Source organism: Aotus nancymaae, unplaced genomic scaffold, assembly GCF_030222135.1.
Source record: "Aotus nancymaae isolate 86718 unplaced genomic scaffold, 86718_ANA_hifiasm-v0.15.2.pri h1tg000041l, whole genome shotgun sequence".
Taxonomy (NCBI): domain Eukaryota; kingdom Metazoa; phylum Chordata; class Mammalia; order Primates; family Aotidae; genus Aotus; species Aotus nancymaae.
Window position 1 is genome coordinate 30,986,914 of NW_026988455.1, and position 72,089 is coordinate 31,059,002.

At 38.2% G+C, this 72,089-nt stretch overlaps 2 pseudogenes; both read left to right on the forward strand.

Moving 5' to 3' along the window:
* Nucleotides 1–15,763: 15,763 nt before the first annotated feature.
* Nucleotides 15,764–17,098, forward strand: LOC105711143 (tubulin beta-4A chain-like; annotated as a pseudogene).
* Nucleotides 17,099–24,212: 7,114 nt separating this feature from the next.
* On the forward strand, nucleotides 24,213–30,208 carry LOC105709211 (spermatogenesis-associated protein 31D1-like; annotated as a pseudogene).
* Nucleotides 30,209–72,089: the final 41,881 nt, after the last annotated feature.

A 72,089-nucleotide genomic window follows, 5' to 3' on the forward strand; every position in this document is an offset into this window, starting at 1 on the left:
CTAGAGTGATAATATTAGGGTCATATAGCCCTAGTTATCAGGGTTTTAAAAAGTTCATTTCACACCTTATATTTTTTAAAAATGATCAGTGTTTGTGACAGATTCTTTTTGGAAATCAAGTTACAGGATAAGATATAAAACTTCAGGGTGGGTTTTTCCTCACATTGACATTTTTATCATAGCCCACTCACCCCTTGTTATTACCCTTGCCTTTGTAGATCTGAAGATGGATGAAAAAGATAAAATTGTTATTGAGTTGTAGCAGCTTGAAGCTGTCCTGTTTGTTTGTCCCCAGATCTTTCTGTGTCAGTTCCAAATTCCCTCTTGCCAAAATTAGGTTTGGAAAAATAACATATTTCGTATATGACATATGTTTGAAATTAACAGGAAATGCAGCCAAGATTTGGAAATTAACAAGGAAAAAGTTATTTCTGAAAACAGTTGGGAGCCAAAGAAGAGTGTTTGGCTTAAAACATTAGGGCATTTCATTGTTAGTAAATTAAATAATTCAAAAAAATCCAAGAAGGAATAACACAGTATTTTTTTCTTTGAATATATACAAATAGTTATTTAAAAACCTTTTAGTCAGAAATTAAATGAGGAATCTAAACATACCATGTACAGGATATATAATCTTCTAATATCTAGTAAATCTTATTCTTTATGAATGTTTTTGGAAATTAAGTCACGTACTTCTGTTTGCCCATATGTGGAAGAGATTTACTATTATAGATAGTGTTTTATTACAAGACAAACAGAAATAGTTGAGGGGACCCACAACAAGAATCAGATCTTCCCTTTCTAATATGAAGGTCTATTTGGACCTGACTTCTTGATAAACACATTATCATTTCTGTAATAAATGTTTAATTGTCTTCTCTAGCAATTTATCTCTTTGAATTAATTTAATTCAAGGTAAGGAACATTTACTAGGCATTGTCTATACAAGGGACTAAGATGGTAAGGAGGGGCATATAGAAGATCGGTAAACTAGGTCCTTAACCACAGGAGACTTAAAATCTAATTGAAGAAAACAGGATTATTTAATGAGAGCTATTGTTCTTGCCAGGGCCCATTTATAGAAACGTGCATTCCTTCAGAGTCCAAGAGCAATTTATAAGAAGGTAAAGGCCTGTCTGGGCTAAGAATCTCAGAGTTGTTGATTTCATGATTCCTGGCTGAATTCATGAAAATGAAGCCTGTGTATTTTCAACCTAAATCAAAATTATAAATTTTGAATATGCTTTTATAAATCAGAGAAAAACCTGTTTTGTTATTACAGTGTTTTGCAATATCTTCCTAGTTTATTTCTTTGCATGATTATAAGATGGGGCATTATCAAGGAAGTGTCAGCCTGGCACTATGACCTTTGCCTCTAAAATAGAGATACTGGTTTTGAGCAGTTATCTCCTATATGTTATTAGTTCGTAGCATTCTGTGTCATTGAGATAAAATCCAGCATTAATAGATCAGACAAATTGTTAGAATTATGTAGACATTAAATGTCAACTAGAGGAATGATGAGTTGGTCTCAGGCAACAAGATTTCAGAGTATGGCTTGTTGATAGACAAAGAAATTCAAGATACTAAAGACTGTAATACTGTCTAATTCTGGAGCACAATAAAGAAGAAATATTGACCACTTGGCATTGCCTACCACATTAGAAAGTGAGTACTCCCTGTTTTTATTGATGATACCATCAGCAAGAAGCAGTGACTGTGATTTACAAACTGGATCAACTAGTTACCATTGTTTGACATTCATCAGGCCCCTTGACTCTCTCCTTTTTTTTATCTGTAAAATAGAGCTAATAAAAATACTGACCCCTCAGAATCCTTCTGAGGACTAAATGAGAAAATACATTAAAACATGTCTTTAAATACAAAGCATTATAGATACATCAGTTGTTTTTATAGTACAAGGAATAACTAGAGCCATTTTGCAAAAAGTTGAAGAACCTGAAGGCTGAAGGCCTACTTTAGCCAGTGTTTCCTCTGGAATGGCTACGTACAGTGTACCTTGTGCTCCTAAATACTCTGACTCTCAAAGAGCTTGTTGTCTTATAGGAAAATTACTAGAATAATATGAATAACTGAAACTTCAGATGGAAAGTGACAAATGACATGAGGAAATTATTAGCAAAGATTTCAACAGTACAGAAAATCCAAGGATCACTTTTTGCTGAGGCCATTTTTGAAAGGCTTCTTTGTCAGGCAAAATTGTGTTAGGCAATTAAGGTGAGTCTCAAAGGACAAGGTGGATTTCAACAGGTGAAGATAGTAAGGGGAAGTAGAAGGGCATTCCATACGTGGGAATGGATGTGAATAGGGTTAAGTAGATGAAGGTGGTGAATGCAGATTCTTTTAGAGGTCAAAAGAAAGACAGCCATGGTTTGTGATAGTAGCAATCCTGAGATCCCTTATTTGGGAAATCTAGGAATGGAGTATAGGTAGGAGAGAAGGAAAGAATGAAGCCGTGAAAAAGGAGGCAAAATGGGATAAGAAGTGAGAGGAGAGGGGGACCAAGAACATGGGTAAGGAGTATCAAAGAATGAAACAAACATCAAAGGAACTTTAAGATATAAAGCTGAGTCTATTTGTCAGGCAGGGAACACATACTAGTCAAGAAATTCACTGAGAGGACACGGAGTGGGATGGGAAATGTGTTATAAAGGGGGTCTCATGATGGCTGTGTTGATTAAAAATTGAAAACTAGTACTCTGGGTAGAATAGAAGAGTTCTTTAGTCTGTATGTGGCTGATTCAAATAAATCCTGTTATTCATTGGTCAGGAAGGAGTCTTTCATTAATCTACAAGGGTCTGGCATCTCAGGGTCATTCAGAGTTCGTGGTCATTTATCAGCTTCAGTTCCTTGGAATCAGTTGTGATAAAACACAATGTTCAATTTTATATCACTTAGGCAAGTGTTTCTGTAAGCAAAAAATTTTCTTTGACCTAGTTAGCCATAGAAAAGATGAGTGAGGTAACTTGATATGGAGAGAAGCAAGATTTTTGGCTTGTCGTCTTTGCCTTCTTTTACCTCATGATATGTCTACTCCAATTCCACACCATTATCTCAGTGACCATTATTAAATTCTATGCTCCATGCATTCTTTTTTTCTAAATAGATTTATTGAGATATAATTAGCATATTATACAATTCACCAATTTAACGTGTACAATTCAATAGTTTTAGTATATCCACAGACACGTGAAACCAAAAGCAGTCAATTTTATAACATTTTCATCACCTCCAAAACCCCATACTCTTTAGCTGTCATCCTCTAATCTCATTAACCCCCTTACCCCCAGGTCTAAGCAACCATGAATCTACTTTCTTTTTCTGAGATAGAGTCTCATTCTGTCACCCAGACTGGAGTGCAGTGGTATGACCTTGGCTCACTGCAACCTCTGCCACCCGAGTTCAATTGATTTTCCTGCCTCAGTCTCCTGAATAACTGGGATTACAGGTGTGTGCCACTATGCCTGGCTAATGTTTGTATTTTTAGTAGAGGTGGGGTTTCACCAAGCTGGCCAGGCTGGTCTCAAACTCTTGTCAGGTGATCCACCTGCCATGGCCTTCCAAAGTCTGGGATTACAGGTGTGAGCCACTACCCCTGTTCTCTACTTTCTATCTCTGTAGATCTCGTTTGGACTTTCATATGAATAGAATTATGTAATATCTGGTCTTTTGTGACTAGTTTCTTTTACTTAGCTTAATGTTTTTAGGGTTTATCCATGTTGTAGCATGCATCAGTACTTTGTATGGCCAAATAATATTTGATTGTCTAAATATACTATAGTTTATCTATTCAGATATTTCAGTTCTTTCCACCTTTTAGGCATTATGAATAATGCTGCTATAAAAATTTGTGTACAAGTTTCTATGTGAACATATTTTTAAAAAATCTTGGGTATATATCTAGAAGTGGAATTGCTGGGTCATGTGGTAGCTATGTGGTAACTATGTTTAATTGTGTGAGGACCTGCTAGGCTGTTTTCCAGTGGTTGTGCCATTTTACATTCCCACCAGCAGTGTACGGAGCTCCCAATTTCTCTAATTGTCGACAACACTTGTTATTGTCTGACTTTTTGATTCTAGCCGTCCTGGTGGGTTTGAAGTAGTATCTCATTATGGTTTTGATTTGCATTTCCTTAATGGCTAATGATGTTGAGCATCTTTTCATGTGCTTATTCATCATTTGAATATCTTCCTTGGAGGAATGTTTATTCTAATCCTTTGCTCATTTTTAAATTCAGTTTTTTTTGTTAATTACTGAATTCTAAATAGTTCTTTATATATTTTGTTACATATATATTTTTATGAGATATGCAATTTGCAAGTATAATTAATTCTCATTATTTGTGAATTCCATATTTGCAAATTTACCTACTCACTAAATGTATTTGTAAGATTCAAATCAGTACCAGTGGCATTTTTGTGGTCATTCAAGGACATGTAAATGTGCAAATTGGCAAAAAGTTTGAGTCATCTGATATGTTTTCAGCTGAGGTGGAATAAGTCAATGGTCTGTTTTCTTATTCCTAGCATTCTTACTGTAAACAAATTTTCCCTTTTCAGTCTATTTAGTGTCATATTTTTCATATTTTTGTGTTCTTTATTAATAATTTTGCAGTTTAAAATAGCTCTCCAGTGGAGCACAAAAGTGCTATCTGGTGTTCCAAAGCACCTGGAAGCTGTGATGTGCCTTTTGGAGAAAATACATGTGTTAGATAAACTTTATTTGGGTGTGAGCTATAGTGCTGCTGGTCATGGGTTCATTGTTAATGAATCAATAATATATATTAAATAAAGTGTCTTTAAACAGAAACACACATAAAGCAAGGTTATAGGTATGGATTGGTTGACAAAATTGTGTGACCAGATGCACACAGGACCCTAATCCTGTATTTCCCCTGGGGGGAAACAATTTAATATTTGATGTCAGTGTTTGTAGTGACTTTATAGAACATAATTACTGTGAATAATGAGAATTTACTGTATTTTCTCCCATTAGGTGGGCTGCCTTTTCACTGTCCTGATGGTGTGCTTTAAAGCACAGAAGATTTAAACTGTTATGAAGTCCATTTTATTTAGCTTTTCTTTTGATGCTCAAGTTTTTGGTGCTCTGAGAATCCTTTGCTAAATCCAGGTTGTAAAGATTTACCTCCTCTTTTCGTCTAAGAGTTTTATAATTTTAGCTCTTACATTATTTGATCCATTTTGAGTTAATTTTTAAATACGGTGTGAAGTAAGGGCTCAACTTCATTCTTTTGCATGTGGCTATCCAGTTGTCTCAATACCACAGACAAAGAAACTATTGAAAAGATTGTTCTTTCCTCATTGAATGCTCTTGTTACTATTGTTGAAAATCAGCTGACCATACACGTAAGGCTTTATTTCTGTACTTTCAGTTCTATTCCATTGATCTGTAGGTCTGTTCTTATGCCAGTGCCAGAGTGTCTTGATTACAGTTGCTTTGTTAGTAAGTTTTGAAACTGAGAAGTAAGAGTTCTTCTACTTGGTCTTTCTTTTTAGTTTTGGCTATTCTAGCTCCTTGGAATTGCATATGAATTTTAGGATCAGTTTGTCAATTTCTGTCAGCTGAGATTCTGATGGGATTGTATTGAATCTATAGATTTAGTGAATATTGCCATCTTAAAAATGTGAAGTCTTCTGATTCATAAATGTGGTATTTTTTTCCAATTATTTAGATCTTCTTTAATTTCTTTGAGCAACGTTATGTAGTTTTTGGAGTGTAAGTTTTATACTTATTTTCTTAAATGTGTTTGTAAATATTTTATTCTTTTTGATGTTATTGTAAATGGAATTTAAATATTCATTTTCTTACAGTTTATTGCAATTCATCCATTATTAATTGTTTATCATCTCTCAAACATGCTCTGTTGTTTGAGCATGTTTGAGAATACTTCTAGACCCTCATAAATTCTGTTTCTTCTGCATAGAAAGTCTTTCCATTCCAAGTCTCATTGTTGAATTTTTTTCACTGTTGAATTCTTACACACTTTTGATGAGAATGTAAATTGGTATAGCCACTATGGAAAATAGTATGGAGATTCCTCAAAAAATTAAAAATAGAACTACAAAGTGATCCTGCCATCCCACTTCTGGGTATATATCCAAAGAGAATGAAATCAGTCTCTCCAAGAAATATCTGCCCTCCTAGGTTTATTGTAGCATTACTCACAATAGCCAAAATATAGAAACACCCTAAGTGTCCATTGATGGATGAGTGGATAAAGAAAATGTGACCCCCCCCCCACACACCCAGAATATTAATCAACCTTAAAAAAGAAAGAAATCCTGTCAATTGTGACAACATGGATGAACCTGGAAGACATTATGCTAAGTAAAATAAACCAGGCACAGAACGACAAATCCTGCATATCCTCACTTATTTCTGGAATCTAAAAAAGTTGAGCTCAAAGGAACAGAGTAGAACGGTGGTTACCAGGCACTGGAAGGTGGGAAGAATGGGGAGATGTTGGTTACAGGGTGAAAAGTTTATTCAGGATGAATAAGTTATGGAGATCTAATGTAGAGAATAGTGACTATAGTTATAGATATGTTAATTAGCTGGATTGTGGTAATCATCTCACAATGTATACATATATCAAAACATTATGTTGAACACCTTAAATATATATGACATTTTTGTCAATTATGCCTCAATAAAGCTGGAGGAAAAAAGGCTCAGTTCTTCTTCTATAAAGCATTTTATGGCTCTATTTGCAACCTTTCCTAAAAACAAACAGACAAATAAATAAAAGATGGAAGAATTAGAAGTTGATCACAGTTTCCGTTATTAAGTTTCACATTAAGGTAGCCTAACTCAGTGATTAAGAGCATGGATGTTTTGACTGGAAAATTCTGGGTCAAAATTCCTGTTCTACCATCACCTTTGACATGACTTTTGATTTTGAGCAAGTTAGTTGACTTCTCTCAATTTCAATTTTATTAACATAGGGTGAGGTTAAGATGTTTAACTTTTTGCATTTAATTTCTTATTTCATAGACTTTTTAAGAGGATTATATTTGTTAACATGGGTAAAGCACTTAGAAGAGTTTTAGACCCATAGTAATGCTTTATCATTTTTGTGTACTAAGTTTTAAAATCCTGATGTTTTCACCAATCCATACTGCTCATGTAAGCTGTGCTTGATAAATATTTATTTCTGGGAAGACTATGGTGATGGTGATGGTGGCAGTTAGCATGGCAGCTGTTTCAGCTGGAACTCAGTCCTGAAGGGAAATGTCAAATGCCTTTCTTTTCTAATGAAAGTAACAGGATAAGATCCAATTACTTGATCATAAGCCAAATGTCAAGCTTTTCCATCCATCCTCTGAGAGCTACCTTATTGGAAATGACTGCCCTTTTATTAAATACACTTTTAGCTACAATTTCTTGATTTAAAAAAATTGTCAGCTGTACTGATAATTCAAATGGCTATTACAAGTCACTAAAATCTTCAGACCATAAATGCTTTAAGGTCTAGTTCTGAGTATTATTCATTTTCTATGAATACTTTAGCACCTCATAGTACCATGGACACAATGAGATTAAAATGTGTGATGATGATTTAAGTAAAGAACTCTAAATATAAAAGTCTTAGAATATTCTCAAGAGCATATGATTAGAGAGTATATAGGGACTTGGAAAATATACCTTTTCATAAAGGAAATCAAATTTCTTTCATGGTTTTAATAATCATTTCATTTTTCAATAAATCTGAGACCTCAGAAGATGTTCTATGTCCCTGTTCAAATGAGTAAGTTGCTGCAAAAATTATAACTGATTATGCTAATTTATAAAATATATTTGATTTACACTGACCATGCATAATTTATACCAAAAGCTATCGCAAATGACTTTGCCTCGTCTTTGGACAGAAAACCGCAAGAATGTGCCAAAATGGGTCTTATTATTATGTGCTACAAATGTTGTGGAAAATTTACTATACAAATGATCTAAAACAACGTTGACCCTGGAATCAAATTTCAAAGTATTTGAAATTTGTATCTCCCATGTGTTCGTAAATCCAATAAATAAGTTTAAGTACACCTTTGTCCACTATTTTATTAAAACTGGGATACTATCATTACACCTCTATGGTTGCCTAGGTCCGGTGGACTGTAGAAGATGGATTGTATTTGTGCAAGTATATTTCTTGAGTATCATATCACTGGGAGCTTGAATTTTGTGAGTACTTTAAGCAATGTTAAGTATCTTTTCCACCTTTGAGATGCATTGATTTCCTCCCCTGGTACTCACTTCCACTCTTGTACACATTCGCCAATTTAGGTCTGTATTCTTCTTCCTCTAAAAATGTTCTTATACACCTGGATATCATATCTTGTGACATTTTATCTGTTCTTTTTTTGTTTAAAAGTCATTTTGTAATGATCAGATTTGGAAAACCAAGGTCACTTTTCAAGATAAATGTTTGTGTACCTAATTGAGTTTCTCACAAGAGTGTTGAGTGCAGTGAGAACTTTGTTCGCTTCTACCTTACAATTATTCTCGCACCCTGGAACAATGAGGGAGTTTCTGTGATGCAAATTTCATTATTCACTAATTCTTTCGTTCAATGATTCTTAAATCAAAATAGTTATTGTTGCATATCCTGTTAGGCATTCTGCGTAGCTCTTAATATACACTGATAAATGAGAGAGAAAACCTGTTTTGTTTAGTTATTTTCCTCTAAGCTTCTGTCTCCCCGCTAGACTATAAACATTACAAAGTCAGAGACCACATTTGTTTTGTTCCTTTTCATATGTCCTGCACCTGATAGAATCACTTAATAATTTGTTGATTGAATGATTTGAGGTTTCATGGAGATATGTTAAGGAACTGAAGGGCATTTTGGGCCTAATGTGAAAATAATTCTATTTATACTCACCTGTTAAACTCCACAGTTATTTTCAGTAAAAAACAGAAAATAATATTAGAATATCAGCTGATTATCAGTAATCAACTAATAAAATTCCTCCCTCCCATTTTAGTGAGGCTAGAAAAATTAAAGGGATCAACCAAGTTCCCGCAATAGTCATACAGATCTGGGACTTTAATCTGGTTTTAAGAGTGTCAGATCTTAGATCATCTTTCTACACCATGACATTATGTGAGGATTACCTGAAGGTAGTGATTCTGTGTTTTACACTCAAGGCTTCAGACACCAAGTTGAAATTATATCAACCTAGATAAAGATCTTAACCCTGGGGAGAGTTACTTAAGCAAATCAAGATAATCAAATGAGGCAGATGTTAGTTGGCATCACATTTCAGGAAAAAATAACTTGAGTTGGCTGAGTCCTAAAGCTTATCCTTGTCTCTTGCATGAAAATGTTGCATGAAAATGTGTTGGGGCTTTGACATGTGTGGCAACCAATCCTCAAAAGAGTGAGTCACACCTCCTCCTACTCTGCAACTGTCAGTGCTGGCTTCCGGCAAAAGGTTGGAAACACTGCAGTCACGTGGCTTGGCTTGCTGGGAGAGAAGAGGCCATGAGCCAAGAGAAGACGGCACTAGAGGAAAGTTAGGATGAATATGGGACAAAATAGTGTAAAAATGGAGCCCCCGGAGAAGGGGTCTGAGCATTGGATCTAGAATATAAAAAGGAATGAGGCTAATCTGGTGCATTTTATAAGATCAGCCAGCTTCAGTTCCTGCAAAGAGGAAAGGGAGATACAATTTTGAAGATGCTAAGATACAGGATTTCTGAGTGGGTTGCATTATAAAGGCAGATAAGGGAGACCAATAAGGGAGAATGGGTCAGGCAAACAGGCTCTGGACAGAAAGCTGAGAAACAAGGTAGAGCTTCTCTTAGCAAATAGTGCTTAGGATAGGCTTTCACTGGAGGGGACCTTGGGAGTGCCTGGCTACCACTCTGCCAGCCATAGGCAGTGAATTCATTTTACTCTTGCTGTGGGGCATACTGTTAGGCTACTGCTGCCAGGTTTCTCACTGGTTCCATAGTAGGGTTGTGGCAGAGGTATTTATGCCAAACAGCTGAGAGAGGGCTCAGGTATTATAGGAACTGACTGTAGCTCAAATAAGAATCCTGGAATATTTTGGAGTGAGGGAGGCTTCCATGACTCCTGATTTATGAGGTCCTTTGAGTTGTGATCTTTAAGGAAGGTAAGAGTTTTTGAAAATAGAAAAGCTGTGTGCAAAGAAAGTTTATACACACACACACACACACACACACACACACAGAGGAGCAAGTAGTAATAGCATCTTAATTGACATGAAGTATGGGTGGTGCTAATGGAAGAGAAGTAAGCAATCAAAAGGAAGCCACTATACATATGCAGAGTAAACTGAGTTCTGACTCAGGCAGGAGCATTTATTTCTGAGTAGAAGCGGTACATACATATGACTTCCTATATGGAGAAGGAGGCAGAATTATGAGACTGGACACATAATGTAAAAGTAATAATTCATTTCATTTGTGTAGACTTTTAGTGTTTGCAATTGCTTTCAAATGCTTTTTTTGTTTATTTTTCCTTATACAAAATGCGTGAACAGGTATTATTTTATTCTTATTTCACAGATGAGGACAGTGAGCCTCAGGGTCTCATATTATTGCCCCAAATCATGCAAATAGTCAATCAGGAACTAACCTCAGATCTTCTGATCCCCATTTCTGACTTTTTCCTCCTAGATTGTATGGCTTAATTGCAGTGAAATATGTACATTGCACTGGATGATCTTGGCTAGGTCCATGGCTCTTTTGGTCACCACCGTATCCACAGTACCTAGTCGATACCTGGCATGCAGTAGGCACTCAGGGTATATATTTAAGGGAAGAATAAACAAAAAATGGATTAATAAAAACAGATGATGTTTAGTGATGATGTGAATTTTATAATGATGTATTAGACATTTACCCCAGCAAACTCCACTCCTAGATATAGTGCCTTTTCATCTACACCAGTGTTGACTACTTGAGCCTCTCCTTCTCAATTACAATGAGAAAGATAACACAAGGAGGGGTATGGGAAATTAACCCAGAGTTCAACTAGTAACTATGTAAAACTTTGGATTAAACATTACTCCATTTTAAACCACATCATGGATCAACATCATCCATCCTACATTAAATACTGCTGGTATAGCACACCAACCCAGCCCATAATATTTTTGTTGTTTTCCTCCTGCCCTCATCCTCTTTCCCAGCGAAATAGAGTGATAGCTTTTACTAATACCTTTCCACTACTTTGGACTGAGTATTGCTTAATATTATTATATAATAATATGTATATTTTTGGCATTTTAAAGTTGTTCTAACAGTATTGAAATCTCCCTTGGAAAAGGCAGGCTGTTTTATACTTTTCCCATTTCTCCCATAATTCTGAGTGCATTGCTAAGTATTTAATTGCCTCTTAATAAGCACTTGCTGATGGAGTAATTTTCTGAAAAGAAAGTCATCATTCTCCTTAATTTTGCTCATCTGTCACTGTATGGTAAAAGTTGTACATGTTATACAGGTATGATTTTACTTGTCATGGAAAGAATCTGGTTTTGGTATCAGAAACAACTAGGTTTTTATCCTTGCCCAGCATTTAAATAGCTGTGAGACTTCTGGTAAATTTTATAACGATTGACGCCTCAGTGTTACCTTCTCTGAATGAGAATAAAGAATTTTTATCTCATAAGGTTATCATGATAATCATACGAGCTAAGACTCCCTGTAATGCTATATAACATATAGCAGGTGATTCTTCTTCCTTCTATCTTTAAATAATGTTCTGTGGGAAAGGCCAGTGTTAACCTTGGCTCCCACGTTTATAAGATGTATAATTCTGGACAAATGACTCAACCTCTCCAAATTCAGATTTCTGCAAAACGAGATAAAGAAAGAGGATCAAACATAATGAGAATCAATTTTGTGAACTATAAATTTTTATACAGTGAAAACTATTTATTGCCATCCAAGGTTTTATTGACCACAGCAGTCTAATTATGATGGAATACTGGTTGTTATATACATTATTCAGCAGAAATGTTTAATATAATTTTCTTCAGTTTGCAGCTTATGCCAGCCTTTTTTGCTGTTAGATATGCTTGTCAATCTACTGACATCATTCTAGAACCACTTTTTCTCTCCCTCTCACCATATTTTCTATAAATGGTTGTTTATAGTTGATCATAGTAATAAACACATTATAAAAGCTAGTAGACATCAAACACATTATCAAACACATGCATTTGTAAGCTTTGACTTCAGGAATGGAATGAGCAACACTCTGAACAGTCATTCATAGGAAACATGGAAAGAAGGTGGATATACAATGCACCTTTCTTAAGGCATTACAGGTAAGGCTTGTCAAGGATGCAAATCAAGGTTAGTATTAGGCTTAACTCTCTTTGTGGACTACAGTGGCAATGTGACTATTTGGCTTCCATTCATTGAACTTCCAGAACCTCCTTAGTAAGATTTATCTTTTCACATGGGAGCATTAATCAAGACAAATTCCATCACAACTGTTTTCACACATTTCTTGCCATGTGCTATGTAGTTAGTTTACCCAGAGCCTACTTCAAAGGACGATAATTTCACTATTTCAGCATTTCATCTGTCATTCTGGCAATATTTGATGCCTCTTTTATCCTTCAGTTTTTTTCTCCATATGAACTATTAATATATATGAAAATGCATGTGTCTCTTCTTAGGCTGTCATTACCATCTTGCGTGCACTGCTAGTTTTGCATGCATACTGCAGTAAATTTGAGGTGGGTGGTCTAAGTAAGTTATGGGAAAGCCAAATGTGATTGGACAGATTCATAAAATGTAGTCAGATCATACACTACTGAATATATATTTCTTTCTTCTTTCTCTAAACCCACATACTAGGCAGCATGGCTGCATATATACATGGTCTAGGAACAAGTCTTGGCCACACATAAGCAAGTTGATGAAGTCCAGGAGTCACATAGCACTTACCAGACACTGAATTGCAGCTCATGAATCAGCTAGAGTTAACTATAAATAAACGGCCATGGGCTCATTACTGAACTGGTTATGGGCCTTTTCCAGTGATTGGTTTTTAATCTAAAAATAGGGACCAGTGGGCTGTTTCAAGTATTTCGTGTCAAGGGAGTAAATGCCCATAATCAGCTGCTCTCTTTTTTTTCCTTCTTGAATCAGGACTCATTGTTAATACATGATGGCTAGGGAAAATGGTTGGCTACGGGATTTCTAGGTTGTAATTTCACCTCAGATGCCAGAGAAGAAAACCTATGTGACCCTTTATTAGTGATTTGTCATCCCTTTGTTCCTGCTTACTAATTTTCTGAAAGGAATTTCAAATCATGTCATAAAATTAATCTCAGCTAATTAGCTGGTTGGTTTACTTTCTGGGCATCCATTGCATTTTTCAGCGTTCTTAGTTTCTTCTTTCTTGTGCAGTGTTATTTGTCAGAACTCTTGGTTGCAAGGGACAGAAACACAATTTGAATTGGTTTAAGCAAAAAGATAACTGATTGACTTAAACCTGCTTCCTGACCTTATGGCGCTATAACTAAGAACAGGGCTTTGAAGAGCAGACATGTGACCTTTCTTTCTTGTTACAAAGGAGAATTTTACTTATTCTTCTTGAAATTTCCCCTTTCTAGACTCTGCCAGTTCTTCTGGTGGGTTCTCCAGAGCTTTTATCCCAGAATACCCAGGGTGTCTAAGCCCTTTGTATGAGAACTTTCAGCCAGAAAAAACAGATGGCAGTGGGAGAAAGATTTCCTTGCTTCCTTCTGTGGGAGGATAGGAACCATCCTTCCATGTTATATCAAAGGCCTTGTTGAGCTTAATCAGTTAAGCTTATTAGGCATGGTCTGTAAAGGACTAAAATGTGGTACTTTTCTCCCTGCCCTTGCCTTTTAAAAACATGATATAATCAGAATTCTAAAGCTTATGCCAGTTCTACAAGACTATGTTGTTACACTTGATTTTACACCTCTCAGAATTGTGTTTCCTGCTTGCTTTGTTTCCAGGACAATTCTAAAAGCCCTGATATATATCGTTTGATAAAAACAGTAGTTTTGGTGACCGATATATATTTATACTCCCTAATGCCCTCTTTCTCTTCCCATATCATTTTCAGATTCTGTCACAATATTATCTGGTTTATGATGACAGATTGACAGATGGAAAACATGCCACATGCTTGTCTTCTTTGGACTCAGCATCCTTTGCCAGCAAAAAAAAAGGCCTTTGCCTCCTTCCTACCACTATCAGTGTTAAGATGTCCTCAACAACTGCTCTCCCATTGTCTTTTTGGTCAGAGATCACCATCTGTATCCCCAACCTGGGAATCCTTCTAGTATTGATGGCTCTTCATAGAATTATTTTCTATTCACCCTTTACCCTACAGTTGCTTCTGGTTTGGACTTCTCTATATCAGAGACCAGATGGTCTTGGGTGGGATTTGCTTAATTTCCAGTTTCCTTGTGTAGTGGGGCTTTAAATTAATTGAAGTAGGGAATCAGATTTATCTGGGGGATGTCTAATGAACTGGTGGGACAGACTGCTAGGAGATTATTTAGATGAACCAATTTGCACGAGAGTTCTCATTTTGTTTGTTTGTTTGTTTTCTTGGCTAGAGGAGGCTGGAGAAGTATATACTTGAGATGGGAGTAGGGAATGAAGGAATGAGGATTATAGCACAAGTCTGTTTTTTTTCAAATTAACCTCTGGGTCTGGCCACATCAATATTTATTTGTCTGAGCATCTCAGAGAGAAGTAGAGAATATATGTGAAAGCTGAGAAAGCCCTTTTCTTGAGAGGTTCTGTGAGATGCATGGGCACATACTTCACTACTTTAATCCTCTTGTAGTAAATGGTGTCAGAAGGTGAGGAAGAAATACAGTCTTCCCACTTCTGCATAGATGGCATGGCTGTTTCAGAGCATTGAGGTTTCTGGGGAAAATTAGTATCGTTTTTGTCTTAAGGTTTTGCAAGCAGCTTTGCAAGCAACAGGAGGCTGTACCTTTCCACAACCATAGACATAGTTATACTGAGCTGCTGTTGTACTGAATTTAATAAATGCCTCATGTTATTTCTCCAGCTGCAGACATCATTGAAAGGAGTTAGAATGGAAAGAACATGGTGGAACTCACTTGGTAATAGGGAGGACTGTTCATAAACTCCCATAAAACACACCCGAGGGACTCCTAGGAATTCCTGTGTAAGACTTGAGATCCTATGTGAATAATCTGAGCTAATAGTCAGTGAAATAATGTATTATTTTTAATTGAGCTGCAGTTGTATTTGATGAGGCCTGGCTAGTTTACTCTTGCAAAGAGATTGACTTCATGGTTCTCTTAAGGAGATATTTTAAGAATTGATATAAATATCTTGAGGGGAAAGATTTTAAATAAATGTGGAATTACTGTTGCCACCTTATTTCTTAGATAAATTTTGTGATACACCAAAAGCATGTATATCACAAATATATAAATACATAGTTGTACACACATATGTATGTATATATGTATATATACATATATATGCATATGTGTATGTATAATATACATATATACATGCATATGTGTATGTATATGTGTGTATATATAAGTAAATATACACGTGTGTATATATGGAGAGAAAGAGAAGGAGGGAGAAGGAGAATGATAGAGAGGCAGTTGATTTTAAAGAATGGTTGACCATCCTCCTCCACCCGTGCTGCTGCTGCAGCTCCCCACGCCCGCGCCACCACTGCTGCGTCCACCCTCACTGCAACCGCCATGTGGGAGATCATGCACCTGCAGGCCGGCCAGTGCGGCAACCAGATTGGGGCCAAGTTTGGGAGGTTATCAGTGACGAACATGGCATCAACTCCACAGGCACATATCATGGGGACAGTGACCTGCAACTGGAGAGAATCAACGTGTACTGTACAACGAGGCCACAGGAGGAAATTATGTCCCCAGAACGGTTCTGGTGGACCTGGAGCCCGGCACCATGGACTCTGTCCGTTCTGGCCCCTTTGGGCAGATCTTTCGGCTGGACAACTTCGTGTTTGGCCAATCTGGAGCAGGCAACAACTGGGCAAAGGGGCACTACATGGAGGGTGCGGACCTGGTAGATGCTGTCCTGGACGTGGTCCAGAAGGAGGCCGAGAGCTGTGACTGTCTCCAGGGCTTCCAGCTGACCCACTCGCTGGGGGGCGGCACGGGGTCCGGGATGGGCATGCTGCTCATCAGTAAGATCCAGGAGGAGTTCCCAGACCGCATCATGAACACCTTCAGCGTGGTGCCCTTGCCCAAGGTGTCAGACACGGTGGTGGAGCCCTACAACACCACGCTGTCCATGCACCAGCTGGTGGAGAACACAGACGAGACCTACTGCATCGACAACGAGGCGCTCTACGACATCTGCTTCTGCACCCTCAAGCTGACCACCCCCACCTATGGGGACCTCAACCACCTGGTGTCGGCCACCATGAGCGGGGTCACCACCTGCCTGCGCTTCCCAGGTCAACTCAACGCCGACCTGCACAAGCTGGCAGTGAACATGGTGCCCTTCCCGCGCCTGCACTTCTTCATGCCCTGCTTCGCGCCCCTGACCAGCCGGGGCAGCCGGCAGTACTGGGCCCTGACGGTGCCTCAGCTCACCCATCAGGTGTTCGATGCCAAGAACATGATGGCCGCATGCGACCTGCGCCACGGCCGCTACCTGACTGTGGCGGCTGTGTACCGGGGCCACATGTCCATGAAGGAGGTGGATGAGCAGATGCTGAGCGTGTAGAGCAAGAACAGCAGCTACTTCATGGAGTGGATCCCTAACAACGTGAAGACGGCCATGTGCGACATCCTGCCCCACGGCCTCAAGATGGCTGCCACCTTCATCGGCAACAGCTTGGCCATCCAGGAGCTGTTCAAGCGCATCTCCAAGCAGTTCACGGCCAAGTTCCAGCACAGGCCTTCCTGCACTGGTACACAGGCGAGGGCATGGACGAGATGGAGTTCACCGAGGCCGAGAGCAACATGAACGACCTGGTGTCTGAGTACCAGCAGTACCAGGACGCCACGGCCGAGGAGGGCAAGTTCGAGGAGGAGGCCAAGGAGGAGGTGGCCTAGGCTGTTCCCATCGCTTCATGTCTGTCCCCTTGAGGCTTCTGACCTTTGACCCCCCAGGCCCCCCATCTCTGACCCCTAGAGCCCCACTTCCCCTCCAAGCCTGACTCACCCCTGTGACTTCGCCCTGACCCTAACAATGCCTTTGGAGCTCGCTTTGCCTCTGGTTACTTCATCTCCGACCCTGGCTCCCCTTTGACCCTTGAGCCCTAATGCATCTTTGACCCCCTTGAGCTCTTCCAACATTGACATTCCAGGAGGATCCCCGCTATACCCCTTCTGACTCTGGAAACTGCGCCTTTAACTTTGTGGGCCATCCTTCACCCCTGACCTCTGCTTCACCTTTGACCCCTGCCCCCCATGATTCCCATTTTACCTGTAGATCTGTTAGTCCTGGTTTACATTTGACCCTTTCCTCTGAGCTGCACTTCACCTCTGACCTTGCCTCACCTTTGACCCCCCCACCTGAGCCTCAGCTCCTACCTCTGGCACCAAGTTCTCTTTGACCCCCTATGAATCTCAGTTGACCTCTAGACTTGTAAGTCCTGGTTTACACTGGACCCCTCTCTCCAAGCTGCATTTCATCTCTGACCGTGACTCACCTTTCACCCCCCAACAGCTCCAGCTTCTACCTCTGACCCCAGCTTCTCTGGCTCCCACAGGCTCCTGCATCCTCCCTGCCTCACTCCCCTCAGCCCTGGCCGACCTTAGCTTATCTGGGGGAGAAACAAGGCCTGGTGCCTGTGAGGGTGAGAGGTTGCCCCCGCCCTCCCTCCTCGCTTCCCTGCCTTGCCCTCGCTAAATAAATGAATTGTCCTGGAAAAAAAAAAAAAAAATATATATATATATATATATATATAAAGAATGGTTGACCATAGAATGATGCCAAATGCAAACTATTTTAATGTATTTTCATCGCTTTATTTACTATTTCTTACAGACACATAGTTTACATAATCACAGATGCTTGGAAATACTGCTGTTTACTGAGATTTGTATTGTAGTTGACTTTTTATTTTCTATAAAGGAAATAAGCTATGGGTGCACCAAGAAATATTCTCTAATTCTCTAATGAGTAGGAATACTTGGTGAGGTGAGCCACTTATGTAACATCTTCACATTACTGAGGTTTGGGAAAGAGGAGCTTAGTTTTGCTATTTTTCCACTGAGCTGAGTTAAGGTGATTGTTTTGAACATCTACCTGAATAATTTTCTTTTTTAGGGGAAAACCATTAATAAAAAATTGATGGCATCAGTATACTCCATAGCTTCATTTGCTGTATCCAGTTGAGAATATTTAATTCTACTTACTCGAAGTGCTTGATTGGTTTTTATAAACAAATCTGTACTAACCCATCTTGTAACAGGTCTTTCCAATACATTCTTGGGTTCCCGTTTACTCAGCCTATTAACTAAGTCACATTTGAAGCCTGACTGATGTTGTACAATCTGAGCATGTCATCTTCATTATTTATTTACTGTGGAAGGTCCATGAGAACATGATTTTTTTTTTGTGGTTGCCTGGAGTTTGTATTTGGACACAGTGAACTAGTTTCTACTTCATTGGTTGTGACTTACATTTATGTAAAAAATTTTTTGGTCAAATATTTTAAAGATTTATATAAACACAGTCAAGACAAAGCCTTCCTTTCTTGAAGGACATCCTTTAGGAATAGTAATATTTATGCTTTAGCTTATTCTCCTCTCTTCCTTAGTAGTATGCTGACAGCCATGAGAAATGATGCATATGATATTGCATTTTTAAATTTCTTGCCTATATACTCATTGATAATATTTAGAAACAATAGATTTTTGTCTTTATTTTGTATCCTTTGACTTTGCTGGACTAATGTATAACGTCTAGGAGTATTTTTTGCAGGTCTCTCGATCTGCAAAAGGGAGATGATCCACCCCCATTGGCATCCTAAAGTGCTGGGATAAAACTACTATTTAAAAATAGAATTATAAAGGATTTTGCCTTAAAAACCTGTTGTTCTTCAGGCCTTTGGGGATCCTGAAAACCTGTGGCTTATCACAGGGACAGTGATCAGGATGTGAGGGTGTGAGCATTGAGGAAACTTCCTAGAAAATTGAGAACATATGAAAGTCTTAAACTAATAGTTTATCTGTGCTGAGCATCCTCAAATGGTAGCATATTACTCTAAGAGCATTTGAAAAAGACTTCTGGAGATAATAAAACCAAGCGCAGTGTGAAATCTAAGACCAGACTTCTGGGTGGCGATGTAGGTAAATTGGGAAGATGTCATGGGGCCGGTGGTGAGACAGACTCATCCTACCAGAAGCCACCTCTGCCACCTCCCAAAGGCTGCCTAACATGCTTTGGTAAGAGCTTATTACAAGGCTTGGAGTTAGATGTATGTAGAATGTGTGAAATGTTTTCCTGGGAGGGATGACATGTTAAACTTTTACATTACATGACTGGGAGTCATATACAATATAGTACTTGAAAGCAGATTTTAAGAGGGAGATAGAAAAAAAAAAAAAACTATGAAGACACTGATGCTAAGAGTGGAAAGGAAAAGTTATCTAAGAGGTGATAGAATACCAAAAATAGCTTTTTGTTGCTTCTCAAATTTGCCAGCATTTAATGGACAAAATGAATATTCTTAACCATACAAGTTATTTTAATATTAGGGCATGCTTTTTACTTTAAGAAATTATATATTAATATTGTGTAAAGTAGAAGCATCATGAATATAGGGAATTTATTTATTAGGACTCTAATATTTACTACTGTCTGGTGTAGAGAAGTCTCCTACCCTCTCTGGGCTTTGGTTTCATTCATTGATAAAGTAGGCACAATATTCACAGGAAGATCGAAGTGCCTGTTACAATAAAAACAAATAGAAAAAGAAAAAGAATAGGCACAGTACCTGACCTGCTAACCTCATAGGTTATGAAAATGCACTGAGATACCTGGAAGTAGAATTCTTTATAAAGTGGGCAAATTTATTGTTTATAGTTGGTGCTAGTGCAGAAAGGATAAGTGCTGTGAAGCATTCCCACTCAGTGTCAATGGAATTTACTGTTGGTGGTACAAAAAAAGAAAATAAATATATCTCTAGTCTCTTGTTTCTTTAAATTTTGAAGGAGCTTCAACCATATTCAGAAAGGGAATCTTATTAGCATTTGGGGAAAAACCTTTTTCCTGAAACTTCATGAAGGTTTTAACTGTAGGCACACATATGTTTGTAAAGATAACTAGCCAATGAATGACATTTTAAAAGAGAGAAGCTGTTCTTTGAACATCTCCTCAAAGAATCATTAATTCATATCAGCAAATTGGAGAGAGTGCACATGCAGATTGTTTTTGCTAAAGAGCTTGATGTGTCTCAGGAGTTATGACTCACAGCATCTATTCCAGAGATCGCTTGGCAATTCTAAATGCGGGGCGGCGGGGGCAGGCGGGCAGGGGAACCTCTCTTCTATGTTTGTGTGGCTCTTGAGCTGTGTAGAACTAATTGCTCCAACCACACCATGAGGTCAAGGGCAGAGCCCATTCCTTACAGATGATTCTGTCTCCTAGTTTGCAGTAGTAAATATTTATTAGATGAAAACTTGGCTGAGGCTCCATATTAAAGAGATGAGGAAGTGGCATCTCTTGGCAGATTTTATCCTCAAGGCAGGTTAACTGCTCCTGCATAATTGAAAGGAGACCTGTCCTGGCTTGAAGGCTGTCTTACCCTTTCAAAGAGATCAAGTAACAGTGATGGCCCATGGGTGTCAAATAAAGAGCTTTATAGTGTTAAAAGAAACTTCAGCCAAATTAAATTTAAAAGAGTATAACTGAACAATGACCAATTAGTGACTTGGGCAGCCCCCAGAATCACAACAGATCACAGACACTACAGGGGTGCCTCGTGTTTAGAACAAATTTACAGACAAAAAGGGTAAAGTGATGTACAGGAATTGGAAGTGAGATACAGAAAGAGTGAGAGTGGTTACAACTCAGTCTTTGCCTTATTTGAATGCAGTTTGAACATTCAGCAGTTTATGAGTTGTTGAAGTATGGCCGCTGGAATTGGCCAAAACTCAGGTATTGTTGCAGGTGGATACTTTTGAGTTTTCAAGTTGTCTGACTATTAAGCTAGGTTACTGTTCATCTGCCAGGACTCAAATATAGAACTAAAGAGTCTTTCTCAGGCCATATTTATTTTTCTCTAACAATAGTTTAAGAAAGATATGAGAAGTTAAGAGACAGTTTAGAGGACAGCTATCATGATAAAGAGTTTAAAAAAGGACATATAGGAAGATGGGTCAGGGGTGGGGGATACTGGGATTATTTAAGCCTGACAAGAGGAGCCTGAATAAAGTATGACAGGTAGTTGGTATTTGGACATTTGCAGGGATGATTATATAAAATATAGAGCAGATGTTCTTAAGGTTTTTTTTTTTTTGATACCAAGGCACTCAGGAAAAGATTACATTTACATGGTCCACAGTGTAATCAGGTGAGGTTGCTTAAGACTACTTTCTGCCCTAAGGCTTTGATATGCCTGGGTCCCCCTTTGCTAGGAAAGACTGCTGAGATCAGTAGTATCATCCAAAAGACCACCAGGATGGCTTAATAGTAGAAAGGAGAGCCTCATTGCTTTTCTTAGTTTGCAACCCAGGAAGGGAAAGGATCCAGCGTGGAATGAAGGTACTGCTCTCTGTTGGAACAGGGGAAGGACAGGCTGCAATTTATATTCATATTCATACATATTCAACAAGTTTGGGAAAAAAGGTATACATATTTGTATGGGAGCTGAGCGCACCATAATGAGTAAACATATGTAACATACATCCCATGTTCACTTTGGAATGGGGTTTCAGCACTAAAATGAGGTAGAATTTGGCTCTTTACATCAAAAGGTGAACTATGGGACACAAAAGTGATTTGTGTGAAGCCTCTTAGAAACTGGCAGAAACAGGCAATCTGTAATTTTAATAGCTTATCAGAAAAGAATATTTGTAAGGCCAGTCCTCTATCCAATCAGAGCTGCAAGCTGGTATGGTTAACGGGATTTTAGTTATAGAAAGTTGGAAATTTGCCATGCCATCCAGGCTCTGAACCCTTGACCTATAGGGAACATTGTTTCCTTAACCCTAAAGTCTGTCTTAGGTGATAAAGGGGGATCTATTTTGGTCTCTTAGATCACAGTAGCTTAGTGCACTGTAATCTATTCCTGGTTTAAGGGAGTTGCTTACTTGTTATGAAATTGATGGAGAGGGCTGGGACTCTGTATTTGAGGTAGAGTTAGAAAATGTGGGGTCAAAATGACAAATATGAGATTGAAATAAAAGAAGGAAATAATTGATTCTGGATTTGAAAATACCACTTGATGTGTCACAGGATGGGTGTGTAGGGATGTTTTTTAAGAAAATAACTTTAATCTGAGGAATGTGAATCCTTTTTAGTTATCAGGCCTAGACAGACATTAAAATGAGACAGCAATCACGGCCCTACTTTCTCCTTGACCTGTGTATTCATCTCCTTGAAACTGCATGCTATTGCCACATGTACCTATACATTAACCCAATAAACCCACAGCTGACACTATAACCCACACCCTCTAACTTAACAATGTATAGCCAAACACTAATCAATATCACTTCATAAACCAATGAGAATTCCTGATAACAACTTTGTATCAGCCCAATTCCTTATCTCATTTTTTGACTTTAAAAACCCACTTGTAACTGCTGCTAATTCGAGTGTATATTTAGGGTGACTTGCATCTGTGTTCCCAGGTTGCAATCTTCAAGCTTGACCCAGATGAACTCTCTATTTATGATAATTTTGCCTCAACTTCTTCCTTTTAGGTCGATGTGTATGTCTGTTTGTGTATAGAGTATGTTCCAAAAGTGCTTGAAAAGTTTAAACTTCACTAACTTCAGAAAAATAAGTGCTATAATGTACCCCCAAGATCCCGTGAAGTTTAGTTACATACACTTATTGTACACTTACTTTCACTTTGTAGATTTTAAAAGGAATTATTAGTGAAACCATGCCCCAGAGTTCAAGAAACCAATGACCAACACAGATCATCAGTTTACAGGGCAGCAGATTAAACAACAGCAGCAACAACAACAACAATAACTTGCTAAAATGCCAAAACTGTCCCTGCTCGTGAGATTGAAAAACTGGCTAAAATGGATTAAAGTTGATATTGCCAACTGAAGTTTGCACAGAATAACCTGGCTGACATCACAGCCCAAATTTCTGCCACGTTTTCAATTAACTCCCCACAAATGTGTACATGAGATCCAAGAGGTAGCATTAAAAACAACTGTGTATGCCTGAGGACTTTACAGACCTCCTATTTTCTTCCACTAATCACCTATTAATCCCAGAGACCACTCCATAAACCTTGTCTAACAAAATGACTGCATGAAAGCCAGCACACGGGACAGATTTGAGTTGGACTCCTGTCTCATTGTGATTAATTTACCATAAAAACCTGCTTTTCTCAAACACCCAAATTGGGCAGTGAGCTCCTTTTCTTTGATAATATTAGTTTTAATCGTTTGAATCGGTCCCTCTGATTGGAAATAGTTAAGGCTGACTTTAAAGTAAAAAGTTACTCTTTGACACTCACAATACAAAGTAAGTATAAAGGCACGTTAAGTTTCATATCTGGCTAATGTAAGGCAAAACATCCTGTAGATAAGAGGGATTGGAGGACATTTGTGATCCTGAGAGTGCCAATGCCTGGGTACAACAAAAATTCCAGGCAGCATTTCAGGCTTTCAAGGCTGTGGTGTTGGTGGGGTTGAAGTTAAGGGCTCCAAACAGTAAAGCAGGACTTGGGTAATACCTGGTTTACTGTTGGAGCAAACAGAAAATTCCACTTAGGTAAATACATGACATGAAGAAAAGATAGAGTTGGGAAATGGAGTGGGAGGGTAGGGCAGAGGGATCTGGAGGGCACAGGAGGGGTGTGGTCAGCTGGGTGGGTGGGGTCAGGGATGCAGACACACCCTCCTCTTATGGCTCCCTCCACCCTCAGAAACCCTCTGTGACTTCCACGCTCTATGATGCAGGCCTGGGCTTATAGTTAAGCCTGGGCAAACTCAGGGCTCAGTTGCTTCAGGCAGCCATACTATTCAGATCATGGAGAATATCCTCTGTTTTCTGAACAGTTATACTGAGTCAGGGCTCAGCCCTGGCTTGGCACATTGCTTGGATATTGATCTCAACTTCATCTGCTTGATTGGGTTGGGATTGTTTAATCTGTACTTGTTCTACGACCTATTGACCCTGTATTTGTCACACCCTGGGAAAAATAATGACATCCAAATGGTAAGGAACTGTGGGTGAACACCCAAGGGAGATTCCCTCTTGTTGTTTCCCAATCCTATTCCCACATTTCTAAGTAAGTTTAGTTGGTACAGAGAGATGGTCTTAGATGGGAAGTCTGAAGAGAGGACAGAATTCCACTCTTCTTTGGAAGAGGTTGGGTAGACTTAGGGCTTCAGGAGGACTAAAGTTTCCATCCGAAGCTCATAGACCACCTATCTGGCTGTGGTGGAGAGTTCCAGATAAAATTCCAAACACAGTAATTCTGTGGACCCTGATTGGACTATATAGACAGTGTGCTCTCTCTGAAGAAGAACAATTTCTGCTGAAATTTGATTATACGTCACATCCTCCTGTCATCTTCATTCAACCAAGCCTTCCTTCATATTGGGTTGACCTGGGGAGCAATGCTGAGCGTCTCTGAGCAGAGGCTGGAGGCACAGTTCTGTTTGGGACACTTTTCCTATGAGGAAGCACAGATTTGACTGTTGGCCTCTGAGTCTGTGCCCTCCTTGAGGACTGCTTGAGCATATCAAGTGTGGCTTTCTCTGACAAAATCCTTTTTGAGTTTTTCAGAGAAGGAAAAGTTAGAAATATGTGATCACCTTTAATAATTCTTAACAGGAACATATCAGCATTAATTTGGGAGTCATATTATTCTTGTGTAATGAGTGAGTGAATGAATGAATGAGCTTCATAGAGAGTGAGATAAATGAGTCCCAGCCTCTCATTGTCTTTCTTTCGTTCTCAGCGTCAGGACAGAGCCAGGAGGAGAAAGAAAGGTGGGACATTTAAAGGTAAGGTCAGCCTACTCTATCTGAGCTTCAAGGGTGACCCTTCCTGTTTCTGTCAGGAGGACTCAGGCCCATAATTGCTTAGAATGTCAGTTACTAGATACAGTCTCAGAAAACAGAGCACTCAGCAGAGAGGCTTACAGAAAAGCAATCAGACCTGAGACACTGCTCATAGGCCCTGCTCTGCCCATCCATAGGCATGACAGAGTGATAGACCTGGGCACTGGGTGTTGCCCAGTAGGTGGGCAAGTTAGATATCAAGGAATGACTACTGGCTGGCTTGGAGTCAGAGCTGCTGTCTCATAACTTTGCGTAAGTGCTTTGACTTCCTCGATGCTCAGATTCCTCTTGGAGGTCACCACTGACATCTGTGTTTCCCATGGTGGTTTTGAGCATCACATGGGGTAATGTATGTGAAGGAATTTTATAAATGATGTCGCATACACCTGTGAACTTGTTAATAGTATCAATGACTATTTGCCCTTTTCTACTGATACTTGGGGCTATCAGAGTTGAATATCTTAAGGATCTTACACAGAGCGACTTCTGTATGATCCCTGTGCCTCTACCTTCATTATATATAACATACTGTTATGGTTTCCCAGACCGGATAACCTTGCAGAAAGAAGCAGAAGAGGAAAGAAAGCCGCTTTCTATTCTCAGAAGGTGATTACTTGTTCCCTTCTGTCCTGTTCCCACCCCAGTCCTTTCTTTAGCAAGTTATATTCACCTCAGGGATTTCTTGTAGCCTGCTATAGTTGTGGGAGTGGGTAGCCATTGGAATGTGTATGTGAATGAATGTGTTGAGAGGCCCTAGAGTGCATGGGAGGTCATAGGCGGGGGGCAATGTGAAGTGGGTAGCGGGCACCAGGGTTCCCACCACTGCCAGGCTAACAGACCCTCCTTTCCTTGTTCTGGTCCTGGCTACAGCTTCGGGCCTCCTGCTTCCTGCAGTCCCCTGGGCCAGCATCATGACACCACCCGCTTTTGTCGACTGGTATGCCCAGACCCCCTCTGTGTGGTGTGTAACAGAACAGCTGCTGAGGTCCAGCGACTGCTGTATTGGGATTCCCTGAAAGATGCTGCTCCCTCTGTATCCCCTTGGGCTTCTGCAACTTCTGCAACTGAGTCATCACTCACTCTGGCTTCTGACCACTCAGCAACCCCTCCAGAAGACCTAATAGTGTCGCCTTGGCCTGACCCTTCTCCACCACCTCCCTTAACTCTCTCACCTGACCTGATCACCCGTTTAGCTCACTTATTGTCACTCTCACCACTGAGGGAGCTTCTGCCACAAAAGCCTGTTTCTCCCCTGGATTCCAAGTTCCCTATAGACCATTCCCCACCCCAACAGCTTCCCTTTCCCCTTCTCCCACCACATCATATTCAGAGAGCAGAGCCCAATCTCCAACCTGAGGCCAGTTTGTCTCTGCATACCATCTTTTCATTAGACTCTGCTCTATTACAAGATACGAACTCTTTGCCAGATATTTCCCAGGCCATGAATCTCTGTGATTCATGTACTTTTCATTACAAACGACCAAACTCTTCTGCTTTACGAATGCAAGATTGCACTGTGACTCAGTCTAAAGCAAGTCTCAACATACCGAAGCCTCTGGAAAAAGAGATGTTATCTGTAGGTGGCTCTGGTGGGTCAACCACCTCTCCTTCTACAATCAAGAGACATTGACCATTCACGCCCTGCATCTGCAGAATTCTCCTGGTGGCAGCCTCATGCCAAGGACTCTTTTTCTTCCAATTTTGTACCATCTGATTTCATGCAAGAGCTCCTTAGCCTTCATTCTTCTGAGAGCTTTTTAGGGGGGTACCCTGTGGTCAACCTCACAGTGCCTGTTAACCTCTCATTTCTCAGCCATGGCATTGTGGCACTTTTGGAGAGACAAGTCAAAAAAAGGGCCGATTTCCTGATGTGTAAAGAAAATGGAAAGACACCAGGAACTTTCCCAAAACATCTTAGGCCAAACTACCAACCGAATTCTTCAGGGAAAAAGTCAGCTTCAATTGCTGATAAGCATTGCCTGGCAACCTCCTTTCCTTTTTTGGCCAGTAATAGGAAAGTAGAGTGGCTGCACACCCATCAGCAGCCCCCATATTCTAAGTGCTTTGAAGACCATTTAGAGAAAAAATATGTTCAGCTCTTCTCGGGTCTCCCATCTCTGCACAGCAAGTCTCTGAATCCTACTGTTCTTCTCCCACGTGGACGTTCCTCCATGTCTGTATCCTTCAATGAGATTGCGAATACGTCTCCATTACAGAAATCCCCAGTACTTCCCCATCCCCAACCTCTGTCCTTGCCTGTTACCCAGCCTCTATCCTTGCCTCAAACTCTGCTCCAAGGTCAGTCTGTGGCTCAACATCCATCTCCACTCACAGCCCAAGTACCTAGTCCTCCATTCCAGGTTGGGATCTGTGGAGTGTGTTTTCATACATCTCAGAATGAGGCACTGTCTCTTACACCATCTGAAATTAACCATCTGGAGAGGAATGTGTTGCAGAAAGTACTGGAAAGTGTGTGGGGTTTACCCTCTGTGGTTCAAAAATCCCAGGAATACTTTTGTTCTCCAGCTCCCGGTCTTGCATTGGTCAAGTCCTTTCAAGGTCATGGTCCCATCTCCATCATTCCTGGAGATTTTGCACTCAGTGCTGAGTTTAGGAAGAAACTAGAACACCATCTTAAAAAGAGCCTCATACAGCACAGATGGGGTCTGCCCCGCCGAGTCCATGAGTGTCTGACACTGCTACGTCCTCAGAGCCTGATTTCAGAGTCAGAAAACAGCGAGGGACCCAAGAGCGACCTAGAAGGTCGTATGATGCATCTGCCAGGGAATGATTCAGGGGTGAGACTAGGTCAGAAACAACTTGCAAATGCCCTGACAGTACATTTGAGCAAGAAATTTGAGGAAATCAAGGAGGGTCGAGTGCCTGAGAGTGTGCGTAGTTCATGGCATTCAGTCAAGCAGACAATGTCTCTTTCTGAAAAATCCCACAGCCAAATAAACCATCGAAATTTGGCAGCACCGGTGGGTGAGGACCAACTGTGTTGATACATCCCAGGAGATGCCCTTCCTTGGTTCCAACAAACAAAAGATGTTGGAAGCCCATATTAAATCTTTCCGTATGAGGATGCTGTGGGGTCTTCCCAGCAAGGTCCTTGAATCCATAGAAATCTGTCAATCGAAAGAGGACCTTTCCAGCTCTTTTTCCCATATTGACCTCTCCTCAGCCACATTCATTTCTCAGAGAGATTCCAAAGATAGGGTCTGCAAGTCTCTTATCTGCAGTACTTTTCAAGGAGAAAAGTTGGGAACAAGCTCAGTCCTTGTCCTGGATCGTCCTGATCATGTCACCTCACCTGTGAGTAAAGAAAGACAGGGGACCCTGAAAAGATGGTTTTCTTATACTGACCATGACCTGACAGAGATGGATTCCAATGATGGGGCCTCCAAGCTCCTTGGAAGAAACACTGCAGATTTTCAAGGAGAAAAGATCGAACCAACAAGCTTATTTTCCATCCTGAATCATCCACACCTCATCACCTCACCTGTTGACAAGGAAAGGCATGGGACCCTGACAAGAGAATTCTCTGATCCTGATGATGAACTTTCAGAAAGTATCCAGACAACTGATGATGGCAGACAGAGTTTTCTGCACCGCACACACAGCATCATAGACAAAGTCAGTGAGAAACAGACTGTACTAGCTAGTAGAAGCAACCCAGAGCTGCCCATAATGCAACCCTTGGTTGGCAGTGAGTCAACGGATAAAAAAGTGACTTTCAGTGATACCATGGAAAGGCTTCAGGGCAGTAGAAAGACCTTTCCTGTCACCAGCGGGTCTAAGGAGATGTTCAAGGAAAAGAAGCTTAAACATCAGATGCTGAGTGAGTTCAAGTTGGCCCAGGGGGAGCATAGCCAAGCTCAAACCCATTTCACTGACATGCCCCTTGTCTTAGATAACTTGACTTCCAAGGGCTTACTGACTCATGCCCAGGGCATCTCCAGTGGGAACATGGCAACTTCCCAGGTGCTGAATGTCCACGTGGAGGATAGAGGGATCCGTGTGGAACAGCAGCAGGAGCCCTCGGTCCCTAAGCATGTCTTACAGATTTGCCAAACTAAGAATTTCCCACCAGCTACAAAGAGAGTGAGCCCTCCAAGACCCAAAGGAGGAGAGCTTGGTGGAGGAGATGCAGGGTTGGGAATGACCCAACCCAGGAGAAAGAGCCATCCTGTTCAAAAGGAGACATCAGGGAAGGTGCTTGGGAGAAAATCTTCTCCAACTTTGATCACACAGCCTCCTCCGGAAAACATTTTCAAAAAATCGTTGAAGACCTTTCTTCAGAGGTTGAAGAAACTAAGGAAACTATGTGAGGAACAACAAAGTTCCTGGGAAGAAGGTAGCTCCCTGTCATCATATGTGCAGAAAAGAGGTCGAGTTAAGAGTAGAGCTGCCTTTACTGGGACTGCTGAAGCTCAGAAAATTAAGACTGACATTGGAAAGTTCCTAGAGGAGAAGCTAGGGCATAGGGATGGGATAGATATCACCTGTCCCCAAGAGCCCCTTTCCTCCTCAGTAGAGCTTGGGAAAGCTCAGCATGAGCCAGAACTGCAGGTCAGAGCAGAGCCTGTCCAGGGCTATCCCTGCAGCTACACGGCTCCCTCCTGCAAAGTGACATGTAGCGAATCTTGCAGCCAACAAGCTGTCTTAGTTGGCCAGAATTATCCGACAAGGATTAGACAGATCATAGACAAGAACAGACAGCCGCAGAAAGTTGAGGCATTTAAGGGCAAGATAATTGTGTCAAAAGCATCCCCATTCGGTGCCCCACAGAAAGCCTGTGCCCCAACCAAATCCCACTTGACAGTGTCGGCTGACCCACTGCCTCCAGCCATCCCAACCACTGCTAAAAGCACTGTGTTCAGTGATCTGTCATCAATTACACAGAAAATTCTTCCGAAGCATTTCCAGGGAGGAAAACTCCCCCCCACAAAATAATTTCCTCCTTGTGGAGAATATTGGTTCTCCCTAATAAATGTTCTAATAAGAATGATGTCTTTTCTGTGTATTATGTTGTGGGGTACAGATTTTGGGTAACCTAAGCTTGTGGTTAGTGAAAGGTAGGAGTTAGTTCAGCTCTTACTGACTGCTTCCTTTGACTTCTAAAAGGTGACCAATCCCATGGATCTCTTGTGGAGGAATGAGTATCATGTGTCTCCAAAAGTCCCTTCTCTCCCTGATGAAGTCTGAGGAGATGGGCCTTTTTCTGCCTCTTTGCTATCAGACTCACTGATATGGTATGGCAGCCTGGACCTTCCTCTCCATTCACTGCTTCATATTTAGAGCATTGAGGAAGACAGGCCTTCCGTTTGTGAAGAGAGGGTTAAGGACAGGTATATTTTTCAGAAATAATAGTTTAGTCACTATTTAAAAAAAGTTATCAGTGACCAGAGGATCATGTAAGTTGGTGGAGTGTTGAGGGTATTGCTGGTTGGGGTAGGGTGTCAGGAACACCATGGGTACTGCTTAAGAATCTGAGAAATAGGGCATGCTTATAATTTAGGGAAGCATATTTTGACCTCACTGTTGAGGCTTCTGTACTAAAAAGTCACTTTGGGGAAGTAGTTCCCCTGCTTGAGTATTTCTCCAGGCTGTCTGGATTGATGACTTTTTTTGTTTGTTTGTTTTGAGACAGGGTCTCACTCTGTCACCCAAACTGTAGTGCAGTGGTGTGATCTCAGCTCACTGCAACCTCCACCTTCCAGGCTCAAGTGATTCTCCTGCCTCAGCCTCCTGAGCAGCTGGAATTACAGGCATGTCCCTGTAATTCCATGCCTGGCTAATTTTTGTATATTTAGTAGAGAGAAGAGTTTCACCATGTTACCCAGGCTGCTCTTCAACTGCTCATCTCAAATTATACTCTTGCCTCGGCCTCCAAAATTGCTGGGATTACAGTTGTGAGCCACTGTGCCCAGCTGATCGATGACATTTTTACAGAGCAAAACGATCCCTTATCTGTCTGTGGCAGCAATGTTGACCAGGCAACCACCTACCTTATAGGGTAAAACTAAGCTGAGAGTAAAGAAAAAAGTACCTTAGAATGAATGAGAAAGTAAGAAAAAAGTGAAGATAGGAAAGGATGACCCTGCTGGAGGAAAAGGGTTTGTGCCCCATCATGTCCATATCATGACCCTTTCTCAATCTGGATCTAGGTACCACCCCCCTTGAGGTCTACCAGGGCACTGCAGAGATTAGAGATGCCATTTTGCCAGAAGTATACACGGCTCTACCATTCAATTTCTCTAATAGAATATGCAGGACTGTTTTCAAGCATGACCTCCCTCTCTTTAGAGAAGATGATCTTTGTGCCTTCTCTCCAGCCACGTTGATAGCAACATACAAGATCTTCCCTTAGTGTTTACGGTGCACGTATCAGGATGGAGGTGTCACGTATGATCTTCATGGGCTTAGTGGAATATAATTGATATTGTCTAGAACACCCATAGCTCATGATCCAGAGGTGAGTCCTGGACTATTCATGAGCGTTACAGATATTTGGGGGCTCACTATGGAGCTTTACAGAATGCTTCTTATGGCCAAGAGTGTGCACATACCCACCCTTAAAATATGAGGGGTCTGAAGAGAAGGCAACTCCACTTACATAGACTGGGACTAACCAATGAGGTGAGTTTTCTTTTCTTTTTTGAGACGAAGTTTTGCTCTTGTTGCATACACTGGAGTGCAATGGCATTATCTCAGCTAACTGCAGCTAACTCCAAGCCTCCTGTGTTCAAGCGATTTTCCTGACTCAATCTTGCAAGTAGCTGAGATTACAGGTGCCTGCCAGCACATCCGGCTAATTTTTGTATATTTAGTAAAGGCAAGTTTTCACCATGTTGAGCAGACTGGTCTTGAACTCTTGACTTCAGGTGATCCACCTGCCTTCGCCCCCCAAAGTGCTGGGATTACAGATGTGAGCCACGGTGCCTGACCATGAGGTTTGTTTTCTAGAGGGCACTTGAGGTAGATTTTCCAGAAAGATTTGTGAATGCTTGGTGTCAAAACAAAACAAAACAAAACAACAGATGTGCACTACAGCTCCCTCACACAACCATCCTTCTGTTTTCCTGTTCATGCTTATGCTACTGACCTGCAGGATCTGAAACTTAGCATTGCAGAAATAATTCAGATTCCATGAAGGCCTTAAGAATGACAAAATTGGGATGCAGCCCAGGGTAAAGAACTTGTGGAGCTGGAGAATCAGTGCAGGCCCCAAACATCCATGTGGATAGACTTGCCAATAACCTGGCCTCTTAATTCCTCTGTCATTCCATCTTAGGGTTCTTGAACTCTATTCCAGTTCAGTTACTGCCAAACCCAGAAGCTGTCATCAGAAACATCTAAGTTATCATCAGAAACACCTCTTGTTTTGGAGGCGAAGTTTTGCTTAGTCACCCTGGCTGGTGTGCAGTGGCATATTCTTGGCTCACCGCAACCTCTGCCTACTCGGTTTATGCAATTCTCCTGCCTCAGCCTCCTGAATAGCTGAGATTAAAGGCATGTGCCACAATACCCAGCTATTTGTTTATTTATTAGTAGAGACAAGTTTTTACCATGTAGGCCAGGTGGGTCTCGAATTCCTGACCTCAAGCGATCCACCTGCCTTGGCCTCCTAAAGTGCTGGGATTACAGGCATGAGCCACCATGCCCGACCTCATCAAAACCACCTCTACATCTGTAATAATACAGCGTGACATTCTACCATTTGACCTCATCCTCCTACACCTGTGGTTTAAGCCTGTAATCACAGCACTTTCGGAGGCCAAGTCGGGTGGGTCACGTGGTCGAGAGGCGGAGACCATCGTGGTCGAGAGGCGGAGACCATCCTGGTCAACATTGTGAAACCCCATATCTACTAATACAAAAAAATTACCTGGGCATGGTGGCGCGTGCCTGTAATCCCAGCTACTCAGGAGGCTGAGGCAGGAGAATTGCCTGAACCCAGAGGGCGGAGGTTGCGGTGAGCCGAGATCGCGCCATTGTACTCTAACCTGGGTAACGAGAGCGAAATTCAGTCTCAAAAAAAGAAAAAGAAAAAAGAGAAATTAAACCAGATAAGAGAGATATGCATACTTATATATACATATACATACTTATATATGTATATAAATATATATGTATATATAACACATTATATTTAAAATACATATATACATATGTATATACATATGTATGTATTTTATATATGTATATAAAGTATATACATATATATAAAACATATATATATATTAAAAAATATACTTATAAATATACTATATAAGTATGCTTACTTATAGCCCCTACTAGATTATAAACTCCGTGCAATCAGGAACTTTGATTTTCTTATTATGTGCCTCCTGTGTAGAACAGTGCCTAGAAAGTGATTGGTGTCCCATTAATATTTGTGGGATAAATAAATTAAACCCTTTCTGAAAGAAATAATCTGTTATGTTCGGGTTCCAATAGTGTCAATAAATTAAGATATTTCCTGATACTTCATTCTCCTCTCTTTGCCTGACTCCATCCTAGATGAAAGCATGGATATGCCAATAAAAAAATTTATTGTTAATAAAAAATTCTTGGGTTGTTTCATTTGCGTAGTGAAAGCAACTGAAGTGTAAATCCTGTTTGAACAATACAAGCACTGGGCTGACAATGAAGTGAAGTAAACAGCTTTGTGTGTGGAGATGGGGTTGGATGGGTAAGAAATTGCAAGGTGGGCAAATGGAGGAAAAGGTCGTATCCTCTCCTCTTCCACTCTAGGTCTCCCTGCCTAAAAGCACTACCATTTGGGCAGAAGGAAGACATTTTAACTTAAAGTGAAGTTTTTGTTTCGATGAATACATCTTACAGGACGTTTTAATTGCTGAGCTAGATTATTCGTGGCACTACGAATGACTTAAAAAAAGAATGGTTAAGAACATTCTGGGACCTTCCCTCACCTAGTATTTCCTCTAAAGGGCAAGAGAAAAATCAGTCTCCAGATTGGTTATAAGGGGTCTGTGAGGGGAATGAATGCAAATTTTCCCCCCTGCATGCTATGGAGTTCAGCTTATTTGTTCAACCTAATGATTATCCTTCTTCTATGTGGTCTTTATAACAGTGCTTAGTAATCTACTGTTTACCTTCTGTCTGCTTTACTAGACAGAGAGCTCAAGAAGATAGGGGCTTTTGCAGACAGGTACGGAAAAAACAAAAAGAAGATGGGGCAGCATTTTTATTAATCCTGTTAATCCAAGACCAACTGTAGTACTTGACATGTAGTGACCATTTAGTGTTTGTTGAGTAACCTCCCTCCCATCATCTTGATGCAAGAATTACTTGAATGCCAAAAGTACTTTGAGTATGAGAAATTCAGTATTTCATGATACAAAGGAGGCAGAATGCTTAAGTGTATAAAGAGATACTGTGTTCCAAGATTTAGATCCATTTACCATCACTCCATTCGATGGGAAAACACTTTACTTCTGAACAGTATCACAGGGTTGGTTTTATTCTTACCTTTTTATTCAAGCTCTCAGCCACCTAATCTCTCTCCCCTGTTGCAGCAGGGCATGAATGTAGCTTTCATGAAGCCCAGTGTTTGGAATAAATTCTAAAAAAAATCCCCTTCTCTCCACATCTTACACTGCTGTGATTCTTCTTTAAAAGCAGAGTCTGAATGCTTATTGTTTAAAAGTCAACATCTCCTGTATTCTTGCGGCAAATGCAAAAAGTCTGACAATGTTATGAAAGACTGTGGAGAGCGTTTGTTTCAGCATAAAAACTACAGCATTACTATCACTGTGATCCAGAGATGAAAAGTTATAAAACATTTTGACTCAAATAGATGCCACATGAATTTAATAATTTTCATGTGGATAATCATTTTTCAAACAAAATGTAGCCATGACTTAATCCCTCCTAGAAAGACAGGAGTGTATCTTCAAACAAACTGCCTAAGCTGTTTGTTCACAGTTTGCTTTTTGATTCAGCGAGATGGATTATGAGGGGTAACAACCAGAGCTGTGACAGCTCTGGCTAAACCCACCTGGCATTCAGTCCGTCTCTCCTTTAAAAATCTCTCCAAGTTTATAATTCTATGAAAGGCTTAATGGTAGTCACTGGAGGAATGCCTTGGCTTGTGAGTAGGGGTAGTGAGTGGGAATTTATATGCCCATTAAGAAATTTATTGTTAATAAAAAATTCTTGGGTAGTTTCATTTGCATAGTGAAAGCCACCCAAGTGTAAATCCTGTTTGAACAATGCAAACACTGGGCTGACAATGAAGTGAAGTAAACACTTAGGGCCTATCCCTAAGTGTTTCAGTGACTTTAGTGAAACTTTCCTGGTCAGTGACAGCCCGGTGAACTTTCTTGAGGCACAGCGAAACTGTCATTTTTCTGACCTCTAGACGTGGTTTTGTAGCAGACATCAACAATCATATTGCTTATACAATACATATATGAAACTTCCTTCCTCTTATTATTCATAAGCCTGTCTCCTTTCTACTGTGATTATCATCAACATCATTTCCCTCACCATGGCTAAAACTGTCAGCATGGGAGGAAAGATAAATTATGATAGTGTTTTAATAACTGTTGTCACATGTATTAGAAGAGTTCCAGAGAGAAGAGTTCTCAAATAGGGGATGAAATGGCTACTATGTATTCTATCACTTCTGTGATATCATACAAGATACTTTATAGTCTTTTGCTTAGAATAGGCAAGTTAGTTATTAATTGTTTAAGGCCAGCAACTGTCTCCTTCAGACTGTCAACATATTGATCAGTCTTCATCACTCATGAACTGTGTAGCAGATAGTTTGCCATTAATAATTAAAATACCGATGTTTAAGATTAAATTTTAATTTTAAAAATGAGAGCTCAATCAAAGCTAGCATTACAGTAAAATCATCTTTCATTTACTTGAATTGAAACAGCAGAAAAGGGGGTAGGGTAAACATGGAGAATCCCATATTTCCATGAGAGTATGATGCTTCTGGGAGTATAAAAAATGTTAAGAAGCACTGATTTAGGCCAAAAGGCCCCCCAAAGTAGAATCAGTAGATGGCAATATTAGTATGGACTCCCTCATTCCTTGTCATCATTCCCTGAATGGGAAGGTAATTCTGTATTTCATACTTTCTTCTTGAAGTTATCTTTGAGGCTTGGTTTCTCATATGTAAGTACTTAACATACATTCAATCACATATGCTAACAAGAAAGGGACACTAACCAGTAAAAAAACTATAAATCAAATCTTGCTTTGAGAATGAACTTTGGATTTCAGCCTACTCTATCAGCCTTTATTCCTGTGTTGTTATTAAGTGTCAGTATTTTTGCATCTAACTTTCTTTCCCTTTGTCACACACCTATGATGGAAGTGCTAAGCAGGGGTACTGGGGAACAAGGTTTGGTAACCTATGGGGAAAAAAAAATGAATCTGACATTTGGTTCCTGGACCATTCAAGAGTAGCAGTCTATCTAAATGTTGATGTTTGTATATAGTATCATCTGTTCAGGATATTTCATTAACAGCCTGTCTTTGAAACTTAGTGGGCTTGGTATTTAAGAAAAGCATAAAATGAGAATATGGAATTATACAAATCTTTTTCTTTCTTTAGATCTTTGATGGGTGTATGCAATAAACTTAAAGCCTTTTTTGTCCTTTGATTATTCAATTTATTATTTTATTCCATTGTTTTAATATTTTTCTGTGGCTTCTGTGTTTTGCATATTTCACACCATTACTGAGATTCAGGTACAAGTTGTTGAAACTGTTACATTTTTAGCAGTGTTTTAGGCTTATATAGAAATCTGTTATAATCTTATTTATTAATTTCTGTTTGCATATTTATTAATGTGAATAAGAAATTATAGCTTACATATACCATTATCTATATGTAACACCGTAAATGCATTTATTAATATACATATCAGAAGCATATTTCTAGCATCTATAAATGCCTATTTTTTAGTGTATACACATATGAAACTCATTTTAAGTGTGCATATATTCACAAATGTTTTCTATTGGCATTAGAAATGAAATTTTAATTTCCATTTTGTTTTTCTAAAAAACTGATCAATATAATCGATTAAGTAGTCAGCTTTCATCTTTTTGTGTAAGAAATGAATGTTTTCTGCTTTTACCTGATAAGGTCTTTTTAGAGTAGTTAGAGTTTGGGGATAGGGGGGAAGCAGCAGGGTCTCAAGACATCAGAGCCACCTCCTGCAGAACTTTGGCTTCTTTGCTTACCTTGAATTTCCCATTGATATTTCATTTAACTATAACTAGGTCAAGCAAAGCTGACTGGGTCTAGACAGGACTTCATTTTTTCCCTCTTTTGGCATGCCTACTTTCAAAGATTTCATTAAAGGTTATTTCCAACCCTTCTCTTGTCTCTTCAAGCTGCAAGATTATATGTATTCTTTAAGAGATGTGAAGACAAATAGGAAGGATGAAAAAAATATACTTAGTAAAGTTTGGAATCTATTCAGAGATAGAGAGTTTGACATAAAAAACCAAAACCAGTCTTCTGTATTAAGACATTTTTGTTCATGATAAAATGTGGCATCCTGTTTATCCTTTTTACAAAGCTAATCCAAGTTCTTGAAAATTTACTTGGTTATGGAGGGCTCTTGTCAAATTGGTTTTTAGGTAATGTAAGTTCAAGTAGTTCAAAAATATGGCCACAGAACGTCTTATTTAAATCTAGAACTGGAACATTAAAATATTTCTTGCTGAGGCACGAAATGGTGGCTCACGCCTGTAATTCCACCTTGAGAGGCTGAGGTGGGCAGATTACCTGAGGTCAGGAGTTTGAGACCATCTTGGCCTATATAATGAAACTCTGTCTCTACTAAAAACACAAAAATTAGCCAGGCATGGTGGTGTGCACCTGTGGTCCCAGCTCTCAGGAGGCTGAGGGATGAGAATCGCTTGAACACAGGAGGTGGAGGTTGCAGTGAGCTGAGATCTCATCACTATACTCCAGCCTGGGTGACAGAGTGAGATCATATCTCAAAAAAAAAAAAAAAAAAAAAGAAAAAAAAGAACTATTTCTTGATGAAATATACTTGAACAAACTGTTCTTATTGAAGCATACATCATTTTAGCAGACTTTAATAGATATTAAAAAATATCAACACATTTTCTTTATTTTATTTTAAATACAATGAACACTAATTTTTTTTCAGATTTATTACTTGTGTGTTGAATAATTAAACTTCTGTAAGAGCAACTTCTGTAATTGTTGATGGCAAATGCAGGTTTTGAAAGGTGTAAGCAGATTCTAAGTCTGCTTCTATGACATACTCAAAACAAGTAACATGGGGCACATGTGTTTAACATTCTATATAGAAATCTTATGTTTAATATAAAAAATTATAAATAAATGCTTTAAAAAGCATGTGATTGTTAATATCCATAAATTGACAAGTTTGGTTTTCCTGTGGAACTTTTATATTCATAAGCTGGAGTGATCACAGGGAAACCACATCCAGTTGGCCTTTGGAAAATAGCATACTTAAGCATTTTACAGAAGACAGATGACCTTCTGGGGGCAGGCAAAGGGCTCCTGGAATGTTGGGAGAGATACGTGTGTCAGGGTAATCATGTGCATACAGACATAGTGTAGTAACATCTGAGAGTCTGATTACCTTTGTACAGTTCCATACTTTTTAATGGGCTGGAATGAACTTCTGTTCATGGGGCAGAGAGTAGGGCCCAAGAACAGCCAAGGCCATGGTAGTAGCAGTGGGAGTGAGGATGGGTGAGATTTTGTAGGCACTTATTAGGAAGAAAATCTACTTTCTGCTTTAACCTTTTCTTACCCTCCCCCATTCACATCTCTTTCCTTTAATGTGTTTATCCTTTTCAAGACTCTGGTAAACAGACTCATCAGTTAAATAAAGATGGTCTATATTTCACTTCTAGAAGAAATGTGTTGTAAGAAAATGATATTGCAGGTAGTTTAAAAGGTAACTGTTGCAATATGGCTTAGGTCAGTATAAATTCTTTTTTAAAAACATATTTATTGAGATATAATTCATACACCATAACATTAGCCCATTTAAAGTATACAATTCAGTGTTTTTTTATTTAGCATATTCACAGGGTTGTATAGCAATCATCAAAGTGTAATTTTAGAATATTTTCACCTTATTTTCCCTAAGGAAATTTTGTACTTATTAGTAGTCACTCTCCATTCCCCGACCCCCTCCTCACCATGCTTAAGCAATCATTAATCTATTTTCTGTCTCTATAGATTTGCTTATTCTGGACATTTCATGTAAATGGAATAATATAATTTGTAGCCTTTTGTGATGACTGGCTTCTTTCATTTTGTATATTTTTTTCTATTTTATATAAATTTTCCAGGTTGTAGTATGTATTAATACTTCTTTTTTTTGCCAAATAATATTCCATTGTATGATATACCATATCTTGATCTTGTTTATTCATTCATCAGTTGATGGACATTGGGTTGTTTCTTCCTTTTAGGTATTGTGAATCACGCTGCTGTAAAGTTTCATGTACAAATTTTCATTTGAACAACTGGCTTTAATTCTAACATCACTCGTGTTTGTAAATAAAGCCTTATTGTAACACAGCCATACCTTTAGGCATGAAGTTCTCTTTGTTCTAAATAAATCAGTTCCTTCGAGCAGAGCTATAGAGCATTTTGCCCCTGTGGTCTGTCTTTCCACCTGGTGTGAACCCTTGAGCTGCTGCACTGGGTATAGGGACCAGGACTTGCTTGTCCATAGTGACTTGTTCACCCCTACCCTATCTGTGTGTGAGGAGGGGTGGCAACCACTGTTATTATTTACATAGAATCTCTGTTTTATGAGTAAGCTACAGTGTGGTAGTTGGGACCCCAGTTTTCTTGGCCTCCTGCTCCTGGGGTAGAGCTTCCACCCTAAGACTGGTGGCTAGTTGGGAAAGACCTGCTCTTCTTGACTATACCAGCCAGAGAAGAATTTTTGAAACATGGGGCTAAGGGATATGAGAAACCCTAGCAGACTGCATGGGATGAAAACGTAGCCCTAGGCTGGGGGAAAAGGCACGTAATGGAGTGAGTCCTGGCTCAAACCCAACAGACGCTTGCAGTTGTTACTGAGATTTAGTATAGTTTCTTCAATTAATATGTGTCCATTTGCTTTATGCCCCTGTGACAATTAGCTGAAACTTAAAGGAATTACTTTTTATTATTTTCACTAGTTAAATTGTTGTTTTGCTAAGGAGTGGGTCTCCTGAGCTAATTCACCATTGGGGATTCTCTGCCTCCTCCATTCACATTTAAGTTCAAAATTTAAGTTCAAAATTTGATGCATGCAGCCCAAGGGTTTGTTATTTTAAAAAATTAATTAATTTATTTATCCTAAACTTTTTTCTAGCTGTTTTGAGGAATAACTGACCAAGAAAAATGTATGTACTTAGGGTATGCAATGAGATATTTTGATTATGTCTACACTGAGAAATGATTATTAACTCTATCAAGTGAATTAACATATCTGTTACCTCACATAGTTATCATTTTGTGTGTGTTGAGAACATTAAGATCTACTCTCTTAGCAAATTTAAGCTGTTTAATACAGTATTATTAATTGTAGTCACTATGCTGTACATTAGATATCTAGAACTTAACACATCCTGCATACCTGATACTTTGTATCATTTGACCAATTTCTGTCTATTTCCCCAGCCCCCAAGTCTGGAAACCAATACCCTCTGCTTCTATGAGTTCAACTTTGTTAGATTCCACATGTAAGTGAGATCATGTGGTATTTGTCTTTCTGTGCTTGGCTTATTTCACTTAGCATAATGCTCTCCAGATTCATCCATGTTGTTGCAAATAGCACAGTTTTTAAAGACAGAATAATATGGTTTCCATATCTTGGCCATTGTGAATAAAGCTGCAGTAAACATGGAGTGTAGATATCTCTTTGACATACTGATTTTATTTCCTTTGGATATATACCCAGAAGCAAGATTTCTGGATCATATGGTAGTTCTATTTATAGTATTTTGAGGAGTCTCTATACTGTTTTCTATAAGGGCTGTACCAATTTACATTCTCATTAATAGTGTACAAGGGCTTCTTTTTCTTTACATCCTTGCCAACACTTGTCATCTTTTATATTTTTGATAATACCCATCCTAATGGGTACTATCACCTTAGATGTGAGGTGATACTTCATTGTGGTATTCATTTGGATTTCTCTGTTGATTAGTGATAATGAGCATTTTTTGTATACCTATTGATCATTTATATGTCTTCTTTTGAGAAATGTCTGTTCAGGTCCTTTGCTCATTTAAAAGTCAAGTTATTTGTTTTCCTGCTATTGAGTTATTTGAATTCTTTATGTATTTGGGATATTAACCTCTTATCAAATGTGTGGTTTACAAGTATTTTTTCCTATTTTATAGGTTGTTGCTTCACTCTGTTGTTACCTTTGCTGTGCAGAAGCCTTTTAGTTTGATGCTATCTCATTTGCCTATTTTTTTTTTTTTTTTTTTTTTGAGACGGAGTTTCGCTCTTGTTCCCCAGGCTGGAGTGCAATGGCGCGATCTCGGCTCACCGCAACCTCCACCTCCTGGGTTCAGGCAATTCTTCTGCCTCAGCCTCCTGAGTAGCTGGGATTACAGGCACGCGCCACCATGTCCAGGTAATTTTTTTGTATTAGTAGAGACGAGTTTCACAGTGTTGAGCAGAATGGTCCGGATCTCTAGACCTCGTGATCCACCCGCCTCGGCCTCCCAAAGTGCTCGGATTACAGGCTTGAGCCACCGTGGGAGGACTTTTTTTTTTCTTTGAGACGGAGTTTCGTTCTCGTTCCCCAGGCTGGAGTGCAATGGCGCGATCTCGGTTCACCGCAACCTCCGCCTCCTGGGTTCAGGCAATTCTTCTGCCTCAGCCTCCTGAGTAGCTGGGATTACAGGCACGCGCCACCATGCCCAGCTGATTTTTTGTATTTTTAATAGAGACGGGGTCACCATGTTGACCAGGATGGTCTCGATCTCTTGACCTCGTGATCCACCCGCCTCGGCCTCCCAAAGTGCTGGGATTACAGGCTTGAGTCACCGCGCCTGGCCCTCATTTGCCTATTTTTGCTTTAGTTGCCTGTGCTTTTGGGGTCGTATCAAAAGAATCAATGACCAGACAGTGTCAAAACATTTTTTACATGTGTTTTCTTCTAGTAGTTTTACAGTTTAAGGCCTTATGTTTGAGTCTGTAATCCATTTTGAATTGATTTTTGCTTATGATGTGAGATACGGGTCCAATTTCTTTCTTCTACATGTGGGTATTCAGTTTTCCCAGCACCATTTATTGAAGATACTGTTCTTTCTCCATTCTGTCTTCTTGACACCTTTGTTGAAAATCGGTTGACTGTAAATGTGTGGATTTATTTCTGGGCTCATTATTTTGTTTCATGAGTCTGTATGTCTGTAATTATGACAGCACCATACCACTTGATCAGTACAGATTTTTAATATATTTGAAATCAGATAGTGTGATGCCTCTAGCTTTCTTCTTCTTGCTTAAGATTGCTTTGTTGATTCTGGGTCTTTTGTGATTTCATATGAATTTTAGGATTTATTTTTCTGTTTTTGTGAAAAATGCCATTGGGATTTTGATAGGGATTGCATTGAATTTGTAGATCACTTTAGAGAATATGGATATTTTTAAACGATGTTGATTTTTCAATCTATGAACATGGATAACTTTCCATTTATTTGTCTTCTTCAATTTCTTTAATCAATGTTTTATAGTTTTCCATTTATAGATCTTTTCACCTCCTTGATTATATTTATTTCTAAGTTTTTTTTGATGCTGTTAATAAATGTGATATATTGTGATATATCACAATATATAAATGGGATATTTTCTTGATTTTTTGGGATAGTTTATTTTTAGTGTATAGAAATGCAACTTATTTTTGTATGCTGACTTTGTATCTTACAACTTTACTGAATTTATTGGTTCTAACAGTTTTTGTGTGGAGTCTTACAGTTTTCTGTATATAAGGCATGTCATCTGCAAACAGACACCATTTTACTTCTTCTTTTCCATGTTAGAATTCCTTTTATTTCTTTTCCTTGTCTGATTCTCTCATTAGGACTTTTAATACTATGTTGAATAAGAGTGTTTAAAGCAGGTGGGCATCCTTGTCTTATTCCTGATCTTAGAAGAAAAGCTTTGAGCTTTTCACTGTGGAGCATTATATTAGTTGTGGATTTGTCATACATGACCTTTGTTATGTTGAAGTACCTTCTTTCTGTACCTAATTTGTTGTGAGTTTTTTTTTCATAAAAAGATTTTGGGTTTTGTTAAATGTCTTTTCTGCCTCTATTGAGATGGTCCTGTCATTATTGTGGTACATTACATTTATTAGTTTATGTTGAACCATCTTTGCATCCCAAGGATAAACTGCACTTGATCATGATATATGATCCTTTAATTGTGCTGCTGAATTCAATTTGCTAGTATTTTGTTAAAGAGTTTTGCATATGAATTCATTAAGGATACTGGCTTGTATTTGTCTATTCTTGTGGTGTCTGCCTGGCTCTGGTGTCGGGTAATGCAGACCTCATAAAATGGGTTTGGAAGTATTCCCTACTACTTAGTTTTTGGAAGAGTTTGAGAAGCATTGGTGTCAATTATTCTTTAAATGCTTGCTAGAATTCAGTTGTGAAGCCATCAGGTCCTAGGCTTTTCATTGTTGGGAGGTATTTTTTATTGATTCAGTCTCCTCACTTGTTATTGGTCTGTTCATATTTTCTTTTTCTTTGTTATTCAGCCTTGGTAAGTTGTGTGTTTCTATGAATTTATCATTTCTTCTAAATTATCCACTTTGTTGGCATATAATTGTTCCTAGTAGTCTGTTATGCTCTTTTGTATTTCTGTATGTCAGTTACAATGCTGCCTCATTCATTCATTCATTCATTCATCATTCATTCATTCATTTATATATTTGTTTAAGATGGAGTCTCACTCTTGTCACCCAGGCTGGAGTGCTTTGGCATGATCTTGGCTCACTGCGACCTCTGCCTCCCGGATTCAAGAGATTTTCCTGCCTCAGACACTGGAGTAGCTGGGATTACAGGCCTGCACTACCATGCCCAGCTACTTTTTTTTTTGTGTTGTTAGTAGAGATGGGGTTTTGACATGTTGTGCAGGATGGTCTCAAACTCCTGACCTCAAGTGATCTGCCCCTGCCTTGACCTGTCAAGGTTCTGGGATTACAGGCATGAGTCCCTGTGCCCGACCTCCTCTTTCATTTGTAGTTTTGAGTCCTTTCTCTTTTTTTCTTAGTTTAGCTAGAGGTTGTGTCAATTTTGTTTGTCATTTCAAAAAAAGTCTTAGTTTCATTGATCTTTTCTATTTTTCTAGTCTCTATTTCTGATCTTTTATTATTTGCTTCCTTCTGTTAACTTTGGGATCAGTTTTTTTTTTTCTTTTTCTTGTTACTTGGAGAGTATAGTTAGGCTGATTATTTGAGATTTCTCTTTTTTCGTAATATAGACACTTATTATTATAAATTTCCATCATAGAACTGTTTTTGCTGGATCTCCTAAGTTTGGTATCTTGTATTTCCCTTTTTATTTATTTCAAGATATTTTTTTCTTATTTCTCTTTTTGATTTTTCATTTGATCTGTTGGTTGTTTAGGAATGTGTTTAATTTTCATATTTTGTGAAATTTTTCAATCTTCCTACTGTGATTGATTTCTAAGCTGCATACCATTGTGGTTGAATAAGATACTTGATATGATTTCAGTTTTCTTAAATTTGTTGAGAATTGTTTTGTGGGCTAACATATAACCTATCCTGGAGAATGATTCATGTGTGCTTGAAAAGAATATGTATTCTGTTGTTGTTGGATGGAATGTTTAGTATATATCTTTTAGGATAATTTAGTCTGTAGTGTTCAAGTTCCTGTTACTGATTTTTTTTTTTTGCTTGGGTAATCTGTCTATTGTTGAAAGTAAGATATTGAAGCTTCCTATTGTATTCCTGTCTATGTATCCCTTCGGTTTTATTAATATTTGCTTTATTTACATTGGTGATTTGATGTTGGGTACATGTATATTTACTATTGTTATATCTTTTTGATGAACTGACCCCTTTATCATTGTATAATGACCTTCTTTGTCTCTTGTGACAGTTTTTGACTGAAAGTTTATTTTGTGTGATAAAAGTATAGCTACCCTGACTCTCCTGGTTACCATTTGCATTTTTCCCATTTCTTCACTTTCACCGCATATGTGTCATTAAAACTAATGTGAGTCTCTTGTAGACTCTCATTAGTTGGATCTTTTTTTTTCAATCCTTCAATCAGTTTATGTCTTTTAATTGGAGAATTTAATTGATTTACATTTAAAGTATTATCAATAAGACCTGCCGTTGCCATTTTGTTAATTGTTTTCTGACTATTTTATAGATTCTTTATGCCTCTCTTCCTCTCTTGCTGTTTTCGTTTGTGGTTTGACAGGCTTTTTTATAGTGTTATGATTTGATATCTTTCTCTTTGCTTTTAGTGTACCTACTATACATATTTTCTTTGTGGTTACCATGAAGTGTACATAAAACAACTTATAACCGTCTGTTTTAAGCTGATAACAACTTCAACTGCATATGAAATCTCTATACTTTTTCTCTCCCTGCATTTTATGTTATTGATGTCACAATTTACATCTTTTTATATCATGTATTGCTTAAAAAATTTCTGTAGCTGTAATTATTTTAATATTTTTGTCTTTTAACCTTTATCCTAAAGTTAGATGTGATTTAGGCACCACCCTCACAATATTAGAGGATTCTGAATTTGACTATATTCTTACCATTTTTTTTTTCTTTTGAGACAAGGTTTGCTCTGTTGTCCAGACTGGAGTGTAGCGGTGTGATCATAGCTCATTGCAGCCTCCAGCTCCTGGGCTCAAGTGATCCTCTTGCCTCAGCCTCCTGAGTAGCTAGGACTACTGGTACACATTATCTGGCCCAGCTAATTTTTAAATTTTTTTGGAGAGACAGGATCTTGCTTTGTTGCTCGGGCTGATCTTGAACTCCTAGCTTGAAGCAATTCTCCCGCCTCATCTTCTCAAAGCTCTGGGATTATACACATGAGCCACTGTACCTGGCCTATATTTTAGCCTTTACAGATAATTTTGTACTTTCGTATGTTTTCATGTTGTCAGTATTCTTTCATTTCAACTTGAAGGACTCCTTTTAACATTTCTTTAAGGCATTTTGAAACCACAATTCCTTAAGGACCCCTGTTTTTATAGATCTGAGTGTCTATTCTTAAGTAGTCAATCAGCATTGTTTTCTCTGGTCTTATGTTTGAGATTATTGTCCATTTATTTTATTGCATTAAAATTAGATATCTGCCAGTGAACCTATTTTAGAATGAATATTATATCTCTTAGTACTTTTTACTCTTCTTATGAATAGTTTTCAAATATATTATAAAAAGATGACCTTGTTTTATCCTTAAATGTTAACTTTTTTAAAGAGATAAAGCTGTCCATGAACTTTGGAGGCAATTTGCAGATACCCGTGTTTATTTTTGCTAGTGACTACAGCAAGACGTGTTCTGGAGTCTCCCAGGTTCCTGGATTGAGAGATGTTTAAGATTACAGAAGGTAATAGAAAGGGAAGTAGATGGAATTCTAACAATTGTTTTCTAATTGTGTTACTGTACTGTCTTTATTCTCCTTTTCCAACCTGGGAATATCTATTTATTGAATAATTTCTATGTTCAAGATAGTCCATCCATATATATGTGCATCCTAGTTTACTATTTAATTTATTTAATTCTGAAAGATAGCCAGAGAGGGAGGTGTTGCTTTTGTGTTAAGAGAAGCTAGCTTAAGCATAGCCACACAGAGCACAAGTAGCAAAGCTATTTAAACTCAGATGCCTTATTCCAAGTTGTTGCTCTTTGCATTGTACTGCAGAGCATGAATGTGGGAGACAGTAACGTCTGCGGGATTTCAGGGAGACCAATAGGGGGAGAAAGATTGCACAGGTTTTAGGAAATGAGGGCAAGGTAACATAAGCATGAGGCAGAGGAGAAAGGGTCTTCCCCTTTCTTTTCTTTTCGATATAAAATGTACCCCACTTAGGCCCCCAAGTTTTAGTTTTCGAAATTCCCTGTAAGCAATTGTTTAGTTTACTAATTCTAATATTTCTTTGGTTTATGAATATGAAAATTTAACAGACTCAGTTTTTGTAAAACATTTTTTTTTTGACCTAAAGTACAGTTGGTTTGGGGAATCTTTTTTTTTTTTTTTTCTTTTTTGGTGGGGGGGAGAAGTTTTGTTTTCATTTTTATTGTATTTTTCTAATTTTCTATAATAAACAAGTATTCCTTTCTTAGAGTGATTTTAATATTAATTAGGAAATATTTCAGATATTCAAAAATGCAGAAAAAATTAACATATGCATTAGGTTTCCACTCACACATTAAAAAAAAAAATCCCAGATTGATTATGGTACATAAATAATGGAGAAACTTTGATAACAGAATACAGAAGACCCTCTATAAGAAAAAACATTTCATTTTATTTTTCATTTTTTTAGAAATTGTACTTTAGGTTCTGGGGTACATGTGCAGATCATGCAGGATTGTTGCATAGGTACATACATGGCAAGGTGGTTTGCTGCCTCCATCAGTTTCGGAGGAACTTTTTGTTCCTTACTTTTATAAAAAAGAAAAGTTATTAAAGTTATGTATATCTAGCTAACCGAACTAATACAATAAAAGAAATTTCATTGTTTCACCTTTTCCTATCCTGGCCTCTCTGCAGAGGCAAACTATATGTTTCATATTATAAATATGAATATAAATATTCTAAGTAAATATTTATAGGCCAAAAATTCTGGAATTTTACCTTTAAAATTTATTTGTATTTATATTCATCTTGCAGTGACAGATAATAGATGCTGTGAGGATTGAGCTCCCTTACTGTATTTCCCATCTTTATTTCTCCGCATCTTCTTAATTTTTTGATAATAATATTATAATTTGTCATCTTGTTACCTTTATAATTATATACATTTTCATATAACCTCTATTTCTTATTTTTTAATTCTAGACCTTATCTCTTGACTCCCTACTTTATGTTAAACTCCTACTTTTTTTTTCCACCTGTCCATTCCTCTCTCTGCCTCCCAGTTTCTGACAGATGCATTTTCACAAGACTGTTAACATTTTAATTTCATTCTGTAACTACAGTTAAGTCATCTATACCTTGTGGGTAATTTTCGGTGTTGAAAATTAATAAGTACCACTCACATTTTCTAATTTTAAATAATAGCTAATATTTATTGAGTACTTACAGTGTGTCAGGCACCATTCTAATCGCTGTACATGCAATAACTCAAATCTGTTTACGTATATTTACATATATGGTCTTCAAACAACACAATGAGGTAGATAGTATAGTTTACTCATATTGATAGATTTGGAAACTGAGGCATTGAGAAGTTAAGTATCTTGTTCAAAGTCACATAGTTTAAAATTATAGAGTCAGGTTTTGAATGAATATAATCTTGCTCTGGAGCGCGTATCTGTTTGAAATAACTTTTGGCATGTAACAATCCACCCCCAAATTTCAGTGACTTAAAACAGCAACAGTTTCTTTACTTCAAAATTCCATGGGCCAAAAATTTGGGCTGGTCTTCACTGGGCAATTGTTTAAGTCTTGGCTGTGTTCATTCCAGCATCTCAGCATAGCTGCGCAGTTCCAGATGGTAGGTGGATGTTGGTTGGGGTTAAGGGGGAGAATGGGCCACGTGTGTCGTATCACACAGCATGCTAATTTGGTCTTGTTCACAAGGCTCCTCACAGGGTTTGAAGAAAGAGAGCAGAAACGGGCCAGACCTCTTAAGGCTTGGGCTTGGAAATGGCACACTGCTACTTCTGCTGCATTCCTTTGGTCAAAAGGACTCACAAAATTGCCCAGATTCAAAAAGAAAGGAAGTAGACTCTACTCTTGTTGGGAATGGTTGTAAAGTTACATTGTTACGGTGTGCTTTTAGAAGAAGGTGGAGAATTGTCATTTTTGTATTCTATCACAATTCCCTTGACCATTGCACATATTGCCCCTTTATTGTGTAAATATTACACTGGAGAGCCAACATGTTATGGTTACATTTCATTCTATATAGTTTTAATATCATCACTCAATATAAAAAAATTAATTAAAAAAGATCTCTTTCAGACTTCATCAATTGTTCCAAAGTTAGATTTTATTTTACTTTTATATTAGGCCATGACTTTTTTGAAATTTTTTTTTCCTGGATGTTATTTTTGTCCTCTTGCTTTTTTGAGCAGAAATATGTGCTTTCTTTACAATACATATAATATTTTATGGCTCTTTATTTTCTTTACTAAATATATTTCATTCCATGTTCTTTTTCATAAAGTTATCCTGGATCCAAATGACTTTGGTTATAATTTGCACAGATTGCTTTGTAGGCTGCATCCTGGGATTTCTTTTCATGCATATTTTGGTTTGTTGCACAGTTCTTTGTATCTTACATCTTTTCTTGATTTTTATCCTTGTTTTGCTAGGGGATATCTTTACTATCTTCTGACAAATACAAGTAAATTTTCTGAGGTTTTGAATGTCAGAAAATGGATTTATTTTCCTTCTGTGTTTACCAAAAATTTGTCTGGATATAGAATTCCAGGATCAGAATATCTTCCTTCAGTACCTAAAAAATCTTGCATAATCATCTAGTTTTTACCATTTCGGATGAAAAATTGGATAGAGCATGACTTTCTTGTTCCTTTGTAGATTCTGTATTTTGTTTATTCTCTCTGTCTTTCTAAGATGTAAGATTTCTCTATCCTTTTGTTTTGAAGTTTCACAAAAATATCTTCAGGCATGGATCTTCTATTGATATCTCTTGTATCCTTTTAAAGTTTCTGTCTCTCAAGCTTTGGGAAATTTTCTTTTATTGCTTTAATAGTAATAGTCCTTTCTTTTCTATGTTCTTTGTAGAGTTACTGTTAATTAGATGTTTTGCTTCTTAGGTTGATGCTCTCTCTGTTTTTCTTTCTTTCTCTCTTACTCTCCTTCCTCTTTCTCTTTCATTCTCTCTCATTCCACATTCTGGAAGATTTCCTCAGCTTTATTTTTTAAACTTCTGATTGAATTAAAAAAATTTATTATGGATTCAAGGGCGCATATATGCAAGTTTTTCACATGGATATGTTATATAATGGTCAGGTTTGGGCTTCTGGTATACACATCACCAAAGTAGTGAATATTCCCAATAGGTAAGTTTTCAACTCTTTCCCCCATCTCTTCCCTGCTTTGGATCCCAGTGTCTATTATTTCCATCTTTATGCCCACGTGTACCCATTGTTTATCTCTCATTTATAAGTGAGAACATATAGTATTTGATTTTGTGTTTCTTAGTTAATTCAGTTAGGATAATGGCCTTCAGCTACATTCATGTTGCTGCAGAAGACATCATTCTTTTTTTACGGCTGCATGGTTGAATTTTAGATTTTTTAAATTATGATTTTAATTTTTTTCTTTTTAGTTTTTAGACTTTTCTCCATACATTACTTTTCAAAAAAGGAAAAATATCTTAACTTTATATTCTTTTTGCTCATGAGGAATATTGAATCTTCTTTAATTGATGAAGGAATATTCTTTCATATGTTAACATCCGTATTTGCTATATCTTCAGGTCTTCAGCTAATAGCTCTTGAAAAGAAAGGAAGATGCTGTTTATGGTTTAACATTTAGTGGGGTAGCAATGAAATACTCATATTGGATATTACTACATTATCCAGATGTCACTATATTACAGAATATGGTAAGACTGTTATATTCTCCTTTCCCAGCTGTCCTGAGATTGTGTGATATATGGGACAGGAACTCTTACCATACATGTATATAAATATGCTTAATTAACATAGACAGATTTCTTGTCAGTAGTTGGTATATTAATCTGGCAAATCCTCCTTCTATCCTGCCAAATTTTTGATCTTTTGAAAGTCTGCCAATCTAGTTCTTAATGGCTCTAAATATGGGGAACCCTTTATTTGGGCTTTCTTGAAACAGGTGCCTGCTTTCTTGCTGCTCTTATAGTTAAGTCTTCTGGGTTGTTCTATTTTTTGCTCATCCCTGTTCAAAATTCTAGAAAGTTGCTGTCTTCCTCAGTGGATAGATTTTCTTGGTTTACTCTGAAACTCAGTTCATATTTTACTAAGCCCTTTTTTGTATTCTCTAGGGGTCATGGTTTCATGTTGTCATCTTTTGTTTTTCCCCTGTGAATACATCCAGATCTGTATCTTCACCATCAGTCAAAGTGTCCTCTAGACATCCCCCCATTGAGAGTTTCTACCCACATTTTCCCTGTGTTACTTTTCCCAGTCATGGTGAGAAAGTGCTCTCTTTGCTGTTTATGGTAGCCTTTTAGAAACACACAGATTAGATAAATAAGAAGAGACTTTAGAAATCATTTGGAATTTCACTTTTACCAACTTTATATCTTTATTTTTGGGGGAAATCAATATTCAGGATTTAATAATTTTGTTTTTTACAAGTCTAAAGTATCTAATTCAATGAATGTTACCTGTGAAAACATTCATTTATTTAAGAATATACATTGAATCATTTTATGTGACAAACATTTGCGGGGGTAGTTGGTGATTAAAGAACAGATGTGTATTCAATTCAGATATTAATAAAATAATCAGACAAATAAACGTAAAATTATACAATATTATGAAGAGGAGGGAAAGTGCCATGATAATTTATCATGGTCTTGGAGAGTGAGCAAGGGTAAAATTGACAAGACTTAATGGTTGGTTAAATAGTGTCAAGGTGGGAGACAAAGAAAGATGTCAAAAATAATTTCAAGGATTAAGGTATGAGCAGATAGATGCACTTGGGTGGATAACACTGGATGGGGCCAAGTTTGACAGGAAGAGAGAAGACCATGTGTCGAATTCTGGACATGCCAAATTTGAAGAACTGTTCCAACACCTGAGTATAGATGTCATATAGACATTTAATTATATAGCAGTTCCCCGCTTACCTATGCAGGATACATTCCAAGACCCCCAGTAGGATGCCTCAAACTATAGATAGTACTGAACTGTATACATTTTGTTTTTTCTATGCATATATACCTATGATAGAGTTTAACTTGTAGGTACAGTAAGAGATTAACAACAGTGACTAATAATAAAATAGAACAATTATAACAATTATGCCAGCGTCACCGTTCTTGAGTTTTGGGGCCAATTGTAAGTGAAATAAGAGTCACTTGAACACATGCACTTCAGTAACTCAACAGTCACTCTGATAAACAAGATGGCTACTAAGTGACTAACTGGCGGTTACTGTATACATATAGCATGAATATGTTGGACAAAGAGATGATTCACATCCTGAGTGGGTCACAACAGAATGCTTGATATTTTATAATGTGCATCTGAATGATGTGCAATTTAAAGGTATGAATTATTTCTGGAATTTTTCATTTAATATTTTAGGTTGGGCTTGACTGTGGGTAATTGAAACTTCAAAAAGTCAGACCTTAGATAACGGGGGAGGACTGTAAATAGACAAAACTGTGGGTTGAGGTCAGGCAACTAATGAACTATTTAGACAAGTCACGGACAGGGAATTCTCCCAGATCAAACCAGCTAGTGGATGACAGAGTTGAGATTAGAAGCCAGATATCTGGATTTATAGCAGCAAGCTTTCTGGTACAATTCACCACAGATCACTATTTGAAGGTATTTTACACACTTCTCTACTTTGTAGTCTCTTAGTCTATACTCTTATTCTTACTTTTGATTCTCAAAACTGAAGTTCTTTTTTTGTCATTTAATTATAGTCTATTTTTACAGCAGTTTCCATTTTAGGTTCACAGCAAAATTGAGCAGAAGGTATAGAGAGTTCTAGTATATCCTCACAAACCTCCTCCACTATCAACACCACTAAGGCACATGATGCAATTCATCATTACAATCGATGAATTCTACATTGATACATCATTATCACTTAACATCTGTCATTTACATTAAGGTTTATTCTTGACGTTGTCCATTCTGTGGGTTTTGGCAAGTATATAATAACATGTATCCACAATTATAGTATCATATGGATAATCTGATCTTTTCTCATAAAATGTCATAGAGTTGTAATCACACAGTACATAGCATTTTCAGATTTGCTTCTTTCACCTAGTAATATGCATTTAAGTTTCCTCCATGTCTTTTCTTTCTTTGTTACATTTTCTTTTTCCTTTTTTAGTTTTCTTTTTTCAGCTTTATCACAACATAATTTACAAATAGAAATTTATAAAATATAAAATTTACAAATAAAAACTATATATATGTAAGGTGTGTAACATGATGTTTTGATATGTGTATACATTGTGAAATGATTACCACTATCAAGCTAATTAACACCTATCACCCACATAGTTATCTTTTTTTTGATGAAATCTACTTTCTCAGCAAGTTTCAAGTATTCAATACAGTATTATTAACTATAGTCACCATGCTTCACATTAGATTTACAAAATGTATTCACCCTGCATAACTGGTGCTTTGCGCTTATATGTACTATGTATATATATATATATGAATATTATATATACACACACAAATACTCTTTATATACAGGCTTTTCTTTATAATGGAGTGATCATTTCCTTGTTCTTTATTGATATTTGTTGGCCATATTCCACTTCTACAAATTGTTATAAAGGTTAAAGAGCAGATCTAGCAGACAAAATGAGCTTCAGAGGCTCAGTGAAGATTTGGAATGTGCTGGATTTCAGAGGCTTAAAGCACATAGAGACTGTGATACATATACACCATGGAATACTGTGCAGCCATAAAAAAGAATGAGATTGGCCAGGCATGGTGGCTCACACTGGGAGGCCAAAGTGGGTGGATAACCTGAGGTCAGGAGTTCGTGACCAGCCCGGCCAACATGGTGAAATCTTGTCTCTACTAAAAAATACGAAAAATTAGCTGGGCGTGGTGGTTGATGGGTGCCTGTAATCCCAGTTACTCAAGAGGCTGAGGCAGGAGAATTGCTTGAACCCACTAGGTGGAGGTTGCCATGAGCCGAGGTTGTACCACTGCACTCCAGCCTGGGCGACAGAGTGAGACTCCATCTCACGAAAAAAAGAATGAGATCATGTCCTTTGCAGCAACATGGATAGAACTGGAGGCCATTCTTCTAAGCAAACTAACACAGGAACAGAAAAATAAATATTGCGTATTCTCACTTATATGTGGGAGCTACACAACAAGAACACATGGACACAAAGAGGGGAACAACAGACATTAATGGTGGAGGGTAGGAGAAGGGAGAGGATAAAAAAACTACCTATTGGGTACTATACTTATTACCTGGGTGATGAAGCAATTTGTATACCAAACCCCTGGAACACACAGTTTACATATGTAACAAACCTGCATCTGTAGTTCTGAACTTGAAATAAAAGTAAAAAAAAAAAAAAAAAAAAAAACAGCATAAAGTTGGTTATGAGCAAAAGAATGGGATGAAATGAAGATGATAGATTTGGCCATTAAGTAGTAACAGATCACCTTTTATGTATCAGGTTCCATAGACTGGTGGTAGTGGAACTCCATTTTTATGGGTAGACCCAAGATCCCACAATGGTTTCTTGAAGGTTGTATTTTCAAAAAGCACACTCTGGAAGAATAAGCCCTGGGAATAACACCCTGTAGGGTTATTGCAAAGACATTTACTTTCAAAGGATGTCATGCATCATCAAATGACCAGAATAATAAGTTAATCCTGTAGGATAGGAGTTCTATTTGTGAGTTTTAGAGAAGATTTTTCATATTGTACTTCTTTGTTCAGATATCTCTTCAGATTGTATGGGAAAGTTCTTAATAAGGAAGTTAAATAGAGAGGGATAATAACTTTTCTTAATATACAATTCACATTTGATGCCATCAAGATTGGCAAATTTCCCAGATCAAAAGCTGTTATTAGCTCACTGTTTCTTTAGCCAATATATTTTTATTCAGATTATCTACTGTGCACTGACATGCAAGAGAAACATTCATTTCTAATAAAATATGGCCTGATATTATCTAATGTGTTAAATCTAAGTGTCATCTCAAGAATACGAAGTTTAATGTAACTTTTTAAGGATTATACTAAATAAATATCCTTTTTTTGCAGTAATATCATGACCATATTTATTTTTAATTGCTGGAATAAATGACTTCTGTTCAGATAGTTTTAGAAAGATCCTCCCAGAGTTTATTCATCGGTACAAGTGCTGATGTGCAAACAGCAAGAGGCTGAATGCATGCATAATCAATAATGCATCTAGAAGCTCTCAACAGAGTTTAGTCAGAGTATCTATTAGACCTTGTCTCTCAGTATCTCATCTCTCTGGCTAATTATTCATACATTTCAGGGAATCTTGACTGCATTAAGCCTCCTTCCTTTGGACAATGAGGGAAAGAAATTATCCCCAGAAGGATAAAAAATATTTCTCTGCAGTGGCTCCATACATATAAGAATCTATGACTCCATGGTTATCCATAACCAACACATATTTCAGAGTCCTTCATTTATTCAACATTCATTCAAAAACACTTACTAAGTACTTTCTAGATGCCAGGCACTGTTGGGAATAGAGCAGACAAGTTCCCTGCTATCTGTATAGCATTTAGCAGAAGACAGAAAAATAAACAAGTAAATTGATATATAAAGATACTTTACAGCTAGTCTAGATAGTCCTAAAAATATTAAATGGGGTATTATAATGCAGGGAGTGGGGTTGACAATGCTAATTACATTAGACAGCTAGGGAAGACCTCTTCAAGGAAGTTACTTTGAGCTGAAGATTTGGGAAAAGAGAAATCTGAGGCTTAGGCAACCACAATCCAAAGACTCTCAAGTGGGATTTAGTGTGTTGAAGAAAGAGAAAGGAAGCTGGCCTGGCCAGTGTACAGATCACAGGTAAGAGTGGTATGCAGGAAGACTGTAAGGTCTTGTAGATAGTGATTGAGAATTGGATTTTATTCTAACTGTATTTGGAAGTCACTGGAGTGTTTCGAGTTAGGGAGTGAGGTGATTTGCTTTTTCTTCCTCCTGCCACTTTTCCCTTGCCCTTTCTCAGGTGCTGCTTATCTTCTCCACAGGTTTTCTGAGTCAGTATTTTAGATCATATGTTCTCTGGATAGTTCCTGTTTGTTTAAGTAGCCTAATTCTACCAAGTGATAGTAGTTGTATTGCTACTCTTTTTAAATAATTGCATAATTTCCCCAACATTTTTGGTTTAATATCACATGAAATTGATTTAGTTCCATTACATCGGAGTTTGCATACTGACAGCCTATAGGTCACAGACCATAGACACATTTTATTTGGTCCATTCAGAATTTTACAAATTGGGAAATTTGTTATAAACATTGAGAGTAATATGATGATCTTTTTTTGTCTGTTTCTAAAAGATCATATTTGGAAAATAATGTTAGAGAAAGAGCTTACAAGAAGAGACACAAGGCAAAGTGAAAAAGTAAAGAGGCTGGGGAGGCAGTTTTTACAAAGGCAAAGATGAAAGCCTGGAGATCAGCATTTATTGTATATGACATGCATTCTTTGGGACACTGTCTATTTACAACTAAAGGGATCTAAGCAGCAATATATATAACGAACCCGTTGAACTCATATTGAATGGGTTCAAATCTGTTTCTAATGCTTATTAGATATCTGATTAGGGAGCTGTTACTTTATCTTTCTACACTTCAATTATTTTCTTCTCTGCAAAGTTGGGATAATATAGTAAGTACATTTTTTATAGGGTAGTTATGAAGATCAAGTGATTAATACATACGAAACACTGAGAACAATGTCTTTCACTTAGTAACATCCATTAAGCTATTATTGTTATTATTCTCATTATACAGATGATTCAAAAAACACGGTACTCAAACAACTAATTGACATGGCTGAAGTGACCCAACAAGTTAATGAAATAGTCAGATTCTGAAATTAGACCTTTTAGAAAGCTCTGCTGGATATAAGTGTTTTAAGAGTAATTTGAATAATTTGGCTTGGGAACTAAAAATTGCCAATTTTACCTTTGTTTTGACCAAAGTTTTATATCAGTCATTCTAAAAAATATATTAAGACTTTTTAACAGTCTGTAAAATTGTTAAGCACCTAAAGAGGTTGTGTTTATATAGTTTGTGTCTATTGATATTAATCACATTAGAAATTAAAGCTAATAAACTTAAAAAATTACTTGTGAATTATTAAAAAACAAAACCTAGTAAATGCTTTCATAAATAGCATATTTTTAATGAAAATAACTATTTTCCAAGATAAAAATATTTAGTGAGAAAAGTGGCATTATTTTTATTTCTACAAATCTCTAATATCTGTCAGAAAGACAGAGTCTCATATCTGCCACTGCATTCAATCTGTTGTAATATCACTCTGGAAAACTCAAATGTACATGCATCATTTTTTTTTTTTTTTTTTTTTTTTGAGACGGAGTTTCACTCTTGTTACCCAGGCTGGAGTGCAATGGCACGATCTCGGCTCACCGCAACCTCCGCCTCCTGGGTTCAGGCAATTCTCCTGCCTCAGCCTCCTGAGTAGCTGGGATTACAGGCATGCGCCACCATGCCCAGCTAATTTTTTGTATTTTTAGTAGAGATGGGGTTTCACCATGTTGACCAGGTTGGTCTCGATCTCTTGACCTTGTGATCCACCCGCCTCGGCCTCCCAAAGTGCTGGGATTACAGGCATGAGCCACCGCGCCCGGCCGCATCTTCTTACTCATAGGAAAGCAGTTGTGACTTGACATACCTTCTGATAGTCTCACAGATGCCCAGAGGTTCCCAGACGCTACTTTGAGAATCCTTGATCTAGATAAAATCAGAGATTTGAGATGAAAGAGATACAAATCTTGCCTCAAGTCCCCAAATTAACTTTGGCAGTGGAAACTCAGTGGCCAAGAGCAAACCTTTCCAGGGAGAAAACATTTGTTGCCTTTGCACAAGATGACTCCAGTTAAAATTATCACAGTAGGTGTCTACAGCCACCCCAAAATATTCTTTGCTTTGACTAAATATGAAATATTACCCCTCCAAACCTTTTCTCCAGTTTGTGTGTCTGAAAGAGCTGAAGTGAAATAGAGATGGTGCACAATTGCTCAGAAGTAAATTAATGAGTAAAAGAGTGTACTCTGAATTCACAGGAAAATGAGAAAAATTCCATGTACTCACCTTCTTCTTGACCTCTAAGCTCCTTGGAATTCCTGGGTATTACGTTAGTTTTCTTTGTGGTGAAAGTTGAGTAATTCCAATGTCTTCTTCTTGTAGTTGATGGTCATAGATGAGGTATTTGAAGGATAATTTCTACTTTATAATAGATCCAATGACCTGTGAAGATTTCAGTTCTCTACTTTTTATCCATCAGATGTTCATAGTTCTGAAGACCTGCTATTAGATGAACTGCATTTAGAGAAAAAAAAATTATTTATACTCAGCAAAGCACTGCTGTTGTATGCTGTTATATAGAAAAAACTTTAGATAAACAATTTTTTGTAATGCGGTTCATTCTGATGAAGTCTGAGTATTTGTGGACTCCTCAACAGACCAAATCTTTTATTTCTTCAGGCAAATCTTGAAGTTCCATATCCTCTCTTAGTGGAGAGGATATGTAATTTATCCATTTATTCATTCAAAATTTGTTGGCTAGCTACTATGCCAGACATGGTGTTAGATACTGCTGACTAAAGATGAATGTTCAAATTTATATATTTGAAGAGTTCAGAAGAAGGTATGATTATGTAAATATATGTGAAAACACCGTACTAGAGACATGGATACAGTGCTTTGGAAGACAAGCAGGGGTAGACTAATTGTAGTTGAATGATTTGTAAAAAGTGTCTCACTGGAGCTGGGTCCTATAGGAGGCATTGTGATTCAGGGATTCTTGAGAGAAGGGCATTCTTGAAGGGAACAGAGTGAGTAGAAGTTTGGAGTTGTGAAGAAGCCTGAGATGTGCAGGGAATGATGAAAAGCTGGAATGTAAGGTGCACATGAGTGGAGGCTAGAACAAGGTTGGAAAGGAAGGTTGTGGTTAAACTGGGAACAGGCCCTAGGGATTGAAAAGGGGGATTTTTTACCTTATCCTGTAGGCCATGTGGAACCATCAGTTGGCTGTTTTCTGTTGTGACGTATGTTTTAGAAAGATCTTTCTGCTTGTGGCTAGGCAGGAAGAGGAATGAGTTGGGGGATGGAAGCAGTGCTCCATGTGGGGAAATATGGTTTCTTTCACTAAGGCAATGGCAATGGGAAGAGAAAGGAGGCAATGGGGACAGAGTTGAGAGGTATGTAGAAGCTTGCATCAACCAGACCTCATTCTAGATGTGGAGAATGAGAGTTCATCCTTAAGGACAACTTATAGGAAACTGAACTGGTGAGTTAAAATAGTTACTAATTCAGGTGTAGAAAACTGGAGCAATGACAGGGGTTTGTAGAAATGTGGATACTGATTTTAAACATTCTCAGTTTGACCCACCTATGGTTTATCTAGGTGACCCGTAGAAATACGAGTCTCAAGAGAGATTGAGAAGAAGTTACATGTTTTCTTTCTAGAAACTTCTGTAACCAGCTTAGTCTATACTACATATGAACTTGAAGACAACCCCTTTGCTGTTGTTTGTATGGATGTGTTATATCTTCAGCAAGAAATAAAATTTTCAAAGGGTTCCAAATATTTATCCCTAAGTAGTAAGCTTTTAAAAGGCAGGAACACTGGATTCTACCTCTTTTATTTTCTCATAGAGCCTAATACAGTGATAAATAAATTGGGAAATAAACACTGAAAGGTTTTCCTTAAAGTCTAAAGATAGAATCAGAGAATGAAGGCAATAAAGAATAGGCTGGGTGAGGTGGCTCACGCTTGTAATCCTAGCACCTTGGGAGGCCGAGGGACAGATCCCTTAAGTCCAGGAGTCCCAGACCAGTCTAGGCAGCGTGGCAAAATCCTGTCTCTACAAAAAAATGTGAAAATTAGCCAGGAATGGTGGTGCATGCCTGTAGTTCTAGCTGTTTGGGAGACCAAGGTTGGAGGATCCTTTGAGCCCAGGAGGTAGAGGTTGCATGAGCTGAGATTGCAGCGCTAAACTGCAGCCTGGGTGACAGAACGAAGCCCTGACTCAAAAAAAAAAAAAGGGAAAGAACGAAAAAAAGAGAATAGTTAAGAAAACTGAGCAATTAAAGTAACTCAGAGGACTTAAAAAAGAAGGAAAATCTGTCATATGGATTCTTAGTAAGAAGTGGGGAGAAAAATGTTTAATGCTAATAGTAATTGAAAGAAAGGTTATTACCAGAAGGGATTTATTTTTAAAGAAAGGAATTTTTAAAATATAAAATACTTATAATGGTACATACTTTTAGAGAATTTAAATGAAAAAGTCATCGAGGGTTAATAAATTGGTTGAATTTGATCATTTCAGTAAATAAGAAATCCTGGTTCTCTGAATATAAAGACACTGAATAAACAAAAAGTGCCATTTATTATTAACATAATTAAAAGGAACTTAAACACCTTAAAAATAATGTTTTGGGAGCTTTGCACCCCATAGAGAGAGGATACTGGGTATTGATTGATTGAAGGGTAAATTCCTACTGTCCAGAGACAGATAAACTCAATGGAATAAAAGAGGTTTTTTTGCTATGGGAATAATGGTGACTTTGTCAAGCAAACTTTTCACTTGTTTTATTTTCAGTCTATATGTTGTTTTCTCTCTATCTCATTTTCCTATATTATTACATAACTATAATTATTACATAAAAATCACTTTTCTTACCTGTAACAGATACTGCTTTGCTTTAGAAAGTATTAAAAATCTAACTTCCAATCAACTTTAATGAACACAGTCTTTGGGTGGTCCATATCTGATCCATATCATTACTTTAACTTTGTTTCAATACTGATAATATTCAAACAAAAATAGCTTAAAATAACCTGCCAGATGAATGAGATGGCATCTTCAATAAAAATCTTGCTAAGGCTGGCACCTGGGGAAAGGCTAGTGAGATTAAAATCAGTGACTCTTTCACCTCCCTTTGCTCTGTCAAGCATAAGAGAAAGAGGGACTGTGAAGCCTTGACAAGGAAAGCAGAGACTTTAATTGAGGGCAAGAAGGACTCAGGCCTTGTTTCCTAATTATAGATGTTTTTTCAAACATCGGAGGTGCAAATTCAAAATACATTGCAATTTACTGGCGAGTACGGTCTACTTAAATAAAGGAGGATTTAATTCAAAGATATTTAGAAGGCTTTTTCTTAAGCCAGCTACATGTATATGATATTAATGTATCCCTGGAGAATGTAAAATTCTGAAGGTGGACCTGTACCTTGCTATTTTTTTTAGCACTTGGATCTTCTTTGGTGTGTATGTGACTGTGTTTACATCTATCTCTGTATGTCCAGCTTGTTTTTGAGCGTGGAAGAGTGGTTCCTGATGACTCGAACTCTTTACTTCTCTTTACCAGCACATATATTACTTTCATGACTTCCATCCTGCCATTTCAGTGAAATATGATCACAGGGTAACATGAGTTAATAAGTAATTTTAGGAGGATATTACTTAAATGGTTTCTCAATTATGTTCCAGTTGGTTCCTTGTCTTGATAAAATGAGAGCTTCCTTAACAGTAGAATTCACATTGTAAAGTTGAGTTGAAGTTTGAGGATTCTTGTTACCATTTAACATTTTATGGCCCTCAAATTTCTTGACTCATATTTTTGATACAGTGTTCCACATTTCATCTGTCACTGATACAGTCCCACTTGGACCTATAAGCCAAATGAATGCCACCTATTAAATGTTGTAGTGTACTCTTCAATTGTTCATTTATTTAGTAGGTTATTATTTTTTTAATGACTGTGGTTCTAGTCCCTTTCACATATGGTGCCATAGGTGGAGGAAGGGTTGAAATGTTTCTATAGTAATGATATTTTTTGTTATGTGAATGCCACACAAGCAGCTTTGCAGTCAGAATTTCTTGGTGGCCCAGATAAAAAGCCTAATTAGAACTATGTGTTATAAGAAAAATATTGTCAAACTGGCTGTACTAGGTGTACAGATTTTCTGTTTTTTTATGTGTGTGCATCTATTGCAAACATAGCACAAATAGAATATGAAAATAATTTAACACTCACAGCCAAACCTGTTAAATTTAGTTCAACAAATTGTAATGAAACCCTCCATCTGTTTGCTACATTATTCTCACAATGATAATAGACAAGGCAGATTTGCTAGCTGGGTTTTATAGAGAGAGTGGCTTGTTCAAAAAATATGTAATAAGCTCCCCTAAATGAAACCAAACCAAACAGTATTATTTTCTTCTCTGTGGCTTTGAGTGTTTATGTTGTGATATTACATTTACACAGATGTTATTACTGGTCTGTTGTGCCGAAGAATGATTTTGAAGCTCATTTATCAATAATTATTGCTCTGGCCAGTATGAATGTTCCAAAGGAGCAAGCAAGTGTGAGGAACAGATCTTTTGATTTCTTTAGTAATAGGTCATGAATAGCTGGTTTTTTTTGCCTTTACTATCTTTTCTCTATGATTTGCTCTTGGCATTGCAAATACATTTATATTTTCAAAAATACAGGAGGGCCACAAAAGCGTTTACCATGTAATAATTTGTCAGTTGGATAATATTCACATCATAGGGTTATTGAGGATTGCATGAGATGAAGAAGTATCTAGCACCAATGCTGATTTCTTAGCTGATGAAGCTGACTTTACTTACTTCCTGTCAGCACCTACAATCTTGTTAGTAGTAATTGTGAATTACTGCAGACATCTCAAAATTTCCATGAAATATCTTTCTAGAAAGCCAAAATTTTTCTGACTGTAGTTTTATGAACAACTACCTTAGTTCTCAGATACCTCGCTCATGATAATTTTTAATTTTTTTCATTTAAAATGAACAATTATTTAGCTCCTACTATGTGTGAAGCATTTATGTACTAGATATATAGGGAGCAAAGATAAATGAATCACAATCTATACAGGTTCAAACATTAATCTGAAACACTAGTCACACTTTTATTCCATTAAACACTGATTTTCCTTCCAGTTTTTGGATTTTTCTTGGCTATGTGTCTGGAAAAACCTTAAAACCCATCAAGAAGGCATATATTATTCATGCCACACATATAATATTATTCATTATTTTAATCATTCTTTTATTTATTATTTTTACATATAAACAGCTTTGGAGGCATCCTGTAGAGATAAAAACTATGGCACAGATCAGGTTTCACTGCCCACCGTGTTCGTTAGTAAACCAAGTGTCCCCAGGTCCTCTAGGTATCAGGGGCCACAGCCCCTTTTGTGTCTGAGTAGTAATAGTAGATCTCCCCACTGCCACATTCAGCATAACCACAGGAAGACTTGTCTTCAGGTTCTCATCTCTCATGTATCTGGAAATCCCCAAGGAACACATTCTGTTTTCCAAATCTAATTTTGGAGGATGGATTTGGGAGTCTTGTGGAAACCTCTCCAGGCTGCTACCATACTCCTTTGCAACTTTGTTCCAAATGTGAAAACAAGCCCCTCATCTGACTCTCTGTAGCACACTTGTGATTAAATGCCAACATTTTGCAAATTCTACTGAAGAACTGCAGGTAATTCAGGAAATAAAATTTTAAATGTGAATTTGCCTGTTATAACTCCTAGAGTTCAGAGGTCATATTCCTTTACAGGATGATCTCCACTGGTTTTTCTTCTTCTCTATTCTATTCCAACCCAGTGTCCTTGTTCACCTCCATAACAGGAGTGAGAACTTTGGCCAGGTTTCATCTATTCAGAGACGTGACACCCCAACTTTCTCTTGGGCTAACTGCAAAGAAAAAAGAATAACAAAACACTTTCTCTTTATCTCCAGGCTGTGGTCCATGTTGCAGTAAACCTATAACCTCCTTCTCAGATGAAACTCTACCTCTCTTTAATAAAGTCTTTTATGTTATTAGATAGAAGAGTTTAGCATCTGGTTTTCTCACCTCACCCATTCCTGAAAAGGAGGATTTATAAATTCAGATATCTTTGTAATCTGGCAAATATAAATGGGTGATGTGGGCTTATTATAAGAAAAAGTATACTGTCTTCAATTTTTTTTTGAAATAAATGATTGGACTTCTTGGGTGTATTTTAAAATACAACCTTTGATAGAAAAATGTTTAGGAAATATTTAGCTTAAGTGTGATGACATTTACCATCTGACATATATAATAATAGGGAAAGATGGGACCATGGTAAGTGGATAACAGGTGCTTCACCTACAGAGAAGAACCCAGGACTCAGCTATAGCTGTTGACACTACATGAAGCATGAGTGGGGCATTCCCAACTCTTTCTACTATTTGGAGAGACAATAGAAATCCCCATTTCTATGAAGTGACTGTGTTTTAATTCCAAAATTTAAAATGCACTATGAGGGTTGATGCTGTATATTTCAAATGAAACATGTTGGTAGGCCACATCTGACCTTTAGGCTGCAATTTCTCAGCCTCTGTTGAAAAGGATTTGGGTTTCACTTTTGCAAAAAGTGAAGGTCAGAAGGTCAATGGAAATTTTTTTGTTTTTGATTTTGTTTTGGCCAAATCATCTCTAAATAGTGTTTTTATTGTTCCATGGAATAACAGGATCAACAAGTTATGACATTATAGTAGTATTTTGTCCCTGCTGTGGAGACAATATAAATATTTGGAGAAGAATAGTAGTTTACCTGAAAATGATTTAGTTACAGGAATCAGTTTGGCTAGAAGAAAGGACGTGAGAGGTTTGGAATCAGACAGACCAAGCTAGGCTTAAACACACCTCTGACATTCAAATGTAAATTGATGTAAAAGACAAACTTTGTGACTCACCTTCTAATTTGTAAAATGGGAATAATAAAGCTTACCTTACGAATAAGAGTTAAGACCAGATAATTCATACAACTGGCTGGTCCATAGTAAGCGTTAAAAAATGTTAATTTCTTTTTTTCTACCTCCTGTTTACTTGGTTATTAATTTCCACCATTTGCCTTAGTTCCAAAGCCAGAACTTTTAAGTTCGTTTTGTTTCTGTGTGTAGGTTTTGCAATGTTTAGAAGTGGGATGGCTGTCTCAATAAGTTTCAATTTTCTTTATCAAATGGAAGACTCTGGTGTCTTGCCTGGGATTCGTTATGGCACTTCCCCAGTACATTTTGTTGTATTCCTAGTACTGCATTAATCCATCTAACCGTGCTCACTTGATGTCTAATGGCTGGTCCTGCTGATGTAACCTTAGTGACCTTACTCTGCTTGTTAGTATCACCCACAGCAGCCAAGTAGCTCTCCACCAATTACACATCCAAATGTTTTACTAGTTGCATGTATTTCTCTGTTACATTGTCATTTGTATTATTTTTAGTGGAATTGGGGCAGAAAAACTACTTTTTTTTCTCTTTGTAATTATTAGTTTGTACAACCAGTGCAAAGCCTTCTGGAGAAAACACAGGTTGTTTATCAGGAATGCTGTGTTCTAGTTATTCTAGTAACAGAAGGTCTGTTATTAGCTGTATGCCATTAGGCAAGTCTCCTGACTCTTGGGTGCTTGATTTTCTCTTTTGTAAATCGAAGTTAATAGTGTTTGTCCTGCTAGCTCTCTGGGTTGTCAGGAGACCATAGATAACAAAGAATTTCACTCTATAAATGTAATATGACTGAAAAATAAAGGTCATCATTTGAGAGTTTTAAGGAACAGGACAGGGTTCCTTAAACTTTGCTCTACACTAGAACCACCTGGTGAGCTTTAAAAGCAATCCATGCTCAAACACAGCTTATAGTCATTAAATCCAACTCTGGTGTGGAACCTAGGTGTTGGTTTTTTTAAACTACTCACGTGATACCACTGCACAGCCAAGTTTGCAACCAGTGCTCTAGCACCCTGCTCTTAAAGTGTAGTCCATGGGGCCAACTGTTATCAGGATCACCTGAGAGTTTATTAGGAATGCAGGTTGTCAGGTCCATTCTAAACCTCTGTATTTTAACAAGATCTTCAGATGATTCATTTGCATCTTAAAATTTGAGAAGCACTGCTTTAGAAGTTATTTCATCTGTTTTATTTTGCAGTTAAAGAGAATCCAGAGAAGTTATGGAGTTTACAATTCTAGCTAGTGAGGCCAGGACTAGTCTTCAAATTCTTGATTTCCAAACCTGTGCTTCTCTCTAATGCTCTGGATGTGGGCATGTGTTATCCTTCATATAGAAGAAAAAGGGTGGATAAATTGTCAATAGTGTGTACACTTTGAGTGTACTCTTTTTCAGATGTAGCTAATGGATTTGCTGTAATTATCTTCTCTCTCCAGACTCATCACTGTTGAGAACAATGTTCATGAGATGGAGGAACTGACTGAAAACTGAATCTAGATTGCTTTGAATATTTCAGTTGAGCGTGGAACAGTTTGCAATTTAATTGTGCTTGTTACTGATTTGTGTGTGTGTGTGTGTGTGTTGGGGGGTGCATGGCAGGGTCTCACTCTGTTGCCCAGGCTAGGGTGCAGTGGCATAATCTCGGCTCACTGCAGCCTCTGCCTCCCAGGTTCAAGCAGTTCTCCTGTCTCAGCCTCCCAAGTAGCTGGGATTACAGGTGTGAGCCACTGCGCCTGGCCTGTTACTGACTTTTCTTACTAAAATCCTCTACTTCCAAAGCATAAATTCTAATAAAAAGTATTTATAAAATAAGACTTTTCTGCTTTTCATTCGCTGATGGACTAGTCTCAAGACTAAAAGTCCATGGAATGAGACAAGAATACTAGTCTAAAAATATGATGGCATGGGAAAAGAATATAATTTTTTCTTTCAGTTATCAACATGAAGCTTTTGGGAAAGGGGAAAACCCGGGAATTTAGGGATGTGGGTAGTTTTGTAAGAAGCCAACCAAATGTTCTAAAGACAGAGCTTATTCTGGGCTCTGTGCTGTAACTGATCTATCCAGAGTATGAAGGAAACTGGAGAGAAAATGCAGGCTGGGTTGGTGTTGATTTGTCCAATCAAACACCACATGGGTTTAGCAGATGTATGCCATGCACATCAAAATGTGCTATTTTAAATTTCCTGGGGCAATACTTGTTAGAGAAGAGCAGTATGTTGGACTCATCAGGCTTCTTAGTAATATGTACCTAGCTCTCGCCTCCTCTCTGCACCCGCTGTGCTACTGATTATACTGTAAGTAATGGCAGCTTTGCCTTGGGAGGTTATGGATATGCTGCAGATGGGGGCATCTCTCCTGTGAAGGTGTGTAAATTTCAAATTGCTAGTTGCAACTTCTTGCAAGAGGGCCATGGGGAGCAAGAGGGAGAGAACACCAGTGGGAGTGACACCCAAAGCCATAATAATTTCTGATGATTAACCTCCAGTTTTTCACATCCTCTATTATGTGTGTTTCCAGGATCATAGACAAAATGATTGCTTTCCTGTATGGAAAATCTGGCACTGTATAACTATCTAATTTTCCACACATAATATCATAATACCTCTGGTAGCACTATTTGTAGTGAAAGCCCCCCCTCTCCTCCTCCTTCCTGTTTTTTCCTCTATTTTATGTATTTTCCTTTCCTTCATTAATTGCCAAGGGGCTTTAGCCCAGGGTGAGGATAGTGAATAGTGTGATAGGAGTGGTGGCACAGAGCCTCCTGTCTGCATGGTAGAAAAATGTATGTGTGTTTATCTGTTTGGGAGAGGATTCCTAAAGACCCAGAGGGGTATCATTACAGCTAGAATGCATTTACAAACGCTATTGAAATGCATGTAAGGACAGAGAGGCAGGTAATAGACATGAGTGACTGGATCAAGAGAACTGTGGTGTTCTGGGGCGGCTCCTAGCCTGTCTCAGAGAGGATGTACTAGCCAGCTGCATCCATGGCTGCTATAGAGAGTGACAACCAGTGCTATGAGATCTCATTTTTAAATAGAAGCTAAAAATTCAAGTTTTACCTGAAATTTTCTGCTTTCTAAGTGTTCATAACTATTTGAGGTTTCTTTTTAACTACATCAACTATGTAGGCAAAAAAAACCAAGTCTGAGGAACTAGATTGGGCCTGTAGGGCAGCGGTTTGTAAACCTGATTTACTCTGATGTGCTCATTTCACAGAAGAAAAGGAATTTCTCCAAGCTCACTCATGGCATTAATGAGATGCAGAGTTGAGAAAAGAATGCAGGTCAGAATGCTCCTCATTCATTTCTTTCATCTCTGAAGATACCTACAATGGATTTATGTGCCAGGCAGTGAGCCAGGTCAGGGTTAGATTACAGACATGACTCCAGCCCTCAGTAAGCTCACAGTCTGGCAGGGGTGACAGACAAGCAAACAGCTAACTATAATTCTTTGAGGTATGTGCAACAAAGAAGTAGCTATAAATGCAGAGACAACATCAGGAGGAACAAGTTTATTTCATCTGAAGAGAGAGTGACATGGTGTGCAGAATTCGGAATGGGCTTACAGAAAAGTTGATGTCTCGGGTGGGTATTGACACTTAGATATTTTGATAATAGTCACAGGGTTTTGTTTGCTTGCTTCTTTTACCTTGGTTAAGCAGCTAGTTTGTTACTGTGATTCTGATGAATTGGGGGGGGGCAAAAATTGATAACAAATTGTCTCATTGGCTTTTTTGATTTAAAGTTCACACATGCCAGCTTACTTGGACCTCATAATGTTTGGTGGGGGTAAGGAATAGGGCAGGTATTATTAACTCAATTTCGTAGATGAGGAAATTGTGACTCAGGAAAACTAAATGCAAGGCCCAGTGTCACCTCATTATATATGCAGCAGCAGAACTGAGTGGAAAGGAAGTTTCTCATTTGCAGTTGGTGCTATTTATATTCTGGGTTCCGACTTAGTGTGGCACCACAAATCATCCATCCTGTGCTGTAAACCAATTCCAAGTTCTGGAATCCTTGGGAGTTTTGCTTCTGCTTTCCTGGGAAATTGGATTTGAAGAACTACCCTTATGTTCATTGGAGATAAGGTGAAGATAAAGGTTTGGCAAGACTCTGATTCAGAGTGCAGAAACACTCAGGCTTTCAGGCCCTGCCCCATTCCATAAGTTGTAGGACTGCAGGGCTGCATTCAGTGGGACACTGGTGAGGGTAGGCTGGGGGACAGGAGGTCTAATTCTCACAGAGTCCCAACATAGGCTAGCAGGAAACTTGGGAATGCTGTGGGCCTGGGGTTAAGCTCATACAAACAATTTCACACTTATAGTGGGTTATTTTAGAAATTCACTGACCATGTGACCCAACTTCTTAGGAGAAAATTTAGACAGCAAGAAAGGGGGCACTTTCACTGAGAGCTTACTGTGTCTTTGCAACTGCACTAGATATTTTTATCTTATCCAACTTAACCCTCCCAGAAAGCCTGAAAGATGAACATCGTAAACTCCATTTTCTAGAAGAAAAGCTGAGACTCTAAGAAGAGGTTATGCGATTTGCCAAAGGTCAGATGCATATTAAATGATGGAGCTTGTATAGAATTTAGGTCTGGTAGTCTGACTGAATCCAAAGAACATGTCATAAGAAACCTAAGAAATGGGACATAATTTTCTATGTAATGAAGGTGATTTATTTCATATAATTATTTTACTTGGGGTGTATATGCACACATGTGCATGTATGTGTTTGTGTGTGTATGCTTATGGTAAGGGTGAGATGTCAACAGAAAGCAGCTTGGGAAAGGTGGAGGAAAGAACCAAATGGGTGAATTTACTTCTAGTCTAGTTTACTATGTTTAGTCACTTTCAGTTACTCTGCATTAACAGTCATAGAGTCTGGAGGAAAATCCCAAAACTGGATTAATGAAATTATTTGTATTTGGCATTGGGTGTGAGTGTGTGTAATGGTTTAGAAAATTGTAAAACAAATAATGAGACCATTTAGTCAATGTTCAACTTAGGAGAAGAGAAAAGCTGTGCTTTTCATCAACTCTGCTGAATAACATCCCTCTTCTACCTTCTCTCACATAGCAGTGTCTCCTAGGCAGGCACAAATTATCCTTACAAAGGGAACTGGTTTATCTCTCTCAATTTGCTTGTTTACTTTTTCAGATTTCCAGCTATTTAAGGTAATTAAATAGCTTGGTATAATTGCAATAATTTCCAGCCTTCTTTCCCAATTTCTGTTAAACTATAGCCTATAGTTGGGTGTAAGAAATACTACCAATTAATTCTATCTAACAAAGTTTTATTGAGCAGTTACTATATGCAAGACTGCACTGACTTCTGGAGAGCACAAATATAAACATGACACAGGCAGATATGCAGCTAACTATATTGTAGTTAGATTGTAACAAAAACAGGCCCAGATCATACCAGGCAGAGATGCTGGGAAAGGTAATTTGATATCCTTAGAAAACAATATTTAAAAAATATTTATTCTGCATTTATTTAGCAGGGGAAAGATTATTACCAGCCTGAATTTTAAATTTTCTATTCAAGTGTACCTTCAGCTTTGATGAGCAAGATCAATTTTTTTTTTTTTTTTTTTTTTTTTAGCTAGGGTCTCACTCTGTCACCCAGGCCCAGCTGACTTTTGTATTTTTAAGGTCAATTTATATGTATATGTTTTCAGCTATTTATGGAATTGCATGTGGGTACCATGGTACCATTTTATGTCAATGAAAGTCCCTCTGATAGATTGTTACTCTGGGCTATCACCCAACTGTCTCAGTCCTTAGTTTTGCTCTCTACAGAAGAATGGAGCTCATGGAGACAGGGGAACCATATGGAGGAGGGAAAGACTAATTTTGACTGCAACTGAGCCAGACCTCAAAGAATGATCAAAGTTTCAAAGAGCTGAGAAACTGAGGCCCAGGACGAGATAGGTCTGTCAGGAAGAGAGGGCAGTAGAGGCAAATGCAGGCTCAACTAAGCTAAGGTACAAGGGCCACAAACTGACAGTGAGATTTAGGAAGTCACTAGCTGACTGCAGAAGACAGGTCTGATGAAGTATTTCTGGCAGGTTCAAGGTCTTATTTCTACCATGATACAGTTCTCATGAAGTGAAAAAAGCTGAAATTGGGATGAAGTAGGGAGAGCCAGGCTGGAGTGCCTCTCTTATTGGAGCTAGTCACTCCCTTTAAGTTATGCCTGTCCTTAAGCACAATCATTCTGCTCCAGCTTCTGCACTGCCCTCACTGTCCTGTGCCTTGCTTTGCTTCAACAGCCTCTCTTAAAAGGATGTGTTATTTGGTGGCTCCTTTACCACTTTTTTCCAGATTGTTGACTTAGGATTTTTTTGGTTTGTTTTAAAGACAGGGTCTTGCTTTGTCGCCTAGGCTGTAGTGCAGCGGCTCAATCATAGCACACAGATTACAGGTCATCAGATCCTCCTGTCTCAGCTTCTTGAGTAGCCAGGACTACAGGCATATGCCACCATACCTGGCTAATTTTTTAGTTTTTTGTGAAAACAAGGTCTTGCTGTGTTGCCCAGGCTGGTCTCAAACTCCTTGCCTGAAGCAATCCTTCTACCTCAGCCTCCCAAAGTGTTGGAATTAACAAGTATGAGCCTCTGTGCCTGGCAGAGGGCTGACTTAGAAAGTGGCATGCCTTGACATCATCCAAGGACTTTAGGTAGTCTGAGCTTGCTATTTTTATGAACATAAACAGGACTGACATTAACAGGACTGACCTGGGAAGTTAGTCACGGCAAGGAAGGTGCCAGGGCTGAATGCCTGGAGGCCGAATGCCTGTAGGTGTTTGTTGATTCCGCTTGAAGCAAAGGCTTTCCATCTGAGAGACCTCCTAGGAATACTTGGGAGG